The sequence below is a fragment of the Anabrus simplex genome, chromosome 3 (genome assembly GCF_040414725.1).
Source record: "Anabrus simplex isolate iqAnaSimp1 chromosome 3, ASM4041472v1, whole genome shotgun sequence".
NCBI lineage: Eukaryota > Metazoa > Arthropoda > Insecta > Orthoptera > Tettigoniidae > Anabrus > Anabrus simplex.
The window spans coordinates 464,335,336-464,407,424 of record NC_090267.1 but is presented as its reverse complement, the minus strand read 5'-3'; the positions used below and the strand labels follow the sequence as shown (position 1 = coordinate 464,407,424).

General features: G+C 38.4%; 1 protein-coding gene across 1 annotated transcript; it reads left to right on the top strand.

The window, feature by feature from the left end:
- Positions 1-28,396: 28,396 nt before the first annotated feature.
- Positions 28,397-56,748, top strand: LOC136867443 (vitellogenin receptor). The gene is made up of 37 exons (XM_067144649.2): positions 28,397-28,481; positions 32,272-32,352; positions 32,461-32,583; positions 32,668-32,798; positions 36,646-36,780; positions 36,865-36,970; positions 37,047-37,199; positions 37,521-37,634; positions 39,294-39,419; positions 39,496-39,711; positions 41,322-41,493; positions 42,038-42,239; positions 42,405-42,599; positions 42,691-42,811; positions 43,720-43,866; positions 43,993-44,109; positions 44,444-44,588; positions 44,662-44,864; positions 45,328-45,480; positions 47,301-47,428; positions 47,505-47,629; positions 47,817-48,001; positions 49,395-49,499; positions 49,579-49,692; positions 49,958-50,165; positions 50,253-50,440; positions 50,536-50,643; positions 51,185-51,424; positions 51,851-52,006; positions 52,109-52,260; positions 52,385-52,476; positions 52,837-53,074; positions 53,229-53,406; positions 53,482-53,597; positions 54,114-54,295; positions 55,153-55,279; positions 56,477-56,748. Exons 2-37 carry the CDS (start codon positions 32,280-32,282, stop codon positions 56,630-56,632), a joined length of 5,430 nt encoding a protein of 1,809 aa, XP_067000750.2. The 5' UTR covers positions 28,397-28,481; positions 32,272-32,279; the 3' UTR covers positions 56,633-56,748.
- The last annotated feature ends 15,341 nt before the right edge of the window (positions 56,749-72,089 follow it).

The window sequence follows — 72,089 nt, the reverse complement described above, 5'->3', positions numbered from 1 at the left end:
GGGTACGACTCACGGATAGTGGAAACCCACACTGAACCCCGCTTGAGTGCTACGAATCACAAAACTATTCAGTACCTAACAGAGTGGTACGACTCGCAAGTAAAAGCGACCCATGGTGTTCTGCGCGTGATTGTAGAAATCAAAAGTAGTTTCATAGTTCTAATACAATCAGCCCTTGGTTGCCCCTTTTAGTCTACTCTCACGACAGGCAGGGGATACCGTGGGTGTATTATTTGTCTGCCTCCCCCACCCACAGGGGATGTGTGTGGTCCGCGAGAGGTATTTTATTTCCCTCAAGTCCGCCGGCAAGCCGGTTAGGACCTCCCTATCCGCCACCTGGGACGCGCCACGTGGGAGTATCACCTCTCCCCCTGCTACGCCTACGTAGCAGGTTCGTGGAGTATTAGTTATTAGTGGTCATATCTTAATGAAAATCGGCATACAAAGTCGGGGAATAAGTCGCTACAATCTAGGCCATAAAAAATTTTATTCACGCTGAATGAAATGGTAGTTTAGGGGTAGGCCTAACATTTAATTCCCAAATAATTATGTTATTTGTGGTCGTATCGATAAATACTACATAACGAAAGTTATATGGTATTATATTTCCGATCATTTATGTCTTATACATTGTTACCATACCGGCTACGATCAGAGATATTCATGAATTTGGGTTTTTGTTACCAAGTCCTTATCAGCGCCGAGTCATGAGAAAATGGGTAGACAGGATTTAATGAAAATCGGTAAGTTACAGTATGTAAAGTCTGAGAATAAGGAATTACAGTCTACGCTATAAATAATTTTATAAGACGCCCTAAGATCACAGAGTCGAAAGAATACTATATGTGAAGGCCTACAATGTAGAAAGCTCATAAAATTGATCGACAATAACATTACATTGACCATTGTTTGTTGTGATGTGCTTTGTCTTCTGTTGCCACTCACCTCCGATAGATAGGATTACTGCTGTATACCGATATTTTTTTAAACTTGCCTTACGTCGCACAGACACAGGTCTCATGGCGACGATGGGATAGGAAAGTGGTATGAGTGTGAAGGAAGCGGCCTTGGCCTTTTTTTTTGCTACGGGCTTTACGTCGCACCGACACAGGTAGGTCTTATAGCAACGATGGGACAGGAAAGGCCTAGGAGTTTGTAGGAAGCGGCCGTGGCCTTAAGGTACAGCCCCAGCATTTGCCTGGTGTGAAAATGGGAAACCACGGAAAACCATCTTCAGGGCTGCCGACAGTGGGATTCGAACCCACGATCTCCCGGATGCAAGCTCACAGCTGCGCGCCCTTAACCACACGGCCAACTCGCCCAGTCGTACGAGTGTAACAGTATTGGCGGGAAGTAGCTGGGGAGTTAGGTAACTTTCTTCTTTAGTATGCCATTCCTCTGTTTCATAAATTTTCCAGTACTACTGGTACGTAACACACTGGTTCATCATAGCATTCGAGCTATTCAATCCCCACTCTGAGGCACTGATTGGAATGAGAAGTGTGCATATTTTACGGAATAATGGCAGAGAAGTGTTCACGGCTGTCTGCAACCTGGCCATTCCAGCTCTGGAACTCTGGACTGTTAGATCGGCACCGTAGTACTGTTCGTTAAAAGTGAGAAAATGTGCAGTTTTTCATTTGATCGAGTATTTTATATGATAACATTGCTTTTAATCGCTACATTCCTACCGGCGTTTTTGTAATGACCTATATTGACTTCAGTTAGGAAAACCACAAAGTCAGTCTTTCTGAGAATCCCGTAGCGAAGCACGGGTACATCACCTAGTTAGTAAAAATTAGGATTCGGATGTCCAGAAAATTTCATTTTGTTATTTTTTCTCGTCTTCCGTCTATTTGTTGGAATTAAGCACTAATTGGATGTTTGAGCATATTCATAGAGCATAAAAATGCTTAATTTATTATACTATTTTTCACCGTTTTTGTCATATTTCGGTTGTATTTTGGTTATATTTTACACGGAGAAAATGTATTGTACATTGATGTCCGATGTTGCTCGTGGCCACTTCAGGTAGCGCCTAAGTTACATTTCCTCCCTTCATCTTAAAATTTTCAACCGAGATAATTTTTAAGGCTTCGTAGATACATTAAGTGGTAAGAGTAGACATAAGGATACCGAAAGAAATTGTAGTGAAAGTGTTATATTAAGAAACTAGCAAGGTACCCGTGCTTCGCTACGGTATTGTACTGAAATTTATAATTGAATGCTTATTGTTTTAGATATATAATCCGCCGAAATTCGCGATCTGACTCGTTTTCTGCGAGAATCCGCCAAAATTCGCGATCTGACTCGTTTTCTAATAGATTACGGCAAGTCTCCCTCCATTTTTCAATCTTTCTTTCCAGCAATCGATTTCGTACTTCCCGGGCTAGGTCCAGGTATTCCACCAGGTCAGTTGCGTCCCTAAATCTTTGCCATCTTTTCCTATAAGCATTTTTAATATGGATGAAATCCTTCAGGAGATCCGGCGTGGTGTCGTCTTGGGTGCCTTGGCGGTTCTGAACCCGCAGCCGGACTGCATTCTTAGCCATTACCCGTCCAGGACCCGTTTCCAGCGCGGTCCGCACATTTGACGACGGTCCAGAACATTATTATTATTATTATTATTATTATTATTATTATTATTATTATTATTATAGATGTTCTGGACCCAACAGCAAGATGCAAGACCGCTACTTGGCGGTAAATTACATCTGCTGCCATTGTCATTGTTGAGAATGTGACCAGCACCATTGTCGCGCGTAGGCGAGTGTGGGGGATTTCTGGCCATACGAATGACATACTTCCGTGCATTATCGACCTTATTATAGAGGTGAAAAACTGGACGGTCAATCTCATTCCTATCGTTTATTTCAAATGTGTTTAAATTTTTCTTTATATGCCAGGAGAAGGTACTGTAATCTAAGAACGTTCTCCGAAGGGAAAGATGGCTCTTGAAAACGAACCCAGGAAAGATTAAAAATGTTCTGTTTATGATCAGAATAAGTACATCGAAAATATACAGCCTGTTTCCAGTCATTCGACAGGGTCAGGAATGGAATGAATAAAGCCCCCATCTAGCGGCGACAATAGGAATTGTGCCGGCAGCCGAAACCTGTCGCACTCCTCTGGGGCAATGTTTAATGGATGACAAATGAAATGAAATTATATTGGACAGTGTTGCTGGAATGAATGATGACAGGGAAAACCGGAGTATCCGGAGAAAAACCTGTCCCACCTCCGTTTTGTCCAGCACGAATGTCACATGGAAAGGCCGGGATTTGAACCACGGAACCCAGCTGTGAGAGGCCGCCGCGCTGCCCCCTGAGCAACGGAGGCTCCTTATAAATACATTATGAACAGTAAAATCAATTGGTCTCAACTCCTTTTACACCCCACCGCCGTTAAGTTTATTTACCCCCACCCCTCCAAAAAAACTAAAAGAAGGCGTGTTTATGTTTAAAGGAGATTACAAACACCATTGTTGACGTCTATTACCTTCAGTTTTCAGATGAAAATAATTCACTTTTTTCACTTTCACACACCCCCCCCCCCCTCAAGTGAATTTTCCGGCAAAAAATACTTGTTTCTTTAATAGTAAAGGATCTTCTAAATACCAATTATCACGACTGTAACTTCTTCAGTTTTTTATTTATGTGTCCTCATGAAAGGAATTCAACTCCTTTTCACTCACGCCTCCCAAGATGATCCCCCCCCCCCCCCCCCCAAATACGGGCTTTTCTTTGTCTTTAAAGGAGATCCAAATACCAATTTTAACGTCTGTAGGCCTTAACAACTTCGGTTATTGATACAATTAAGTAAATTAATTTTTCAATTCTTAACCCCTCCCCATTTTCCGAGAATTCGTGCTCCTTTACTTTTAAAGCAGATTCCAAATATCAAATTTCACGTCTGTAACATCTTCATTTTTGAGATAACAGTAGCCTAATTAAAAGAATTAAACACCATTTTCAGTCACTTTTACCCCCTCCCCCCAAGTGCTATATCCGAAAACTAAAAATACACATTTCCTTATTTTTATAGAGATAAAAATACTATTTTAAGTTTCTTGAGATATACTGTATAAATTCTCATTTAAAATTTAACCCCCTTTTTAGTTCCCCTCAAGAGGAGTTTCCAAAAACAAATCGCCTATGTTTCTCTACATTTACAGGAGATTCCAAATATCACTTTTTACGTCTAGCATTCTACGTTTCTCAGATATTCTGAAGATACCGTCTTTCAAAAAATTCACCCAAATTTGTCACTCCTGTTTAACCGCCATTAATTGGATTTTCCAAAAACAAAAAAAATACATGTTTCTTTATTTTTAAAGGAGATCCCATATATAAATTTTCAGTTCTGTAATATCTTCAGTTTCTGAGATATATGTATCCTCATTAAAGGCATTCAACCCATTATTCACCCTTTTACACCCCTCCTATTGGGATTTTTCGAAAACAAAAACTACATGTTTATTTTTAAAGGAGATTCAAAATACCAATTTTCACATCCGTAAACGTTTAAAATTTTAGGATGTAGATACACTCATTTTAAAAATTCACTCCCCTTTTCACCCCTCATTATTTGGATTTTCCTAAAACGAAAAATACAATTTTCCTTATTTTAAAGTAGATCCGAAACACCAATTTTCAGGTCTGTAATATCTTCAGTTTCTGAAATATAATTAGCCTCATTCAAGGCATTCAACACATTTTCACCCTTTTCCACCCTTCCTATTGGGATTTTCCGAAAACAAAAATATACGTGTTTCTTTATTTTTAAAGGAGATTCTAAATACTAATTTTTTACATCTATAAACTTTAAAAGTTTTGTGATATAGATACACTCATTTTAAAAATTCACCCCAGTCACCCCCTTAGCGACGGAATATCCAAAAATCCTCTCTTAGCGAGCACCTACATCTTAATATGAATGTATCCCCAAAATTTCATTTCATTATGTCCAGTAGTTTTGGCTCGGCGATGAATCAGTCAGTCAGTCAGTCAGTCAGTCAGTCAGTCAGGACAAGCTATTTTATATATATAGATTGCGTTAGAGAGTTCATCGGTGAGGTAGCGGTTGTGATTATTCTCTTAAGAGGAAGTACAACAAGGCAACCATCTTCCTATATAACACCAATCAGAAAGAAATGGAAGGGATCCGACAATTCGAAAAATGGAGATATTGGCCAGAAGGAAGACGAGGGCCGCGAAGGGCGTGAAAGTGAAAGACTCCCTAAGCCTCGAGTGTTATAATAACCGTCGGGGTCGGAAAAGAACAAGAGTTGACCAAGGGAGGTCGGATAGGATAGTTGAAAGTGAGGAACCTGGCACAAGTGGGAGCAATGCCAGGAATCAGCTAAGGGTCCCATGGTCACCAGCCCACGCCACCAAATTAAAAGCTCCTGGGTCCCCTTTTAGTCCATCTTACGATAGGTAGGGAATACCGTGGGTGTTATTCTACCGCCCCCACCCACAGGGGAGGGTGGGAAGGGATGCTGCTCTACCGAAGGAAAAATACTCTTCTGCATAGTGCACGAAGTAAAAGTTGCAATATCCAGCAGCATAACTGACACTGCTAGACAACACGCCGACATGAATGGGGGTAAGATGTTTTTCTTTTCCTATATTTTATTTCAGTTAAATATTTCGTACCTATGGCGATTGTCAGTGCATTCTTAATCCCAATAATTAATACGCTTTTATTTGGTTTGCAGGAGCAGCGATGTGGTATCTGTCACCATTGTGTAAGATTACAATATTAATTGAAAATATATTCGGTATTGGCCACTGTTTAATTGATAGTGAATTTATGTCAGAGACCAATGCAATTAAGTTAAAAAACATTAGTAAGTAAATTTACTGGTGTAATGCGGTAAGATTGTATAACACATTGTGTCCTTAACATGAAACTAATGACAAATCATTTGCTGAATATATATATTTAGAAATTGCTTTACGTCACACCGACACAGGTCTTATGGCAGAGATGGGATAGGAAAGTGCTAGAAGTGGGAAGGAAGCGACCGTGGCCTTAAGGTACAACCCCAGCATTTGCCTGGTGTGAAAATGGGAAATCACGGAAAATCATATTCAAGGCTGCCGATAACGGGATTCGAATGCAAACCAATAGCTACGTGACCCAATCCGTAAAGCCACTTAATAGTTCGTTGAAAGTAATGTTTGCCGAAATTTTCAAATTTTGAGTCATTTTCAGCAGCTTTTAAGAGCATTTGAGCTATTTTTAGGTCCTCAACATCCGAACGCTAATTATAAAGGTTACATTTACTCCCCCTTTCAGTAATTTTGCAGCCGTTCGAGCAAAGGAGTGGGAAATTCCCGACTATTGAGAAGGACGTTGAAGATATTTTATAGACGTTCAAAACATTTTCGGAGTTATCTACAGTTTATTCTGCGAAACCTGTACGTGGCTGTGTACGCTTTTTATCACGAATACCTCCCGTTTCATGAAATTTATTTACCAATCTGTGAATTTAATTGACTTGAAGTTGAATATTAGGGAATCTCTTGACAATGTCCGTACAACAAATACTCTTTGGAGAATAGAATACCCGAGTTGAGCCGTTAACATACTATATTACATCTAATGAATACTTAATACACCGACACCTAATGAACACCTAATTAACACACAGGAACAAGAACACGTGCGTATGTTTCTAGAGCTCGTACTGACCTCCTCCCCTCCAACTCCCCGGCCGGCTTTCAAACCTGAGAGAGGGGCATGGAGCGGTGCCTGGTTTGGAGTTAAAAAAAAAAAATACAAACATCAGCCACACATCTGTAGGCTCACAGCAATGGGGTTAGTTCAGGTAATCTAACTACACGAAAATGGTACAATAAACGCATTTTCAAACTACGCACAGTAGACCACTAAGCGAGACTACAGTGTGGCCAACGAGTGCTCCGCCATGTTTTAGCCAAATGTCCCGTTAGCTGATTTAAACTTATATGTATCCCACACAGAGCAAGATCACTCTTTATGCACTTTTAGTGTAGTACAGGCTACCTGTTTTAACTTTAATACAGCCGAAAATGTGTTCTATTGAACATTACATATTATTCAGTATTTATTAGCTTCAAAATGTGTGGGAATTTACGTATTTCTGAGGTCTGAGTTTCGAAGAAAATTACGGCAGGCTGTAGTTGGGAATTAATTTAGTTAACGTAATCGAATTACTTGTAACTGTTTCATACTTGGTATTCATTCATTCATTTCATAAAGGGCACTTTAGCCATGGCTCATACAGGTGCCAATATGTAGGAGAATTAAGACATAACAGAATCTTCAGTACACTGATGTTTTACATGAGTAATAGACCATCACAGCTGAAGCTTTCTGACATAAAACCTCAAGCGATTGATGATTCTTGGTGTTTAAAGGGGCCTAACATCTAGGTCATCGGCCCCTAATGGTACGAAATGAGACGAAATGTTATGACAATTTAAAAATTCATAATCCTCTACTGACCACAATTCTAAAACTGAGGACGAAGAATGAAAGGATGAATATGAAGTTAAAACAATCAGTGGATCCGACCCGCAATGCCCCACATTCCCAATGGTATTACTGACCAAGGGACTGCTTCTATAGCACGGTGCTGAATCGATGACTTGTAGTCGAAACGGGTCCAAAATCCAAGTAATAGGCCCCTCATAATGGCACTCACGCTAGGAAGTAGAACCATAGTATTTGTTATGTTGCGGTACTAATCAAAAGGAGCGTAGACACGCGGTATTCCACACATTATGGTACTACTCACAGGTAATGAAATTCGCACATGTAATACAGACCTATGGTGTTTCGCACATTGCGGCGCCATTTATAGGCAACGCAAACCTATGGTGTTCATCACATAAGTGTACTAACCGCAGAGACTGGTACTATCCCGTAGTGTTCCTCAGAGTGGTTACTAATCATAGGCAAGCCAGAACCATGGTTTTGCTCATATAGTGGTACTACGCGCAAGTAAAAGCGACCCATGGTGTTCCCCACGTGTTGGTACTAATTACAAATAGCCTCATGGTTCTAATTCAATCATCCCTTGGTCGCCCCTTTTAGTCGCCTCTTACGACAGGCAGGGAGGTACCGTGGGTGTATTCGTCTGCGTTCCCCACCCAAACGAGGTAGCCTCAAGTGGAAGAACATTACAATATTTGTATAGATAAGCTGTTTGTGTCAATGTAGGTAGTTTAAAAAGTATTTTAATGCTCTCTTATGTAGAACTTCAACAGTTTGAAATAGCTCTTTACTGCAACAAGGCCAAATATGTAGACCTACCATAAGAAGTATATGACTTTCAATAATCTTTACTTTCTAAAAAATGTAACTGCAATTTTTACTTGTAATTTGCTCCTTTAAATTAATTCTAGTAAATTATAATACATCGTAGGGAAGCAGAAATGTGAAAAAATAAATGATAACTTTCAGTTCTACTAGAGCAGAACCAGTTCTGGATGAACTACTTTCTTACTTCTCCAGTACTTGGAAAGACATTAAGAACCAATTTGTTTGCAATGAAATGAAAAATCCTTTCAAACGCTAAAAGACATTAACTGAAATAATAATAATAATAATAATAATAATAATAATAATAATAATAATAATAATAATAATGGCAGATCATGACGAAAAATGCAAGGTTTAGTCTCACCCAGCGATAGCCTTAATGAAGTAATATATTCCTTTTCCTTGCAACCTGTTCTTTTATACCAGTCCCAAGCGAAAAAAAATCCTTACTACCAACACCTGTAAAGTAATTGTAATTTTAGTGATTATTTTTGTGAAAGTAATTTGTAATCGTAATTGAGTCAGGTATTTCTCCAGTAACTAATCAAGTCCAATTACTTTTTTCTTGGGCTCTTCCTATCATTGATTGAATGACGGTGTCTTTCGGCTCGAAAAATGACTACTATAGGGAGAGAGCCCTGCACGGATGCGGATAACCGCGAAGTTAGTGTCTTGGCTGATAAAAAATGAATGGCAGTGCGCATAATTTTGTTAATTTCTAAACGATGATGCTTGTTTAAAGGGGCCTAACGTCTCTGTCATCGGCCCCTAATGGTACGAAATGAGACGAAATATTATGACAATTGAATGGATGAAAACCATAACGGTATAAGTGAATTTTTTTTTTAAATGAGTTAAGTGCGGGACGTAACTCCGGGAGGATGTATCCTTTCACCAGCAAAGAGATACAGGTGATAGCAGTAATATTCTGCGCTCTAGTGATGGGTGGTATAACTACAAATAGCATGCTTTATATGAGAGTTAAAGATGTTTAAATGCCTTTTTCTCCGAATGACCAAAATGCTACTTATACCGTTATGGTTTTCATCCATTCAATTTAAAAATTCATAATCCTCCACTGACCAGAATTCGAAAACTGAGGACGAAGAATGAAAGGATGGATATGAAGTTAAAACAATCAGTGGATCCGACCCGCAATGCCCCACATTCCCAATGGTATTACTGACCAAGGGACTGCTTCTATAGCACGGTGCTGAATCGATGACTTGTAGTCGAAACGGGTCCAAAATCCATGTCATCGTCCCCTCATAATGGTACTTATCGCTAGGAAAGTAAAACCATGGCATTTGTCATGTTGCGGTACTAATCAAAAGTAGCGTAGACTCGCGGTGTTCCGCACATTGTGGTACTATTCACAGGTCATGTAATGCGCACATGTAACAGACCTATGGTGTTACGGACATTGCGACGCAATTTACAGGCAACGTAAACCTGTGGCGTTCCTCACATAAGTGGACTAACCACAGGGAACAGCACTATCACGTGGTGTTCCTCACATAGTGGGTACTAAGCATAGGCAAGGCAGAACCATGGTATCGCTCATCCCATGGTGTTGCTCATATAGGGGTACGAATCACAGGTACTGTAAAATGCATCTTGAGTCATACACTGCCGCTACTAATCAAACCTATTTTGTACCTAACAGTGGTACTACGCGCAAGTAAAAGCGACCTATGGTGTTCCCTGCGTGATGGTACTAATTACAAGTAGTATCATGGTTCTAATTTGATCATCCCTTGGTCGCCTCTTACGCCAGTCAGGGGATACCGTAGGTGCATTCTTCGTCTGCGTCCCCCACCCACAGAAGGTTCTAAATGATGAAGTTTGATTTTCACTCGAGTATAATTGTTTTTGCTTGTGGTTAGGCGATTCTTGACTGGTATGGGAGAATGGTGATATATAGGGTGAAGCGAAATTCGCGCACTCGGGCGTCGCAGCGTGACTCCTCGCATGCCAGCAATAAAAAAATTATCACTAAAGTTCGCCCTGCGAGTATATCCGGGAGAAAAAGGACGTTGAAGAGTGGCAATCTGGCAACACTGTAACCACATGTAGGGTAACTACCTCTGCCAGCGCATATTAGCCGTGCTGTGCAGTTTGTGCAGTGGATAGAGTTTTGGGTTAGCATGCAGGAGGCCGAGGGTGTCTATACTGGTTTGAGGCGTATGTTTTTTATTTCGTAAATGTAGTCCAGGTGGTGTGGTATCTGGCATCTTAATCGTCAACAGCGATTGGAGCGGGTCCTCTAGAAACCATTTGCTCTTACATACTACGAGCCTAGAAATGCACGAACATTCGTTTTCATTGGTCAGCTTTGAAAGACGCCCTTTCCACGTCATGGGCGTGAATTTATTCGCACCACTTCATCTAGTAGATACGTTACGTGTTCAGCGTTACTACATTTTGTAAATGTAGGATACATGTGACCTAAGAAACGGTGTCTTACAGTATGTAATGTCCGATGGAAATTAGCAAATAAAGTGCGCCTCAACCCAGGATCGAACCCTCGACCTTCTGCATGCTAACCCAAAACTATCCACTGCACAAACTGCACAGCACGACTAACATCTGCTGACAGAGGTAGTTACCCTACATGTGGTTACACTGTTGCCAGATTGCCACTCTTCAACGTCCTTTTTCTACCGGATATACTAGCAGGACGAACTTCTGTGAGACTCTTATTGCTGGCATGTGAGGAGTCGCGCTGTGACGCCCGAGTGCGTCAATTTCGGTTCACCCTGTTCGGTTCACCATAAAGCCGTAAATCTGACCTGAGCCTACCTGACTCCTGCCCTTAATTAATGGAAGGAAGGAACAAGGTTCAATACGTCGGTAGTTGTCGCAAGAGAGAATCTCTCAAACCTGTGATTAGGGGGCTCTGGTGCCAGGTGTCAGGCCTATTGTATTATTTAACAGATATATTCGTTTCAATACCTTGGGTGTAATATACTATAGTTAAATATTTTCAGTATCCGCGGATAACCATTCGCGGATGCGGATAATTTGTATATCCGAGCAGGGCTCTACCTGAAGGAATCATGCCAGTTCCCTCACTTAAATATTACAGGGTCACTGCGTGACAGTCGCTGATATTTAATTGGAGTCTACAGACTCCATGGTGCAGTCTGCGTCACATTAAATTGGGTTATGGGAGGGTTTAACACATCAGTTAGGCTCGAACCATTTCGTTGTGAACAAGTGCCGTAAACACGCTCGGGGCACCGTAATTCCAAATAGCGGGAACTTTAAGAGTAAGCACTGAGTACCAGGTTACCGGAACGATACTTTTAAATAGCACTTTAATTTTTGGTTTTACGTCCTACTACTTTTACAGTTTTTCTAGACGCCGAGGTGCCGGAATTTAGTCCCGCAGGAGTTTTTACGTTCCAGTAAATCTACCGACACGAGACTGACGTATTTGAGCACCTTTAAATACCACCGGACTGAGCCAGAATCGAACCTGCCAAGTTGGGGTCAAAAGGCCAGCGCCTCAACAGTGTGAGCCAATCACCCCGGCAATAGCACTTTTAACAATTACCCGTTTGTAGCAAACTTCTCTGTAAAATGGGAAGGAAATTGGCCACCGTGGACAATTAATTTGACCCACATTTGACCTTCAAGCGTAAATGAGGAGCGCCAGAACAAAAAACGATAAACCCAGAAAAACATTTATTAGAGAATCTAATAAGCACTCAAAGTTGCTGTTACTCAAGTTACAAAGGAAACGACTATACGAAATAGAGTAACAGGAATCCAAAGAAAAGCAGCTCGATTTGATGTGGGTGATTTCCGACAAAAGAGTAGCGCTACAAAAATGTTGCTAAGTTTGGGCTGAGAAGACTTGGGAGAAAGAAGACGAGCTGCTCGACTAAGTGGTATGTTCAGAGCTGTCAGTGGAGAGATGGCATGGAATGAAATTAGTAGATGAATAAGTTTGATGTCTTTAAAAGTAGGAAAGCTCAATATGAAGATAAAGATGGAATTCAAGAGGACAAATTGGGGCAAACATTCGTTTACAGGGAGGGGAGTTAGGGATTGGGATAACTTAAGGGAGATGTTCAATAAAGTTCCAATTTCTTTGTAATCGTTTAAGAAAAGGCTAAGAAAACAACATATAGGAAATCTGCCACCTGGGCGACTGCTCTAAATGCAGATCAGTAGCGACTGAACACTATTCCAAGAGTTAAATCAAACGTGAAATATTAATTTGAATTATCCAGGCATTAAACTCAAAATGGAGATACCAGATTTTGATCTGACCGCAGAGGATATATTTAGTCAAGTAGGTAATACATGAGTACTTACTCTTGAGAATATAATTTGGTTCATTGCAAACAAAGACAGTTTTCGAAACCGACTTTCAACCTATTAGGTCGTGTTACGTACATTTAGTACGTGTGGAAGAGATGTTAAGTACAGAACAAAAATGGCCAACCAGACACCAGTGGGATCCGAACCCACAACCTCCCGATATCGCGTCGGTTGCTCTACCAATTGAGCTATGGTGGCCTAGGCCATCTTTGTTCTGTTGGAAATGATCTAAGCTACAGGTCTGGTACACGCACGCACATTAATGGTGTCCCGACATAAACAATCAACACTGCCCCACTCCAGTACTGAAAAGGAGGGGAGAGAGTAAAGGGACAGTGTTGAAGGCCACTCCTGTACTGAAAAGGAGGGTAAGGGAATGAACAGGTAGTGCTGAATACACAGTGTGTGTATTCTGGCGTTATACTGTAACATTGTAATAAGATGACTCCTATCCTATCACAGGTGAATCGAGGACGTGTTATTGGCATGTGGAAGGCTCACATGGTCCCCCAAGCAATAGCACAAGCAATACCATGCAGTCTTAAGACAGTTTGGAGATGGATAGAAATATGGCGAGAACGAGGTGAAGAAGGATTGGTAGACCCGATATAACGCAGTTACAAAATATTCCTAACTAGTATAAAATACTTTTCGGTTAAAAACCTCCTTTATCTCTTAGTACTGTAATTATCAGAGTAGGTTACTTTTTAATTTTTTTATGTTAAAATGCTATTTGTTCGGGGCGTCGACCTATAGAGTTCTTTTGCCCCTACTTGCACAATATATGAACCTGCATGTAATTGGAATTGAGGAAGTGTTGAGTGTTGAATGTGAGAAACGTTAAGGACGACACAAATACGCAGTCCCCAGGCCAGGGATATAATCATTTACAATTAAAACCCCCTGGCCCGGCCAGGAATGGAACCCGGGGCGGCCGGACGAGTAGGTAACCTAATGCTGTACCTCAATACATCCGCCACTGTGCCCATTTCGATCACAACGAAGTCTTGTAGCGGGCTGTCTGCTTGCAGTCCATGCAGCAATGCGTTAAGCGAGAAGGTGAGTCATTGTACCTTCGACACTACCCCTTCACTCCCTTCCCCCATGTTTTGTACTGGATTGGCCTTCAACACTATCCCTTCACTCTCTCCCCTTCTTTTCAGTACTGGAGTGGGGCAGTGTTGATTGTTTATGTCGGGACACCATTAATGTGCACGTCTGTACTACTACCATCACACTGTAGAGTGCGTTTAAGTTGCCCGTTGTGGGAGGTTGTGGGTTCGGATCCCACTGGTGTCTGGTTGGCCATTATTGTTCTGTACTTAACATCTCTTCCACACGTACTAAATGCACGTAACACGACCTAATAGGTTGAAAGTCGGTTTCGATTACAATACGGTCGTGAAAATTCAATATTCAAATACAGTTGAATTATATACTAGGCAACGTACCCGTCCTTCGCTACGGAATTCTCAGAAAGACCGTCTTTGTGGTTTTTCCAACAGAAGTTTTTTTTTGCTTGGGGCTTTACGTCGCACCGACACAGATAGGTCTTATGGCGACGACGGGATAGGAAAGGCCTAGGAGTTGGAAGGAAGCGGCCGTAGCCTTAAGGTACAGCCCCAGCATTTGCCTGGTGTGAAAATGGGAAACCACGGAAAACCATTTTCAGGGCTGCCGATAGTGGGATTCGAACCTACTATCTCCCGGATGCAAGCTCACAGCCGCGCGCCTCTACGCGCACGGCCAACTCGCCCGGTCCAACAGAAGTAAACAGATCATTACAATGACGTCAGTAGGAATGTAGCGATTAAAAGCAATGTTATCACATCAGAATAATACTCGATCAAATGAAAAATCGCACATTTTCTCACTTTTAACGAACAGTACTACACTGCCGATGCAACAGTCCAAAGTTCCAGTGCTGGAATGGCCAGGCCGCAGACAGCCGCGAACACTTCTGCCATTATTCTGTTAAATTTGCACACTGCTCATTCTAATAAGTGCCTCAAAGTAGGGATTGAATAGCTGGAGTGCTAGGATGAATCAGTGTGTTACGTACCAGCAGTATTAGAAAATGTATGAACCAGAGGAATGGCATTCTAAAGGAGAAAGTTATCTAACTCTTCAGCTATTTCCCGCCAATATTCAAGCAGGCTGTTATGCTTGTTACGCAGAAGTAATCCCACCTATCGGAGACGAGTGGCAGCTGAAGAGAAGATCACAAACAATAGTCACTAATGTTATTGCTTAATTTTATGAGCTTCCTATATTGTAGGCCTTCACTTTTAGTTTTCTTCCGACTCTGTGATATTAGGGCATCTTATAAAATAATTGTTAGCGTAGACTGTAGTTCCTTATTCCCAGACTCTATACTGATTTTCATTAAAATCTCTTCACCCATGTTCTCGTGACTCGGCGCTGATATGGACTTGGCAACAAAAATCCACTTTCATGAATATCTGTTATAGCCGGTAAGGTAAAACTGTAAGACAAATTATCGTAACTTTGATACTATATAACTTGAGTTTTGTAGTATTTATCTATATGGCCACAATAAATATTTGAGAATTCAATTTTAGGACTTTCCCTAAAGTACCATTTCACTCACGTGAATAAAATTATGGCCTAGATTGTAGCGACTTCTTCCTCGACATTACATACAGATTTTCATTAAATTTTCATCAGCAGTTTTCTCGTGATGCGCGTACATACAAATTACGGAAAATTAAAAAGTGCATTTCACTGTTACTGTGGACATAGCCGATACATAAATACCATTTTTTTTTTAATTCTAAGCAAAGTAAAGACAAAACTCGTGCAGGTGCCTATGTATATCACACTGGTCATCATCGGTGTATCTAAAAGCAGGCTCATGTCTTCTACCGCTCTTCCCCATACCTGTAGGGTCACGTGTGCAAACTATGTCGCACACGTGGATTTGGCTCTGTTTTACGGGTGGATGTCCTTCCTGACGTCAACCCTATGTGGATGAATGTAATCACTATTGAGTTTGTGGTGGTTTGTAGTGTGTTGTGTTGTGTGTATATGAAGATGAGAGTGTTGGAACAAACAAACCGCAGTCTCCGAGCTCGAAGCATTAATCAGATCAGATTAAAATTCCCGACCCGGTCGGGAGTCGATCCCGCGACCCTCTGAACCGAAGGACTCTACGCTGACCATCCAGCCAAGGAGAGATCATTCGTCCAGTCTTTTCCAAATTGCTTGACCGTCAAACCCATCACATTCTATTTATTTTAAACTATTAGACTGTCTTCAAAAGATTGTGGAGGTTTCCTCTGCCTTAAAAAGAAGATACTTCACTTCCTGAATACTCATTTCTACAAAGTATTTCACTTTAATACTATTTTTAATTGTCTTCGCCCTTTTCCTTGAAATGTTCTGTATTTCTATGAATTACATAGTTTGAAGTGTTTTCCCCTTTTTGTATGTCTTTCCGGGAGATTTAATGATGCACAGTACATAGTGCTTTCCAAAGTTAGCACAGTGCCATATTCCTTATATATTTTTTTCATAATACTTTGCTGGACTGGTGTGTGTGATTCAACCGATGCGCTCTAGACGACATTTCAAGGTGGATTTAATGACTTAATTTGTGACATGTGTGTAACCTAAAACTCCTTCCTGAAACATGAAAACACGAATGCAGCAAAAGTGAATTTATCGCTCCTTAAATGATGCGGTGCGATCAGGTACACAGGGTCCCTCTTATAAACCCAGACCGAGCGCACGGAGTTTGTACTCTGCACCACAGCAGCTGCCTCAGCACAACTTACGTCACGCGCGGCCGCCCTGCTTTAAGCGTGTATACACAATCTTACATGAAATCTTATAAAAGATTCAGAAAGTGTCATCCTTCATAATGAGGGACTTCATAAACACCATTAAGATTTTCTGCACACCAATGGCGAGAGTTAAGATTTCACACGACCATTAATGATTAAACCAGGCGTCATCCGAAAAGAACAAAAGCTGTGTGTCGAATAAACGATCATTCAATGATGCAAGATACCACTCAATATTTCACCCTTGTGGCTGGATCATCAGGTTTTAAATAATGGGTCCGTGTAAACCTGTACGGTTTGATGTGTAACAGCTTTGTAATTCTGTGTGCTTAGTTTGCGAATCCGGCGAGTACTTGGAGATATTAAAGGGTTTCATATGTGTAGGCATTAAACAGAAAGCGAAGTGCCACCATCTGCAATGCTGCGTGACACCTTGACTATTACTACTACTAGTTCTACTACTAAAAATGTTGTCATTCCTTCCCTGAAGGGGGGAGGCGGGCCTCTTAGATTGTGACACCTTAGATTTGTTACGGTGAAGGCGATGATCGAAGGTGAGGGGATTAGTGACCGTGGCCTATACTAGGAGTTGTCCCGGCATTCGCCTTAGTGCAGGAGAATGGGAAACAACCGAAAACCACTCTGAGGACAGCCGACGGTTGGGGCCAGCTGTAAGGTCCAGCCCTGTCCCGTCTCCCGAATGCAGAGGCGTAGAGTCACGATAGATCCGTGGCCAGCCCTCTGCTCGGTTGGCCGATCAGAGTGTAGAGCTGTTGGACCATGGACCAGCCGTGACCACTTATGGGCCGAGACCCACTCTGCATCTACCGACAAAACATACCTCGCCCTTATCTCGAGCAGGTGCCGAGAAACAGGCGGCGATTATTGTTTTAAGAGGAAGTGGGCTACAACTAACCAACCATCCTCTATATGGTTACGTGCCAGATGCGACCAGGCCATTATCGTGGCAATAGCGACCGAGTGGATAAGCTTTTTTTTTTTTGCTAGTTTTACGTCGCACCGACACAGATAGGTCTTACGGCGACGATGGGACAGGAAAGGGCTGGAGTGGGAAGGAAGCGGCCGTGGCCTTAAGGTACAGCCCCAGCATTTGCCTGGTGTGAAAATAAGAAACCACGGACCCATTTTCAGGGCTGCCGACAGTGGGGTTCGAACCTACTATCTCCCGAATACTGGATACTGGCCGCACTTAAGCGACTGCAGCTATCGACCTCGGTGAGTGGATAAGCATCGTGCCGCATGCGACCCATCAATCACTTACAATTGATCTGCATTAAGGGCTGTCACCAAGTGGCAGATTGCTTATAAGTAGCTAACATGGTCTTTTCTAAAATAAAGGTCTGACACCGTGGTTAGCAGATTCGAGTACCGTTGGTCGAAAGAAAAATATAATAATGTTGCTGTCTTTACGTCCCAGTAACTACTTTTATGGTTTAAGGAGACGCCGAGGTGCCGGAATTTAGTGCCGCAGGACTTATTTTACGTGCCAGTAAATCCACCGACACAGAGCTGACGAATTTGAGCACGCCCAAATATCACCAGACTGAGCCAGGATCGAACCTGCCAAGTTGGAGTCGGAAGACCAGCATCTCAACCGTCTGAACCGTGTGAGCCACTTAGCCTGGGTGAAAAAAAATCATCAGAATGTTGACCGGCAGGGTAGAAAAGTTGGTGGTAGACAGTTTCTAATGACTAGATTAAATGCCAGAAGCCTGGATTCAAATCCAACCTTTTCGCAGTGTTCAAATGGAATGAGGGGATATGATGCTGTTAATGGTGATTCGGCCGTCGGATGGCGACGTAAAGCATTGATCAGACCCCTTTGTATTATTCGAGAGGAGTAGGCTACGTGCCGAAACCGGGTTTCATCTCTCCCTTCATTATCATAATCCCACATCCAGACGCGCAGGCCGCCTACGGGCATCAGGTAGAAAGACCTGCACCAGGTAAGCCGAACACGTCCTCCGATACTCCTGGTACTAATAGGACACGATAAGTAAGTAGGCCTAAGTCGTGAATAATTTCAGAGAATTAGGATTTTTTTTCTAGTGGCATTACGTCGCACCGACACAGACAGGTCTTAAGGCGACGATGAGATAGGAAAGGACTAGGAATGGGAAAGAAGCGGCCCTGGTCTTAAAGTACAGCCCCAGCATTTGCCTGGTGTGAAAATGGGAAACCACGGAAAACCATCTTCAGGGCTGCCGACAGTGGGATTCAAACCCACTATCTCCCGGATGCAAGCTCAGGGCCGCGCGCCTCTAACCGCATAGCCAACTCGCCCGGTGGGAAAAGAAACTCATCACTATATTTCGTGTTGTAAAACGAGTTTCCCCCAGAAGTGTTATGTAAAGTAGGGGCAGTAGCTGCTTATAGGACTTACCGTACTGAAATGGAATTGCACTTCGTTTAGCTTACCTTATCTTGGGCGATGACAACTTATCAAATGACAATTTGCTTGTCAACGCCGGTCGCATCCGGCACGGTTACAGATTATGCGGTTGCTAGTGGCACGGGTCGCATGCGGCACGGACGCATCTGGCACGCAACTCTATATAACACTAATCGGAGATAGCGAATGGAAGGGCTCCGACACTTCGAAAAATGAAGATATCGACCAAAAAGACAAGGGCCACGAAGGGCGTGAAAATGAGACCCCTTAGACCTCGAATGCTCTAATATCGTTGGAGTCGGAAGAACAAGAGTTTACCGAGGGAGGTCGGATAGGGTAGATGAAAGTGAGGACCTGGCACAAGTGGAAGTAATCAGCTTAGGGTCCCGTGGTCGCCAACCCACGCTCCCAAGATGAGATCCCTGGGGCCCCTTTTAGTATCCTCTTACGACAGATAGGGGATACCGTGGGTGTTATTCTACCGCTCCCACCCGCAGGATGACGCCGAGAAACAACAGTATGATTCCGGAGTGACAAAACTTCTGTTTCATTGACGTTGAATCGGGTAAGAGAAGAGAACAGTGAAATCCAATGAAAGTCATGATCAATGGAAAAAAAATGGATGCAAAACATTAACGAAGAACGTTCTTGTTGAGCTCCTTAGTCCTCCAAAGCCAACATGCAAGATCTAATAATAATAATAATAATAATAATAATAATAATAATTGACCGTTTTCGGAGTCACCGAAGTGCCAGAATCTCGTCCCGCAGTTCTTTCACGAGCCAGTAAATCCACAGACATGAGGCTGACGTATTTGAGCGCCTTCAAATCCCAACCTGCAAAGCTAGGGTCAGAAAACCAATGCCTCAACTCAGCCCGGTACATGTAAGATCGATGTACTTACAACAGGCAGTGGTCCGTTGAGAATAAATTACCGCTGATATGGTAACATACGCCATTGTTTAGACAATACCGTAAAGTGGGGTTACTTTGCACCGTTTTACTGTCAATTTTAAGGTTTAACAGTATATAACTTAATGTATTAGAGATATTAAGGTAATTTTTTGTACACACATGTATGAAAGCCTGTTAATCCAGTTACTTGATTTACAGAAGTTGTATACTTACAATTTTCAGTACTGTGGATAATTAAAAAGTGGTGCAATGTATCCTCATAGGGGGAGGATACTTTGCACCGCTTAATGAATAACATGGAAAATGAGGCAGGATATGACAATGGAGCATAGTTAGCACATTTAAATGTTACTTTACACCATAGTAGTATGTCAGCATTATAAAATATTTTTATTACAATGATTAGACAAATAGAAATTTGGAATTTAAACATTCAAAAAATTGTTTCTGAACACTTTTCAGTTTTTTATCTCACTATTCACCAACACAAAATCGAAACACACTACAAACGAAACTTTGCTATGTCCAAATATGTAGCAACTCGGGAACTGAAAAATAACCACGGTTATTAATTGGCTTTGGTGGTTTAATGGCGCCCAAAATGTCCTCCCAACTGTACTCCATACTGTCAACAGTTTTTGGCCACTTCCATGCTCTTGCAGATCGTTCCATTGATGATATTACCACAGCATCTGAAGTAAAAGAAACTATTTTACCAGGAAAGAGCTCGTCTTCATACCTGAAAATAACAAACTCGCCTTTCTCTCTCTTGATAGGTTGCCACTTTTCTCCACTTTCCTCCACTTCTTCGGTTTCAGACAATCCAACGTCTGAAGAACTTGATGAGTCTTGAAGCGAAAGTATAATACTTTCTTTTTCTGATTCAGACTCTGTTACACTTAAATGAGATTCCCCTCTCTTTTTATCTGGCATTGTTGCTGTTAATTTTATTGCTTTCTGGGAACTTGGTTTTGAAGGGCCTGCGTCAGCCAAATCTTCTGCACAGATCTCATGAGCAATACTCTTCCCGGCTGGAACATCAACTTTCCTTCTTTTTCTTTGGGTGTTGCCATTTACTATGCTACATCTCTTTTCGGTCAAAAACTCCCTGAAGCTATTTTCGATACTACCGTCTGTTTCACAACCCTTGCCAGGAAGACGCTCTAACAGTTCATTAACATCACAAGGATGAATGCCACATTTCCGGAAGCCAGATTTTAGATTTTCTTCTGCGTGTGGAGATATTGCATCCATCAACTGATTCAATAGCCGGGGAAAGTGTTGCTTTTGCAACACTGCACTATGAATTCCAGCTTCACTCTCTTTGTACTGACCCAAAATCTTCCTCCATGCAGCTTTCATTGGCCGGAAAAAGGCTACATCCAGCGGCTGTGTTAGGTGGGTACTGTTTGCCGGTAAGCAAACAAACTGAATATCATTTTCTCTGCACAACTGTAAGACAATTGGTGTAATATGGGACGACAAGTTGTCCCCTATAAGTACTTTCTTCCCTACAAGTTTCTTTAATCTTGGGAGCATAAGACTTTGAAACCAGTCAGTGAAAATTTCTGCAGTAAACCATCCAGATTTGGAATTATTGTATCTGCATCCTGTTGGACCTCCTTCACGCCAAGTTGACCACATATTCTGTGATCGGTAAACCACGTATGGGGGAAGGAGTTCACCAGCAGCTGAGCCACAGATCATGACAGACACACTTGCCTTTGAAGCATTACGAATATTTTCCGGGTACTTCACACCTCTCTTAGTTATAACTCTTTTGGAACCTGGGTCGTCTGTGAGGTTACTTTCATCATAATTCCATATGTTTTGCGGAGGTACCCCCTCCAGTGTGCCCCTCATATTACCTACATATTCTTGGAGAGTTTCTTTGTTTATAGATGCCCTAGATCGCTTTATATTTGCAGCAAATCGTACAGTGAGTTCTGGATGTCTCTTTAAAAAGCTTCTCACCCACTCTTTTCCTGGTAGGTTGTTTTTAAATTGTTTGACTTCCCTGCCCATCCTACCGAGATAAGCACTAACAATGCACCGCATTTCGAATTCATCAATAGGAAATCCAAACTCACTCATAGCAACAACACAGTCTGAAAATATGGTCTCTTCTTTTTCGCTGAAAATAGGTGGTTTTCCAGGAATAGAAGAGTGATGTCCTTTTATCTTGTTAATAATAGTTCGCCTAGGTATACCAAAATGTGCTTCTGCGGCCCTGGTCGACATAATTCCATCCCTAACGGCTGTCAGACATTCATTCATCTTCTCCAGAGAATAATCTGCATAACGCCTGCTCCCAGGTTTTCTGATGTATTTTCTCGGCATAGTTCGTCTGCAACACAACAGAATTGCATATCTGAGTAGTGTGTTTGATCATATGTTAATACCATACATAACATAGTTCATATAATTAAAATACACTTATTTAAAAATGTTGGGGTTACTTTGCTCCACTTTCATGCTGGTGCAAAGTATCCCCAAGTAACTCAGAATGTTGACATGCATATGCTTTCACTCGAACTGTGCATTTCCAGCTTACTGTTTTAGAATAAACGGTATAATTCTCAGATGGTGGCTTATAAAGGTATTAAGTACAATTGGTCTTACCTGATTAGCACATCAGCAAGTATAGGATACACACAAAAGTTAAAATAAGAAAAAATCACACGTCTTAAAGCTTGAAATTCAATGGAGGCTCACAAGAGAACACAGCATTGTGGGAGGATTCTGTAACTTCAAAAAGTACCACAGTAATGACATCTCTTTGTACAGTTACAAACTAAATCAAACTAGTTCACATTTTACTCGTCAGAGGTCATTCAATGCCATTCGGCAAGTGGTGCAAAGTAACCCCTGTAGGCGCAAAGTAACCCCACCTTACGGTATGGTTGAGGTATTTTTATTTTTATCATTTTTATTCTCCCCCTTTTCCACCACTTCCATCACGCAGGGAAATGTAAAGTCGCTCAAACAGTGGTTGAGGTACCTGTATGTCGTATGTGTGTTGATCCACACTGCAAAGACTTATTAAATTGCATCGTTTAACACGCCCTTCTTTTCAAGAACATGGTTGTAGTAGGCCTACGGTACATCAAAATAAAAACAAATATGTAACATTAATTTGAGTGAGGAAGTGTGTTTATTTCCTTAATTCCTCATTGAGCGTGGAAACAGACTTAATTATGAATATCTTCATTTATTTCATCTTAACTTTTATCATTTACTAGGGTAGGGGAACATTCATTATCGATGCTTACAGTGAAGTTCCTTTGTTATGGTTATGTCTGATTAATACGTAACTAGGCATGTTGGCAGCAGTGGTCAGCCATTACAAAAAAAGGGGGGAAAAGAGAATCAGGCGGCGATATTTACTTTCTAGCGTATGGCCTTACGTGGCGATTAGTATTTTCATAGTGTATTTCAGGCAGAAAAATGTAAATTTTAAATCTTTTTCTTTGAATTCTGTTATAACAAGAATGATGAACATTATAAAGTTATCCCAATCGGCTGAGAAGTTTATGAGACTATACCTTTCTTAAGAAAAGCCACACGATGCGCGATTTTTTCTGATTTGTTTTATTAGTGGAACCTTCCTCTACCAGTGCTATGTACTGACTGAACAAGTGTCAGTTTGTACATTCCTAAAGTTAATATTGTCCGATTCGCTACCTATCGGATAAACACCTTCTCCAAGAAATACAGGAGTGGTGTAAGCTCGAGCTCCTTAGAGCTATGACAAGGGGGGAGTTTCCATCGCTACGTTGCTTTACTGTTCAAGGTCTGGCTGTCATTCTATTGTTTCTATCTTGTGTGTATTATTGCTGACGTTTTTATGAAAATATGCACAGTAAAAATCATTTATTTCGGAAATGTGTGTTCTATATTTTCTTCATTTTATAATGAAAAATCCCCCCGGGCAATTGTAGTGGTGGGGGGAAGAACCTTTGAGATAAAATCGTCTGTGGGGGTGAAAACCTCCCCCTCAGCCCCCCCCCCCCCCAAATTTTGCACCCTGTAAAATAGAAGTAAACATCTACAGTATGCAACATTCAAAACAACCTCAGGAACATCGTCGTTTGCAATGGAAACTTACACTAGACATATCCACTATAACGAGACTTAGTTTATACCATGCTTGTATACACCGAAACACCTGTGTTTACATATTGGAGTATTTGTGGTAATTATATTGACGCGTTAACTCATTCCTGTAATACATGTAAGGAGCAAAATTTTAATTTCATATTTGATATCTAATTGCTTTCAAATTCCATATTTCAAATAGAAATCCTGAGGAATTTTTTTAATGACCGTAATATTACAATATAAAAATCGGTATCCCTATTCCTTTGTTTTGTAGTTAAGACGCCGTGATAAGATTACACTGGAGTGAAGACTTAGAACATTTGTGTCCCTGCGCTAAAGAGATGTTGCTAACACTATGTTCTATGCTCCGATAGGAAAATGGCCGCTATTATGATCAGTAGGTAACTTACATTTAAATTTTCCTACTTCCGAGGTGATCAGTAAATGTATGTCTGTCAAACTTCACTTCCGTTTATCAGTGCAACTAAGAATAAATCTGTTGGACGCAGCTGGAGCGAAGTAGCGTAGCCGGGGGAGTTGGGGTGTTGCTGGGGGTTAGAAACCCCCACTGGAATTTTTATAAAAAGAAAATAGAAACTGCCAAAGAATGAACTAAAACATTCAGACAATTGTAAAATGCAACAGATGTGTTGAATTTATTTCCTAAGAAGCCTCGAAGGTTGGATTTTAGACTAAACTAACGTACCATTCGCTGTAAAACTGTTTAACGTGATTTTATTGTTCTGTGTTTTAAAGTAAGAGTTTGTAGTGCACTGCAATCTGAATATCAACTTAACTTGCATCAGTGTCCTTGCATGCGTGCACCACCGGCGCACAGTAGCGGCGATTGGGAATTGAGTGTGTATGTGAGGAGGTGGGGGGGGGGATGTATAGAAAAACAATTACAGGGGAGACCTGGGTAATATAGTGGGGGAAGAAAACAAAATTGCTGCAGAATGGCACGTTTTTTATGCTGTCAGCGTTTTTTTTTTTTTTTTTTTTTTTTTTTTTTGCTAGTTGCTTTACGTCGCACAGACACAGATAGGTCTTATGGCGACGATGGGACAGGGAAGGGCTAGGAGTGGGAAGGAAGCGGCCGTGGCCTTAAAGGTACAGCCCCAGCATTTGCCTGGTGTGAAAATGGGAAACCATCTTCAGGGCTGCCGACAGTGGGGTTCGAACCTACTATCTCCCGAATAATGGACACTAGCCGCACTTAAGCGAGTGCAGCTTTCGAGCTCGGTTCAGCGAATTTCGACGGAGAAATAAAGGTTGACAGTTTTCCAACCTAAATGCGACAACAATAGTTTTGAGATTTTTGTTCAATACTAAAAAATGACATTCTCCCCAAGGAAACAATTGAGAAGTGTGCTCAGAAGGTTCTATTTCCACTTCCAAAAATAAGTCAGTATTTTACCCACATGCATTACATAGCTGAATATTTTTAACTGCCATGAGCAATCCAGACAAGGAAGATGCAAGTCCTTAAAACATGCACCAAACACGATCATGGGTGCGTTCCCTGTACCTTTTATTTTACATTTCTTGCGCTTTCCCCAGAACTTTAAGGTGGAAATAGCACCTTTTAAACATACCATTCTCATTTACACACGTGCGCAACTAAGATTTTGTGCCATCAGATACTAATCGCGCTTCTACACGCTGCTGTGCGAGTCTCCACTACTTGCTGCGACTCAAAGATCTGTTAGCTGCGTCAAATAACATTCTATGCATATTTCCGCTAAGTAATTTTTTAACATTTAAAGAAATTAAAGGAAAGAATTAGGTATTAAATAACAAGGTTTGTAAAATTGTTCTTTTTTAATAATTAATAATAATTTTAGTTGGCTAAAATGGAAAAACTTTTTTTTTCCTCCACAAAGTAGGGGGTATATATAATTTCGTATGGCTATTTCTAGCCGAGTGCAGCCTTTGTAAGGCAGACCCTCCGATGAGGGTGGGCGGCATCTGCCATGTGTAGGTAACTGCGTGTTATTGTGGTAGAGGAAGTGTTGTGTGGTGTGTGAGTTGCAGAGATGTTGGGGACAGCACAAACACCCAGCCCCCGGGCCATTGGAATTAACCAAAGAAGGTTAAAATCCCCGACCCGGCCGGGAATCGAACCCGGGACCCTCTGAACCGAAGGCCAGTACGCTGACCATCCAGCCAACGAGTCAGACAAGTGGGGGTGACCCCCACCTCGCTCTCCCTAACCGCCGCTACTGCACGCGTACAAGCACCTGCATTGTGTTCTACAATCATTTCATACCTATAACCCACCCGCCCCATCGGCCGATCCTAGTACGAAGTACAAATTCAGTTCCACTACAGCAGAAACAGTATTGAATGACACTTTCTTACCTCTAGTACTTCCAATGACAAACATCCTATAGTATCTATCACTGCTAGGGATCTTCTTAAACTTAAACGGATGTATTCCTTTTAAGTCTTCAGCAAATACGAATATGTTCTTCCCCGCCACACCTCGAAAAGATACAGCCTTAACAATGAGAATTTTAATTCTCTAAAGTAATTATTTGAAATGCTTAAAGTCGCTAATTAAACTAAAAATGAAAGGAGCATTATTTCAAAAGTATCATCTTTAGTATCACTTAAGAGATGATCGCCTCAATGTCTATAATAAAGACAAAAATGGAGTACGGTAATATCCTTTTCAATGCAAACTTTGTTATTCCAACCTCATGCGAAAAAAATTATTCCCTCAAGACCGGAGTTTTGGGAAGCAATTCTAATCGAGTAAAATATTCCTCAGGTAATTGCAATCAGCCCAGTTATTTCTCCGTGAACTCTTTCCCCATCGATGGTCACATTACAATAATAATAATAATAATAATAATAATAATAATAATAATAATAATAATAGCGAGAGACTGAAGATATTCTGGGAAGAGAAAGCAAATTAATCTGCTAAATAAGATTAATCGCGCTCAGCTGGGCACAACGTTTTGAAACTTCTCAACGTCTCCAAAATTCGCAAAAGTGGTTGGTCGGACGTAAACTCATTATTATTATTATTATTATTCCTCGAATTGGAACAATGATAGACACAGAAAGCTCTGTTTCGAACTCTCAAATCCTTAGGTGTATTTTTTTGTTTAAGATTAATCAATTTATTTCAGAATTTCCTTTATGTCGCACCGACACAGGGGTCTTATAGCGACGAAGGGATAGGAAAGGGCTAGGAGTGGGAAGGAAGCGGTCGTAGCCTTAAGGTACAACCCCAGCATTTGCCTGGTGTGAAAATGGGGAAACCACGGAAAACCTTCAGGGCTGCCGACAGTGGAATTCGAAGCCACTATCTCCCGGATGCACGCTCACAGCTGCTCGCCTCTAACCGTACGGCGAACTCGCCCGGTAAGACTAATCAAAATACAGAAAATGAATGTCAAGATTAAGGATTTCGCTGTACTCAAAAGCCGAAACTCAGTGTACACATTTGAAAGGAAAGATTATGATAAAATCCGTATGGTTTAAATATCCGTATTCTTGGACTGTTTAAAATGTCCATTAGAATGATAGCACCCCCAAGTGACTCCAAAATAAACATTTTTAAACATACTGTAGCTTATGTTTTTCTCCAAAGCTTATTGCCGTTTTCAAAAAAGATACACATTCGCAGATATGGGATTTAGGAACTGATATTGAAATTACCACAGCTAATCCCATTTTATTCGTATTTCCTCTTTTCCGTTTGTTTATGAAAATAATGCCCAATCAACTTATGGTACCGGTACTCGAAACATTAGAATGGTCAAATTTCGTCCCATGGTTTCAGATTGCCTGTGGGTCTGTAACATAGGACAGTCTCGCTATACACCCGGTAATCACAGGATATAATTTAAAATTTTAGTTTTTAAAATTCTGTGGTTAAATCGAGTATTTAATCAATCCAGTCAGAGAGTCAGTAAAGAGAATAATAAAATGGGCCGAAGAATGGTTAGTTTACACGTTAAGCAACCATTGTGCATCATGCACATCGCTCATTTGCAGCAAAATAGCTATATTAGTTACCCATAAAGCCTACTTCGAAACAGAGTTCTACCACAGCCTAAACCAGACCCGTTACGATATTAAATATTCCTCTTCTATAATAGCCATTATATAAAAAAAAAAGTTGCATTATACAAGTATTAAACGATTACTTACCGGTACAGGTATTCCGATCGAACCATGGGCCACACTAATTCAACACTAACCAACCTAACCCTCACGGCACTGACAAGAAACGTATACTGATGACGATATCCTGACAGAAGATTGGAGGGGGTGAGGACAGCACAGAAAATCTGATTTCAATTGGCTAAGAGGAGCCATGATGTATGTAGGTGTGTACCAAAGACATTCAGCCTCGTAGATACCTGTTTTGGGTAAAAGGAATACTGCAGGCTTATTCACATACAATATTTGCTGCAACGTAGTGTTTTATCTTTCAGCAAATGCTCTCTGTAGATCGTATATAAAGTAGGACTGTGTACACGATCTTCGCACTGGTCTTCACTGTCTGCAGTACGGTATATCAGTTTCTAACTTTGTGTGTGTCAAATTGGTTTCGGGCTACATCCTCAGTTCGGACGAAGGGGTGAGTAAAGTTGGTAGTGTAATAGAGTATATTTCCACGAAAGTAAGAAATTTTACAATTATTTGCTAAAACTAACTGAAAGCGGAATGAGTTGTTTCGAACATTTTTTTTTTCCTACTGTGCAGGGGTTACTTAGAATTAAAAAAATATTGTCCACGAAAATTCTCGTGTATGGTATAAAACTGTCGGAATTTACCGTCTTTGTCTCTTTTGTATTTGGAATATTTGCTTTGCACTGTACAGGCGCACGTATATAACTTACGCGTATAGTTCAGTATGTGCTGTGTTGCGTACGTAGTCTTCAACATGTATTATCAGGCACTTAAAAGTTTTTTTTTTTTTTTTCTTATAAATCGGTCGGTGTGCGTATCCGTGAAGATAAGCATTTGTTTCTTCAATGCGTTCTTTTTAAAATTCACCTTTTGAACTCTCGTAAAACGATGAGATCCTATAAATTCAGTATATGAATATTGGGAGGGGGGGGGGGGAAATAGCAGGTGTCAAACAACCTACCAACTTCGTCTTAAAAATCTAGTCTTCAAGACATTGAAATATATTACAAAGGGTTATACCTAATACAAAATAACTAATATATTTGCAACGCCTTGCTGTACGGAGATGCAATGACCTGGTATTGTGCGTATGTACGGTAATAGGACATGCTAGTCTACTCTTCATGTATACTGGAAGACTTCGTACGTACACATAGATTCTGTTTTTTTAAAAAGAAAAATCCACAGCTCAATAAGTAGTGATTTAGTGGAATAAATGGATCGTTGGCAATAGAGCAAATGGTTTTCTTCAACTTTAGACTGATATAACCTATTACAAGTTCCTACTCTTGGCTCGGACAATAGTAGCTCTTAATTTCGTGCAATATTGATGAAACCACTCCTTGCCTATTAAACTCTTCATAGCTCAAAAGCTTCTAAGTTTTATACTTAGTGTTTAGAAACATGCACTTCCGAACGCTTTGCACACTTAATTTCTTTTGGGAAGGCCTTCAGAGCAGGGTTTGGTGCTCTGTCCGGTGGCGTCTGAACATGCTGAAGTTCGTCTCTCGTCTGTAGATTAAATGGAACGTGAAGGCCCGTGAGGGACTCAATGCCCGCACCTCTGCATCTCGGAAAAACAAAAATATACTTGGTAGGACTTAAAATCAATAAGATATTTTGGGAGGAGCACCGGCTTATCTTTAAAACGCATCCAACATAAAGGCAGGGCTTTTCCTCTGCTGTACCGTATTTTTGAAATTGGGAAAACCTCGCTCTCCCAGCGAATTAAGGTGGCGATAATGTAATAGGGTGAAAGATATCCAGTGATGGGAAGAGTACATGGGAAAACTAACTGGGACCAAATTGAAAACAAATTAAGTTTTCAAGGAGTCGGTAACATTTTAGAAATGCATTTCTAGCCCTCCAGGCAAGCAACTCTATGTTGAAAACGTGCTAGGGATGAGCTGACGAATCTTCAGGTAAATAAAATAGAATGTGTCTTTTTTTTATCCCTAAAAATTACAATCCTTTTCTTAATAATCGTTATCCAATCGACGAGATGAGCAGTTTTTTTTTTTTTTTTTCACTAAGAGCGCTAATGTTAGTCAATGCAAACTTTCACTTAACCCCTTAGAACTACATTCCGAAAAATCAAAATATACCTGACTGCATTGAACAAAGGAACGCGGTACAGAAAGAATTATGTAAATAATCTAGTCTCGCTGGTAAAGAGACGAGCGATTTTAGGCTCTTTTTTTTCTTTTTTTTTTTCGGAACTGCATTTAGGCCGAAAGTGACTTTCAAAACTTATTTGAAAGACTATCGAAGACTCGTGATTTCAAACTTTTCCAAGCCCTTTACCCCTTCCACTTTCGGCACAATTGAGGAATTTGCTTTTTACGTTTTTTCTTTGTATGGGGACCCCTACTTGTCTAAGAAATGTTTACAACGTTAAAATGCCTTAAAGAACGCTGGCCTCTGAGAATATGGCTGGAATTCTTTACCCGCGTAACAGTTTCAAAGGGAAATGTTGCTTCAGTGTGTGCGTGCGTGTTTTCTTTTTGACGTAAGCAGAGGCTCTAATTCACTAGGTGATACGCGAGACTAAGATAAATTGGAACTTTCGAAATTAATTTTCAATCATTTTTAGCGTTTTTTATGACTTGCTATTTACTTACCGAAGAAGTTGGTTCAAGCGATTGTCATCGCTGAGCCTCTACGTCTTTTGGAATAGGGATACTAATCTTGAATTTATTGAAAGATCCTCTACAGGACACGTCAAGTCTTTTCGAAGTACTGAAGAGGTAAAATTACCTCGACCAGAAATTTGATTCTCCTCTAACAGAACTGAAATTTCCTTAGTCATTTTGCTTCCGCTTCCGTGCGTTGAACATAATTTATTAGCAAGTGAAGGTTGCAATATTTTTATTGCAAGAAATTAGTGAAAAGTAACGATAACTAAGAATGGAATCGTTGAAAGTGACTTGAGTACTGTTACTCAATTATTTCCAACTCTGGAAATGTACTCGCTGTAATTACATGGAGTCGTACTGAGGGTGACTTTCTTTCCTGGACGACCATTTAAGATGTACAAACTAAGACTTCACATGTTGCTTTCTTTCAAAGATAGCCGTTCCTCAACTTCGTTTCTCGCAGCAAGAAACTGCTCTATTGCCGTAATCTTAGAATTACGGGTGTTCATATGTCGTGTGTTAATAGGTGACTTCACTTCACCAAGGTTCATTCTTGGTCTACTCTAGATCAAGAATGTTCCATTGTGTTGTGCATAGTGTGCGGAGTTAGAAATCTACTTTCATGTCAAGAGTACATTTTAGTTTAGGGTTTAGAATTCGTTCATTTATAATACCGATGACGGTATGTTTTTGAGTATTACCCACTGCATCTTGTGAACGGTTTTTCAGTTTTCACTAAAATTTAATCGGTAGTGAAAAAGCACTTAGATATCCTAATCTAGTCGATGCCACCTTAAAATCTTTATGTATGCCAGTACCAAGTTGATCCTGTCTTACTGAGCTCGATAGTTGCAGTCGCTTAAGTGTGGCCGGTATCCAGTATTCGGGAGACAGTAGGTTCCAACCCCACTGTCGGCAGTCCTGAAAATGGTTTTCCGTCGTTTCCCATTTTCACACCAGGCAAATGCTGGAGCTGTACCTTAATAAAGGCCACGGCCGCTTCCTTCCCACTCCTAGCCCTTTCCTGTCCCATCGTCGCCGTAAGACCTACCTGTGTCGGTGCGACGTAAAACAAAAAACAAAACAAAAAACAAAAAAAAAAAGATCCTGTCTTATCTGCTACGCCTTTTCAAAATATAAATCTCTAAAACGGAAAGTATCAGTGGATGGGGTGGACTGGGAGGGAACGTCAGGTTTGCATGGACCTAAATAGCCGATTACTCCTTCCTCGGCCCCATTCAGTATAGTTCATAACGGAGCCACAAGGTTTCTTATCTCGTCCCCTTCAACATAGCGGGTGAGGCGGTGGGTTATACGAAAACGTTTAACTACGCAAGAATAGTCTGCACTCATTCTAAGTTTCCCAAGGTTTTCACATACGCCGAAACACAGATCCGCTTCACCAGACTTGTAAACTCTTCCCCGACAATAAAAGCAGTCGCACATCCTTCGGAGTTACAGTAAATCTCACGGCAGAATGTTAGCGTTCTAAATCTCCTAGACTTCCAGGCTAGTCTACTATACATAATTGTTAGACAATCTTGGAGAATAGAACCAAATGACTGCTTAAAGGAATAACTCGGTACAATTTTCTATTTACAGGTTCAGATATGGGGTGGAATGCAAGTAAATCGCTTGCGTATCTTACACTTGTACTATGGGTTTTGGCTTCTATGCCGATTGGTGAGTACCATAATTAAGTCGTCATAAAATTAGTCATTGTTTCTTACAGAAACGTACAGTACAGACCATGGTTATACTGAGACAATTAACAAACTTCTTGACTTGTAGGTTCAACCGGACAGTCCTGTCCAGAAGGATACTTCACCTGTCAAAATTTCGACTGCGTAAGACAGTCGAAGCGGTGTAATGGTCACGTCGATTGTTCAGATGGAAGTGATGAACTAGGCTGTGGTATGAAACTATCTTTTTTTTTTTTTTTTTGTCATTCCATGCGTGAAAAAATGGTCGTACTATATGGTATTCCTATCTTTACAGACGAAGGAATATGCCATTGGCCAGACTACTTCCGCTGTCACAATGGTCAATGTCTTAGCCACGTATTTGTCTGCGATGGCGAAAACGAGTGTGCTGATGGTTCAGATGAACTAGACTGTCACTTGAAAGAGGTAAGACTCCAGTTTCTACTGTCTACGAATAAACTACACTATTATCGCAGGTATTGTAAGAACCTGCCGTAACATACTCTGCAAATGACTTTTTTTCCTTCAGGTGTCTTGTCTAAGACTACTCTCCCATTTTTTCCCATACATACAACATAAATTCACCTTTTTTCTTAAATACATTTAAAAAAGTAACCTAAGACTACCTTTGTGATTACAAAACACTTAAATGCATTGTGACCAGTGTTAACAACTACTCTATGTAAAATCCCACCACTGAAACGTCACATTAAATTTATCAGAATACCACACTGACATCCTGATTATTTTAACTCATAAAATTGCCGCAAAAATATTGCATGCGGGTGAAAGAACTATATACAAAAGCAACGTGGCCTAAACGAAGTTTAGGATCTTTAATACCCGCTGAAATTTCTCAATAGCTTCGTTCTACGAAAATAACACGGCCGACAATCAATCGCCGGCATCAAATTTTAGTTCCCTTACACATGGCTTACATTATTTATCTTCATTTATGAACGTTAAATTTCACTCTTCTAAATTGAAACTACATAAATATTTTTGTTGAAACTTCAAATTTCAATTTTTTTTTTTTTTTTTTTTTTTTTTAAATAGAATTTTCCGTCCACTCAATTTCGGAACGAGGACTTCCTTCTCTCCTGCCTATAGACGAATGGCGACACGTTAACGAGCGTTACCGTACCACACTGAGAGTATATTGTCCCACACCGCAGAATTTTGAGTATAGATGTCATTTCATGATAGTGAAAGACTTTTTTTTTAAGATGTCGTTTAAAATTGATGTAATGGCACGTAATATATTGAACGGTAGTGACCATCAGAATCGTAGACTAGCAGTCTTACTTATGCGCTAAATGAAAATAGTTCACATCGTGAAAAACGTATGCCAGGCTTGCTCATGCACTCATAAACATTAAAGTGCTGGCAATATCTATTTTTACTACCTTATGCTCGTAAATTTCATTTCTGTAAGCTGTACTCCAACAGAACTCTTCTGGACCTTCCGAACTGCATCACATCAGCAACACCGTTGATATGTACTTAACACACTTCGACGTCTCTAAAACTATCCAGATTGTCCACACCGCACTTGTCTCAAGCACTTTCTGAGGAAAGTACATGGTCAACAATAGTTTATTCACTTTTACACAACCACATAAGCAGCCCAAATTCATGTACCGGTACCACTAGTTATGAAAATGTTCTTTTTCATTCCTTTAATAATTTAAGACAAGGCGTGGATCTACCTTTCTCAAGTATGATTTCTTCAAAAGTTTTTACCGAAACTAGTTTTCATTAACCTTTCTATTACACACAGCCATGCTGCCGCCGCCACCCCCCCCCCCCCCCTCCCAACTCTTATTTTCGAGGTGGAAGTGACAGCGCCCGTTTTCATGCTTAATACGTTGCCGAGTCGTATAGGCTATATTTACCTAACGGAACTTAAATATAATTTACCCTTCAAGGAATTTTCCATCATATAATGGAAAACAATATAACAACGCGCTGTTGAGCGCGGCCGAACGAAGGAAACGGCTCAGCACCGACGTTATAAACTTGTTTCCACTTTCTGCTGTGGTAACACGACTAGACAACCCAACGGCCTCTCGCTCAGCTTTGGCGGTGGCAAACTACTGCAATAGAGTTCTCGCGACTCTTCCCGGCAGACAAACGAATATTAAACATTAATATTAAATAATGTATTTTTATATTTACCAACTGTAACAGTGATACAGTTACCAATGGTAACAGTGGATACTAGCACACTTCACCACTACTAACAACTACCATAATCGCTCCATTCTCATCATCGACTAATATTAAAATGTTCGCTGAGCTACAACCATGGCTACAATGCAGTGCAATTTTTATTTATTGCACTAATGGTTGACTAATCTGATAAGCAGTTGTCTTCTAGACATTCCCTTCCAAATTTCCATATTCCAGGTGTAAAAGTGCACTGAACATAAACCATAGCTTAGCCTTTCAGGAATAGCTAAAAATATTTGCAACCGCAGATTTGCCACTTTTCTTTGATAGGTACAGCAGACCGATCAATAGAAAATTCTGATATTGCCTCGCAAATCTGTCTAGTTGCACTTCCCCTTAAAACAATTCTTGGTTCGAAATAAATCTTAAGCGCAAGGAAACGGTTAATTGGCCTCTTAGTTCATTGCAAAGGATATTACTTTCATCCCTTTTTAAAGGAAGTGGTTGAATGACAGCATTTACTGTCCATGGTGAAGTTACAATGTATATGGTTAAGTATTCAGAGGACTAATAGCCCTATCTTGTCACTATAGCAGTATGCCTTTGCTAGCTACACCTAGTCTACGCTGCACTATGTGTTCTGATGTCGGCCAGAACAAATTAGTTGCCTACGTTCACCTGTCTCTTACCCTCAGCTTTCACAACATGAAAGTGACATAAGGTATGCCATTCCTTATGCAGCCAGTCCCTATGAGCAACATCTTGCTAATAGGATTGGTCAATGCTGGCATTTCAATGGGCTGGACAGGCTGATATTAAGAACTTTCTGCCCTTGTTTGTAAAATGAAAAGTAGAAAACTACCTCTCATTTCCCTAATACCTCTTCAGTGAAACCTGAACCACCTATCATGGCAGAGCTGTTGGACATTCAACCCAGCCTCCAGGCTGGGCACTCAACATACACGCCACTGTTTTAGGCTTGTATACAAATTGCCTAAATAAAGGTTAGAAAAATATTACCTTCATTGCAACTCCTCAAATGCAAAAGTAAAATTCTTCAATTCTGTATCTTTCCAGTATTAATTAAAATTTCTACTGTTGGCTTCTAATTGACATACTGATTTTTTTTTTTGTTTTCTTTTTTAACTGTAGGTAACGGTATTCATTACTCGACTAGAGCTTAATCTATCTACCTATACTTAGTAACAAATTTTACTCCTTTACTGCCCAAGAACTAAACTAAACTTGACTTGATTGGCAGTATTATTTTTCACTCTTTCCACTAGTGGATACCTTGCTGGAAACATTTAATGAGAAACTATCAAATTTCGAATGTACTTTCTGATCCAACACCCTGGAATGTCTTTCAATAAATTCCACACTATAGCATTGTTGGGAAATGCTCACTTGAAAGTAATTCCAAATTCACGCAAGAATATTCAGCATTAAACGCCAAATAACTACATAAGAACCATTGACCCGTCTCTTAATCCTGATCTTTCATTAAGAAGTCATGCTTATAAAACCTAAAATGTCATAGGATATTTTTAGGTTTCAGTTATGGTACACAGTAAAACCTTTTCAAAGTGAGTAGTTTTCCAGACTTGTTGGGAATTTCCCTAATGTTAAATTCCACTGACATTACTTGCATTTCTAGTACTTGCTGTCTGTTACATAGCTTAAAAATCTGAACTTTCTTCTTTGCATTCTTCCATTTAACTTTAGATTTCAAATCTCATGTTCATATGCATTCTTAATGAACATAACTTTTACTGCTCCTCAAATGATCTATGAAACTTGCGTCTCTAAATAGCGACTTTTTTTTTTCTAAAGCAAGTCTTCATGATATTCTACCAACTTTATTCCAAATTGGTTGAAACATAACTGAAAAGGAAAGTAACAGAACTGACTTTTATACACCCTATAAAAATAAATGCCACTCAATTTTCTCTTACCTTACTTGGCAGAAATGCTGCCAGTACTTTCACTCCTACTTCAAACACGATTTTAAAACTGTTTTTTACCTTCAGCAGAAGCCTTACGAGTTTGCTCTCTTAACCTACATTATTCATTCCTGATAAGTGTTTTACATATTCCTTAGGATTCTCCAATTGCTCAATGTCTCGAAGATGAATATCGATGTGCAGACAATCTGTGTATTCCCCAACACTGGGTATGTGATGGTAAACCGGACTGCTTGGATGGTACTGATGAAACCCTTGGATGCAGTTCGCAAGTAAGCACCTAGTTTGCAAATGTTTTTATTCCTTATAATACAATGTCAACTTTTCCACCAAAACTCAACTTCATTTTCTTTTAGGTGACCTGTGATGGCTTCAAATGCGACAATAATCATTGTATACCACAGGAATGGGTATGTGATGGACATGATGACTGTATGGACAATAGTGATGAAGTAATCTGTGGTAAGTACTCCTTCAATTTCTTTAAACACTTTTCTGTCATTTTCTATATGATAGAAAGTTTTCTTTCTTCCTCCAGGAGGAAAGCAGTCGGTTTCTATGAATGATTGCACTTTGGACAAAGGCCTCTATGCTTGTCAAGATAAACTGATGTGTATAGAACTATCAAAACTGTGTGATGGAACCATGCACTGTCTTGATGGATCAGATGAAGGACCTGGCTGCAACACATGTAAGCATATTTTATACTTCTGCCAAACTCAACAATTGTCTTGTGCTGGTTTTGCATTCTATCCTAGAATTATTCTAGAAGTACTAATCCTTTACTTTAATTTGGCACTTTCCTGTCTTCATAAAAGTGATGTTCATAATTGTTTCAATACCCAGTTATTTTATAAAATATAAACATTTCAATTGACTCATTTCACAGTGCTCTTTCATTAATTTAGTTCAAAACTTGGTCGTCTCCATAGTGCTTCTGTAATTGAAAACTTGATGTTTCAAAATGACACATTTTGCAATTGCAATCCATTTCTGTGAATTCTGATTACAGCTAAATTACTTTGCCCAACATATGGTTGTGTCCATCGCTGCATTCCTGGCCCAACAGAACCAATCTGTACCTGCCCATCTGGATTTAAACTACAGAATATAAGATACTGTAAAGGTAATTTATTACTTCCATTACACCTTTTCTTATAGGATGAACACTGTACCATGTTTTAACTCAACACTATGCAGATATATGCTCAACAAACATGAACTTAAAATTTTTCCACTTTAAGGATGTATGCATTTTAATACTGCAAATTTTAAATACCCGTGATTATTACTTCCTACGAACAAAGCTACAATTTACAAGTATTGACTCTGTTGGCATGACTTAAACTTCAGTGCTGTATACTTCTCTTTAAAATGCCTTCTTACACCAAAATCGGCATATTGTTTTCAATATTCTCTTTTCCATTCTGGGTAATCCTTTTAATTTCTTTTTGGTATAAAACTCGTCGAATTAAATATTTTCTTATTCCAAACCTTGTGGTACCTGTATATTCTGGTGCATTAGGCCCTTACCAGGATTAATGAAAGAAAATATTTTGTTCCTCAGATTGAACGAAAGGATTTTTAAAAATGTTGCAGATACTGGCCTGAGAAGACTTTAAAAAAGAAAGTTAAAAAGCCGATAGTGGCAAGTTCAGAACTATTGGTGAAGAGGTGGCATGAAATCTGTTAGTCCAATAGGGTTGGAGGTTTTTAACATGGCAATGATAACTGGCAGAACTTTCCAAGTATAAAATTAGAAGGAATTTTAGCAAAGCAACTGGGGTAAATTTTCCTTCATTGGGAAGGGCGTGAAGGAGTGGAACAGTTTACCAGGGGTAGTGTTTCATCCTTCTCCAAAATCTGTACAGGTATTCAAGAGAATAAACAGCAACAGGGAAAATAAATGACATGTTCGAGGGCATTCGACCAGTGCGGGCTTTTGTAAATAAATGTGTGTTTAAAAAAAAAATTTCCATCCCCTGGTCCATGGACTTTGGACAGCCAAAGTAGGGGACTGCCTGTAGGAGTGAAGTACAGTGGGGACTTCGAGGGCCCTAGGACCGCTACGGTAGCTGTGAACGCCCTTCAGGAACTCTGAAAAGTGAAGGCAAAACGAGCTCTGGTTAAGACGCAGCAGGTCATTATGCTACTTAGGTTCCAAAAATGGGTAAAATAAAAATAAATGCAATGTAAATTTCGGTCTTATACCAGTTGCATAGTATTATTTGAAGTAATTCCACATACTGTACATCAGTTGACTGTAAGTATAGGAGATACAAGTAGAATTTTGTAAACAATATAAATTTATTAAGGATGATCTGTTTGTTTGATAGAAAAAATTTGTTAGCATAAATTGTAGCCTATTTTATTGTATTCCAGAAGAAAAAAATTCTTGTTAATTTAAAATTTAGTGCTTGACAATGTATTTTAATGTACATTTGCCACAGAGGTACACCTCATTTGCAAATAGATTTTGATTTAATACAAAAGATGGTTTAGATTTAGAGAATAAACTGGAAAAAATCTTTCTTTATACAATAAGGAATTCAAAATGGCAAACATTTTTTTGTAAATTATTCTAAATTTAAAACTTCTTCTGAATCATTTAAAATTAAGCAAGTAAAGTGGAATCTATCACCTGAGTGACATTCTTGAATGAACATTTGAGTGTTTCAAACAGATCATCTCAAGTACATTTCACAGTGGATATTAATACAGTTTTTTCCTTCTGCACTTATTCTTTCTAACTACTGTTATTAAGCTTTGCCATTCAACCTTTCAGACAATGATGAATGCCAAGAGTATGGAAAGTGTTCACAAAAGTGCACTAACAGACCTGGAACTTACTCATGTTCTTGCATGGAGGGCTACTCTCTCCAAGAAGACAACAGAACCTGCAAAGCTGAAGGTCAGAATCTTGCAGATTGTGCTTACGCTATTCATTTTTAAGTGTAATGTATTAACATGAAATTTTTTTTTTCTAGGTGGTGAAGCACTACTCCTCTTCTCTACAATGACAAAACTTCGTGGATATTTCCTGTCGTCAAAAATCTATTTTCCCATAGTAGAAAACCAAGATCATATTGCTGGTGTTGCCTACGATGGCCTTCATGTCTACTGGACTAGCTTGCTACAGGGCGAAGAAGCTATTCTTCGTAGTAACGAGGATGGTTCTATCGTAGAAACCTTGGTTACGTCAGGTATTGTCTATAAAAACTTGTCTCGTTTGTTCATTATTCCAACCTGTTTCTCCACTCTATTTCACTATGCATTCCTAAACACCAAATATTGTTTTCGTTTCCTAAACAAAGCCAAAACACTTACTGCTACTGACTTCTGAAAATGAGTACCTAAATTCTTCCTAGTACCATATTGGAGGCCCCGTAACGTTAAGAGATCGCTGTGCCAAATGTTGTACAATCGCTTGCTAGATGAGTCTTTACACTTGAATTCCAGTCCATTCTTTCCTTCTTAAAATGCAGTGATCTTCACCTTTTACACCTCTTCGACCTTGTATTTTGCCTTGTACAGTCTGTTATAAATTTGAGTTAACGGTTCATTTCAGAGGACGTGGCCAAGGAAACAAATTTTCATACTGTATTATTCGAACGAGTTCCAAACTTTGCCCTTCTGATTATTTTTCTCATTACTAGGAGTTACCCGTGAAATCCTAAGAATCGTCCAATGGATCCAAACTTCAAAAGTCTCCCTGGTACATTCTTGGAGGTCCATGTTTCCACACCATGTTGCAAACTCTCTTAACACTTAAATCTTTGTCTCGATCTTAAATTTAGGTAAACCTTAAAAGGTTTAATTTTTAAAAAATGCATTCCTCGTGCTACTGCTACTGTTGAACTTCTAAGGATAGTTGTTCAGTGTCAATGACTCTTTAAGTAGTGAGGTACTCTCTCAATCTGCCACTTCTTTACTTGTAGGGTTGGCATATCTCCTGAAAAATGATAAGCTTCCATCTTGTTGGAGTGAATTTTTACTCTAACTTCCTTGCTTACTGTACTAGAAAAGTTCAGGACCATCAACAGTTGCAAAAGATAACTTTAATGCACATCTGTTATATGCCACTATTTACTTTTACTCCATCTTTATGATTTTTTTTTTTTTCTAAAGCATTCACTCTTTGGATGGAGTGTCTGTAGTTCATATCTGGAATACAAACAGCCTTTTGTCTCCAGTGAAAGAGTTGATAATACAGATATTTGCTGTCAACTCCTCTACAACTTTGAAATCTTGTACCCTATAGGATACCTTTCCAGGATCAATGAAATAAGCAAACTTATCTTTATTAATCTGGGCGGCTCTGAACTCGGATGTTCATATTCATTACATCAAGTTTACAAAATAATGGTTCCATTAATCTTAAGTGCCTGTAGAAGTAGGAAAGTCCTCATTTTGCAGAAACTGCAAATGCAACAGTTCATATAAAATTTATCTTTCTGAATGCATTTCTTTAGGCAAACCAAATTATTTCTCCCGAATGATGGACCCATTACTGTATATTGGTGTTTACAATTAATCTTGTTCTAAATTACCACTTCATGTAACATTTAAGTGCTCTTCAATATTCCTATCTCGTGTTTACTAGGAAGTAATATTTTCTTTAACTGGCAACCCTAAGCTGATTTTACTATATGATTAAAAGTTTTTTTTAGTACTTAATAAATTTTAACTAACCACTTTTATTTTAATCGACTATACACTTCAGGTTACTAAAACTTTCATCTCAAATTAAAGTATGCACATCAGCCTTTCAATCAAACCTTCCATTCAACAAAATATGTTAATTGGTTTTCAGGACTCAGCCTTCCAGAAGATCTTGCTGTAGATTGGTTAACCAGCAATATATATTTCACGGATGCAGAAGAAAAGCATATTGGTGTATGCACTACAACAGGTCTACATTGTACTGTCCTAGTTAATGAAGATGTGGATTCACCAAGAGCAATTGCACTCCTAATTGCTGAAGGGTAAGTGAGGGAGTGTGGGGGGGGGGGGGGGGAGGGAAATGAAAATCTCTAAATGAATTTATAAATGGGCACTTGCATTATTTTACGACTTGAAATACCATAATTGTTTGTAAACCTAAAATTTGCAGAAACATGGATTCAGAAATTTAGTTTCACCATCGAAATTACACTATCTCTAGAGAAATGAAACATGGGTGTGATTTTTAAGTTGAAATGATTTACAAATCAGAATGTTGGATATAGTATTCAACACACAACTTCTTTTTTTAATTGCACACAAATTACCATTCTCTTGAACAAATGTAGCAATTTAACAACTTGAGTAGAAACTTAAACTTTTTTTGAAAGAAATTGATATTTAATTCCTTTATTGTCAAGACTAATTTTTAACTCTGTCAGGTCGGCATATAAATTGCTGTGTACACGAGAGCAGCCGTAGCACTTCGCTCAACTCTAAAACAAGTTAAAACCACTTAATCTTGATAGACTACTTTGGAATAACAGCACATTTGTCTTCTAAACTTTTCCTGTAATGTCTCTCTAGACTAATGTTTTGGTCAGACTGGGGATCAAAGCCAATGATAGCAAGAGCTGGTATGGATGGTTCTTCTCCAGTTCCATTTGTTTCTTCGGATATTCACTGGCCAAATGGAATTGCCTTGGATCAAGGAAATGAACGTTTGTATTGGGTTGATGCAAAACTTCAAATCATTGAATCTATCAAATTGGATGGTACAGACAGAAGGGTAAGTACCAACAATTCGCATTTAATATTTCTTTCAAACTATTCTATATTTACATATTCTTTACTTTTACTATACTAATTCTCATCCTTGTTATGCTTATTCTATTCCAAATGTACATAATGCTAATTGCCTTGTTTCGTCTAATGTCTTCCTGGTTTATTCTAGACAATTCTGAAGGAAGTGGCAAAGCATCCATATGCCTTGGCAGTGTTTGAAGATACTCTCTATTGGTCTGACTCAAAGGACAGTGAAATTTTATCTTGCAATAAATTTACAGGCAAAGACTTCACTAAAATCCTGTACAGCAGGAAGAATTACATTTATGGCTTAAATATATATCACCCCTCTTTACATCCAAAGGTAATCTTCTACTTAATGTTAACTTGGACAGTTAAAATAAAATCTGTCTCATATTTGCAGATAAATTTACTGTTATCACAAATTCTTTCAGATGGAAAATCCATGCAGTCAATCTGAATGCAGCAACATCTGTTTATTGGCTCCCAATGCTACCTACACATGTGCTTGTCCTGAGGATGGAGAACTTGGTGTAGATAAACATACATGTACAGGTAATTTAAATCCATCTTATTCTGTTAAGAATCGAATTGCTTACTTTTGAAGTATCCTCTACAGCCTGCATTGTAAAGCTTATATTTGAACTTTTAAGGAGATAAACATTTGAATGTTCATTGGATTTTTAAATAAATATGCTTGTCATTAACTTAAGAGTGAAATCCTTAAATTATGCTAAAATTTTTGGTGCAGGTAATGTTCCCAATCTTTCTTCAAAGAATGGGCCTCTTAAAATTAGATCTTTCCCCTCATCTTTTCCCATCATTGTTCCAAGGACTATTGCCCAGCATATAACTCGTAAATTTAAATTGGTCACCACTGATCTACATTTAATGCTGTTGCCCAGGTGGCACAGTCCCTGCAAATCTAATTTCTTCGTCAATTACTTCAAAAGAACTGAAATTTATCAAATCTCTAGTAAATTATTCCAATCTAACTACTCTTCCTTAGTGTTTCTTCTTGAATTCACACTTCAACTTCATATTATCATTCTCACCTTTGTTGGTTTGTAATGAAATGCAATCTCTCCCCTGGCTACTTGCTGTATACCACTTAGAAAAGTAACTTGCCTCCTTAGTCTTAAAACTCAAATGTTTGCAACATTTTCTATAACTTTTTCTTTCAGAAATGTACAGTAAATGTCGTAAACTTAATCCCACAAGTTTTCCCATTTATACTTTCTTTCTAAATATTGTGTGCATTAACAAAAGTGGACTAGTTTCAAAGTCTTGAATATATTGATACTTTCATCCATTCTAGCCAAAATTCTTTCAAAACTCTTAAATGCATAAATTCCTCTTACATTAATAATCTGAATTTATCCTTGTCTTGTATTTTTTTTTTCCTATGCCTTAATTTACTCTTATCTTGCTATTCATCTAAATTCCTTACACTTTTATTTCAGAAACTAAGAAAAAGCAAGTTATAATTATGGCAGCCGGACATACTATCCTACAAGTACAACATCAAGGACTTGGTCGTCAACATTACTCCTCAGCTTCCTTGAAACTGGTTTATAAAATAGGAGCAATAACATACAATAACCTGAAAGGTAAGATTTCTTGTTCCATGAAAGCCTCCCTATGCCAATAAACTAAAATATTCAGTTCTTAAATTTTAAATCTATATTATTAGCCCTGCATGACATCAAAACTGCATGTTGAATTCCTACTTCCAGGCATGCTGATGATAAGTGATATTGGACAAAAACGCCTCTTCACCTTTCATCTGGAAACGGCAAGATTAAAACCTCTTCCAGTATCTGTAACGGGAACAATAGAGGGACTGGACTTTGGTAATGTTCACTGCTTATTTTTCAGTTTTTAAAAAGTTCATACTCGTAATGAATTTTACCAAAATATTTCATTTGCAGAATGAATACTAATTAGCAAATGATATTTCTGCAGGAAAAGCTTAAAACAAACCTATACTGAAAAACTACTTAGTTAATCTATCCCACTAACTAAAAATTCTACTAAAAGTATTGTGAAATGTCTAAAACGCTAAGTACACAAACTTTTATGTACCTTTAAAGTTTATAATTCTCTGTACATACCATGTCCAACATGCTTTCTTTGTTGCCTTTTAAAATTGTATTGACGCAACTAAATCCTGAAATTCTTTTTCAGATTACATGGCTAATAACTTGTACTGGACTGATACAGAACATAGGACTTTAGAAGTTCTCAGTCTAGAAACCATGCAACAAAAAGTACTTTTGAGATTTTTTGATGAAGAAACTCCACTTGATGTTGCCCTAGTCCCAGAACAAGGGTAAGTTTCTATAGTCTTTCATTTTGAAAAAACGTCCAATAGTTCCCTCCACTAACATTATTTCATTTTCCAGAGTAATGTTCATTGCCTTACGAAAGAACTATGAAGATGATAGAGTACACATAGACAGGCTACACATGGATGGTACTGGTAGAACACATGTGATAGAAATGATTTTGAAAGGTCCAATAGTATCTCTTACTTATGACCCACAACTACAAAGAATATTGTGGTGCGATTCTGGAAGAGGAACAATTGAAAGCACGGACGTAGATGGTAAGTACCGGTAATTGAAATTTCCTTCAAAGGGTAAGGCTCCTGGTTTTACCATCTTGTGACATAAGTTACAAAATGGTTAATGAAGGTTAATTCATACCTGCAATTTATGCTTACAACAGTTTAAAAATATCAAAGTATCAAGATATCAATTCATTAAAAACAAATTTTAGCCTTTTCCTTTCTATTATGCTATCAGCACTTTCATGAATGCTGAAGTGTTGGTCAATTAAACTGTAATTACAACACATTTTAAAGAGTGAAACATAACACTGGTATCTTCCTGTTGAGCAATACTTACACATGAAATTCTCTTAAATGCAAATATGTAGAGATATAGCTTACATCTTAAAATATCAACTGGAAGTATCCTTTGTATTGAAATTTTGATACTTAACTTGCTGCCTGTTAAACCTGAATAAAAATACTAACATTGGAAAACTACTTTTTAAAATTCTTTCAGGTTTCGACCACCATGGCTACCGTACATTTGATGCACCTCCAGTAGCTGTTGCAACGCTGGGTAAGGACATTTTTTGGACAACCTGGCAGAGCAGTAAATTACACTGGTCAAACAAGTATTTGAGCGACTCTAAAATTAAAGGTGTATCTTTAGGTAAGCAACAAACTGCATTATATCCATTATATTAAGTTTAATTCTCTTCAGAAGTAATATTCTGGTAATGAAATTATTAACATTTCAGAAACTAGTTCTTTTTGCCTATACATATATTGAACTTGAACAGGATATAGCCATGTACAAAATGATGCCCAAGGATCATATCCAGACCTTCATTTATTTTTCAACTCGCTATACAAATTTTAAGAAATGTTGTTTTGAACAACCTTGTAAAAGCAATGTTCTTCAAAGTAGGCCTGTTAAAAAACTGGTAATTTCCACAATTGGTCAGCATAATTTGTAATCCAAAATGGTGAATGACGCTGAGAAGTTTTAGTAATTTGATATTGCCCATGTAATGGAACAAAATTGCATTGGCTTTTTTTTTTTTTTTTACAAATCTTCTGCTCGCACTGCAAGTTTGGTTGCATATTAAACATGGCCCCTAAATCTATTGTAAACTAGTTTGCTAAAAGATCTAATGTTAAAATGTCAAAAGGGAAAATGTAAAAATTCAGACAACCTATACAAACCAATGCAAATACAGTAGAATTTTAGTATCTCTTTAATCGTCTTTTCTTAAAGACCCCATTTAAGAACTTCACATTTTTCTTTTTTTATATATAACTTCACTATTGATTTATAATCCAGATGTCTGATTATTCAATGTTAATATATTTTTGCCTTCTGTTTTTATATGCAAAGAAATCTCAAATTTGAAGCATCTAACAAGACAAGCTAAGCTGCCTGGAAGTCCAATTACATTGAATGCAGTAGGCGTATTTCTCTCATTGACAAAATAATGCAATATATTCAGAATGTTGGCAAGTTGTATGCAATTTACAATTACCTTTCGACCTGAAAGAAATTTTAAAGTAGTATTCTAAATCTTTACACTCTTCATAATAACAAGCGATGTGTTCAATCTGAAAGTGACATTCCACCGTTCATCCAAATGCAGACTGTTCAATTTCCTGTCTTCCATAAAAGTTGTCTAATAGGATAAATCCAATTGCATAATTGGGCAGTATGCAACATGTCTAACAGTTTATAAAAACAAATGACGTCCAGTTGTTGGTCCCTTAACTTCTCAGGAATTGGTTCATCTCCTCTCCAGTCATGGATATATCTATCATCACGTTGAGTTATCTCTATTGGTCCCTTTGAGGTTTATTCACTGCAGTTTGCATAATCCTCAGTGTCTATCCTAAATTGAACCCAAAACTCAGTTTCTTTCAAACTGACGAATATACATGAAACTTGCACTACGTTAACCTTGATTTATACTGTATATACTACCAATCTGTGCCCAAAATACCATTGTTTACCCCCCCCCCAAGCTGAACCAGACCATACAAAGAAAAGTGTTGTAAACATGTGAATGTATTCTACCACTTGAAACAAAACTCTGCCTAACCCCACTATTACAAATGCTTTTCAAGGTATACATACTGCAAATGAATTCCACCTGGAATAAAATTTTAATGTGCTTAATTTTTAATTTTCTTCTAAAAGGTAGCTAATATAACTTTCATAAACTTCAGTATTAAATACTAAAGGTTTATGAAAATCTGTCATTAACTTAAAAGTGAATTAAAGTTCATTAAATACCATGAAGCATGGATAATATTCAAAAAATAATTAAAATACTATCACTGGTTTCCAAATTTTTTCAGACTTCCTTATTTCTAGTCTTCCCTATTCACTTCATCATAAGCAGATGATGGAAGATGCTTTGTGTCCTTCACTACAAATAAAATTTATTCTTCCTATGAAAGTTAATTTAAAATTCATGTTTTTTTCATATTTCTTTACAGATATATTTGAAGACATCGATCATATAATGCTCGTATCAGTGCGAGGAATTATGGTTCCACCAACCCATCCGTGCCAAAATAAAAATGATGGTTGCAGTCACCTTTGCCTTCTGTCCCTTAAACAACCAGTAAGTGCTACTAAAAATTAATTAGTTCTGCCAATTTGCTATAAAAATGCTTTGCTAACCTGTTTAACCTGTGTAGGTATGTGCTTGCCCTGATGGTTTCATCTTGGAATCGGATAACCACACCTGTGCAAAACCAGCCCACTGTGCAAAAAATCAGTTTAAATGTACACATGACAATCGTTGTATTCCAAAAATTCTCAGGTAACTTTACATTATATTGTGCATAAGTTACTTCAATTAATATGTTCAGCCTTTAAAGGCATTAAAACTTTCTTGCTAAATTTAAGTCTACTAAAAAGTAGGACTATTTTTGAACCACTGCCTTAATCGTACATATTGTTGAATGGATGCCAAACTTGGCACTAACAATTGAAACTATTCTTTTCAGATGTGATGGCAGACCAGACTGTCTAAGTGGAGAAGATGAAAAAGACTGCAGACCAGCTTGCCATACTGACCAATTCCGTTGTTCTAATGGACAATGTATATATCTGGAAGAGCACTGTGATGGCATAGAACAATGCTCAGATGGTTCAGATGAATTTGGGTGTGAACGCAAGGCTTGCAAACCAGGTAACTTTCGTATGAAAATACTTGCAAATGCAACCTGTTAGTATGAGATTATTCACAATATTAATATCCCAGGATTATTTTTAATAAATTAAACATTTTCCACCAATTCCTCAGCAAATGGCCTTCGCTGTTATTTACTTAAACAGTATAAAATATGCTTTTGCAAGTCTTACCACAAAAACTCTTAAAATACCTTGTGGCATCATTGACTTTTTGAAAGCAACATAGATAGTGGAACCAAATGATAGAAAGAAAAAATAGATTTTATAATTTGCACTTCCTTAATGGGATTTTAAGTATTCTATTGCTCGAGAGTTGGAGGCTGTCTTGTCACTGAAATTTAAAAAACTTAAATTATGCATATCAATATTTCATATCGGCCATTCTTTTTCTTGTTTGATAAGCCAGGGACCAATATCAAACTACTCTCTTCAGGGTAGGTTTTGGTTACCCAGTAATTGGAAATCCTCTGGCTATTTCTTTGCAGTTTAAGGAACCTCTCATTAAGACATCCTTCTGAAAGATGTCTAGTCTTGCATCTTTTGTTCTCCCGGTTACTGCAAATCTTCGCTCATCTCCAATCGTGGGGACTGTCTTCCCCTCTTACCAATCAAGCTGGTTGATTGTGGGGGTTTTTTTTTTTTTTTTTTTTTCATTAAAACTACCTTTCATCCTGTATATATTTTCCAGAGTAAATACATTCTTCTTGCATTAGTCTCGCTAAACAATCTGTTTCCAAAGTGCACATCACAGCTTCCAGAGGCACTGCCAAATGTTGACAAGGATGCTGCACCAAAGCTTACTGCATACTTGCACTGTACTTTTCAACATATGAAAAGGTTTTAAGTGTCCAGTTTTAGAACCACTGGTGCTGTGCGGTTAGGAGCACGCAGCTGTAAGCTTGCATCCGGGAGATAGAGTTCGAATCCCACTGTCAGCAGCCCTGAAGATGGTTTTCCATGGTTTGCCATTTTCGTACGAGGCAAATGCCAGGGCTGAACCTTAAGGCCATGGCTGCTCCCCTCAAACTCCTAGGCCTTTCCTGTCCCAACATCGCCATAACACCTATCTGTGTCGGTGCGACGTAAAGCCACTAGGGAAAAAAACCACTAGTCTACACAAACCTGCATACTTCTCAATTTTTAATTCATCCTATTTTCAATATTAAAGTACTAAAGCATGATTCTACAAGAAACAAGGCTTCAATTTTGTGTTGAAGTTTTCAAGGACTTCCATCACTTAAATCTACAATTCACTCTAAGGTGGCTGAAATGTACTCCAGACTAGTTTAGCCTTTATCTTAAAATTATTAAATTGCACAGACTACCCTAAATGTTAAAATGCACAATGCTTCCTTTGCCAAAGTGAAAATGGTATCTTTTCAAATTTTCAGATACCCAGTTCCAGTGTGACTCTGGAGAATGCATTGATGCAAGATGGCGGTGCGATTTCAGAGAAGACTGTAAGGATAAGTCTGATGAAAAAGACTGCCAGCAAGGTATGTTAGTCTGACTTGATACACTGAAGTTTATATAATATATACTTCACCCTGAAACTAACCTTAAATTACTCTTTAGCTTCCTGCCATGCAAGAGAATTCCGTTGCCAGTCGGGAGCGTGCATTCCAGCATCGTGGGAATGTGATGGTGAAATAAATTGTGAAGATGGTTCGGACGAACATGACAAATGCCGCAAGTATCTGAAAATCTTTATGCCTTTCCCACTATCTCCATATTTGCTATTAATACCATTTTCATAAAATGGTTTACCTTTTTAAATCTCGTTTCTGTTAACAAATCCAAAAAATTAGAGTGAAAGACCACCTTGCGCCCTGACTTCACAAAGACAAATTACTTACTACTCTAAATGCCAAATTTTGCCACTAACAATGCTACTTCAACATAATTATTTCATACCTCTAGTAACTTTTCCTTAAACCTGATTTTTCTCTTGCAGCCCTACCTACATGCAGCCCACAGGACTTTGAATGCACCAACAGGAGATGCCTTGACCTGACACTGAAGTGCAATGGAGTGGATGACTGTGGTGATGACTCTGATGAAAAGGACTGCCATAAGGAAGAAAAGCCTCAAATCATCTTTTGCCAAGATGACGAGTTCAAATGCACAAAACAAGATGTAAAGTGTATACCGGACTCGGCTAGGTAATGCAAACTACTTCACTTTTTCAACACAAAATTTGTTTAAACAAACTCCTGCAAAGATACAATGTCATAATGAAATTTTCTTAGGTGTAATGGAACAGCAGAATGCCCAAAAGGGGAGGATGAGAAGGACTGTGGATGTGGACCTCATCAATTTGAATGTCGCAATTCTAAATGCATTTCATCTGATTGGATGTGTGATGGTATGGACGACTGTTCTGATGGTTCAGATGAAGACCACAGTGTTTGTGTCAAAACTCAACCACCTACAACAGGTAAATTTACATATGGTACTTTAATATACCTAATAAACATTTTAACTACTTGTGAGAATTGTGTAAATTGTCTATGATCAACTTTAATGTTCTAGGACCTTGTGATGGCTTTAAATGCACTTCTGGAGAGTGCCTTCCAATAAACAAGGTCTGTGATGGTGTAGGAAATTGCTTGGACTCTTCTGATGAAGGAGGAAAATGTCGTAAGTAGTATTGCCCCAGTTCCTTTGTCAGGTCTCTTAATTGAAACTGAATGTTGCAATTCATCTTCCATTGAGATGAAAATGCAAAGGTTTTTTTAACATCCTGATTGGTCCCTGATGTCTGTATAATAGACCAAAATACAAGAGATCAAACGCCTGTTTCTATTACATTTTTATGTTTAAATCTTAATATGCAATTCGGCATTCTGCATGCACTCGCCATATTTTTTCCCCAATTAATGCTTCTACTAATTGTGCTAAATATTGCTGTATATAAAACTTTGTAAGCATAAACTCAAGCCTTCAAAAATTCACTTCTATACCATAGACTTATTCGGTGTGAATCAAAGCTCTTAAAGGCATCCTTAGTTAAAACTAAATGTAGAAGTAGACATGTTATAACCACAATTTCATTGCAATTTTAATGAACTTGCAACCTACTTTCCCTCTTATATGAAAGAGGGGCATTTGTAAAATGCCAAATAATCAAATTACTTCTTAAACTTTATTTACAATAATGAAAATGTACTTATCCACTTAGGTTCTGCTTGTATGCAAGGCCATCCCTGTGAGGGAATATGCCACCCAACTCCTCAGGGATCAAGATGTTCATGTCATCCAGGTTACATTCTCCAAGCAGATGGTGCATCATGTTCAGACATAGATGAATGTGAACAAGACATTTGTTCACAAACTTGTTCAAACACAGAGGGAAGTTTCACATGCAGCTGTATGAATGGATATATGCTCCGACTAGACAGACGGTCTTGCAAGGCAACAGGTAATACTAAAATGGTTTCTACAGATATAATGCTTATCATTAACAGTACACTACAATGATTCTGTAGTCAGTGAAACTGCTTTGTACCATATTTGCTTACACTAAATATCCTAACAATTAAAATGTTTGATAACTTCCACTTGTCCCAAAGTAATGAACTAAATTATCTCCCTAAACATTAATACATTCAGTTTGAAATTTTTCTTTGCAAATGGTAATTTCATAAGTAAACATTTCAATTAGTGTAACATGGGAGTACATTTGCTTTTTGTAATTAAATTGTATATACAAAGCTTTTCATAATTCTAGCAGTCATAAGGTCTGACTACACTTTGCTTTGCTAGGTAGTATGTGCCATGGTTTTTAATTTTTGTTCCTTTCTTGCACAAATCAAAATTCTTTAATGATAAATGCTTTAATTTACAGGTCCTCCTCTGGACATGGTATTTGTAGCCAATGACAATGAAATACGAAAGGTGCCTAGCAATCTCAAATACATGAAACTAATACATCAGGACATTGGATTGAAAATTACTGGTCTAGACGTTAATGCCCGCAACAAAACTATTTACTGGAGCTCGGGTATGTTAATCTTTCTTTTTTTTTTTTTTTTTTTTTCTTCTAGAGTTAAAAAAAAAAAAAAAAAAAAAAAAAAAAAACTTCAACATTAATCTTTGTTTGCAGGTATAAGTGGTGCTATACACTCTCATTCTCTTTCGGACAACAAGCAAACATTTGCCAAAAATCTTGGTCGACCAACCACACTTGCTGTAGACTGGATCACCGGAAATATTTACTTCGTCGATGAGTCCTTACAAAACCACCTCCGTATAAAGGTAAAATGCTAATATACTGAATATTGCAAGATTTTGATTACCACATTGCCTTCACAATTGAATGGCTGTTCTTAAATTGTCACATCTTAACATTTTTATACACTTAAAATTCTAAATCTTCCAGGTATGCAATTTAGAAGAAAGGCGCTGTGCCATGCTACTTCATGCAGAAGCGGGTACAGTCATACATAGCCTAGCTGTAGATCCCATATCAGGGTAAGCATCGCCAAAATTTTGCTTTCTCCCTCTTCCATTTAGCATTTTTCATAAAATGCTACACCTATAAAAAAAATACTGGCAAGAGTTCCATTTGTAAATTTAAAGTTCCCTGAAAGTTTATGGTAAAATGTAAGTCTAAAAGTTCTATATTTTAGCTGTATCAAATTATCTGAAAATTCAAATGCCTTTATCTTTTCCAAAAGATTCATTTAGCATGAAATCTTCAGATTTAATTTCAAAGATTGAGCTAAATAAAACTTCTAAATAGAAACCAGCAGATTTCTTAAACTGCTTCATTTATATTTAAAACTTTGAAAGATTAAAACATTGATATTCTCAAAATTTAAATTGTTCTAGGTTCTTGTTTTGGAGCGAGACAAGTTATGCAATGTTTAACAATCCATCCAGCATTATAAATCGTGCTGAGCTCTCCGGTGCTAATTCTACAGTCTTCGTATCTGGAAACTTGGCTGCAGTTGCAGGATTAGCAGCAGACTCGATCCGCAGAAGACTTTACTGGGTAGATCATGTTGAACAAAGGGTAGAAAGCATAGATTACCATGCAAATGGAAGGCACATTGTCTTCACAAAAGAGGTAAATCCTTTATAAATTTGTAAATCTTGAACGCCACTTTCTGCAGTTGGACAATGTTGGACTTCCCTAAATATCTTGCTGTACCAGTAATCTCATTTGGACAGCTCTTAAAACTTCTCTTAGAAGATTATAATATATTAACTCCTTTACGTAGGTAAAACATCCAAATGGTCTTCTGTTGTTCGAGGACGATCTCTACTGGATTTCAGCTGGTTCCGGCAACGTGATGAAGTGCAGAATATTCGGAGGTTCACATCGTTGTGAATGGCTCCAGCTTCATGTTGACAGTATTGATCACTTTGCAATAATTCAGAATGAATATCAACCAAAAGGTAAGGATGATACTACAAAGAAAGAGCCTTTTTCTACAGTAATGTCATTTCTCAAGAAATGGTTTTTATTTTCAGGACAAAACGTGTGCCAAGGAAAACCTTGTAGCCACTTGTGTGTTATTGGAGTAAATGGACCAAAATGTATATGTGGAGATGGCACTATTGTTCCCATGAATACACCATGTGAAGATGTAAGTTCTGCACATCTCTGAAATATTAAGATTACTGGGTAAACTTTCACATGTCAACAGTTGCATGTCAAAGAATCTTGCTGTAGAAAATACTCGAGACAGCTTTGCCAAGAGTGTATGAAAACTAATGGCTATACATCCACTACATGGCAGTATGGTCTATCCACTTAGTAAACTTGGGAATAACAATGCATTATTCTATGGCAAGGTCTCTGGCTGCATCTTCTTATAAAAGTTCATTTACTTAGCAAGATGTAAATGATCCTATCTTCTAGAACGAGAAGTATTTTCTCACTTAATCATTCGCAATAATTATCCTCCACTGTGATTGCAGAGGACAATTTTATCTAGAAAATTTCCTTTTGACTATTCCTACTCCTTAAATGTAGAGTACACATTTTCTTTTACACATTCCTACCTGAATCTTTCCTATTCACTTGCTCTAAATTTCAATGCTATGAATTTATAGTCTCTAACAAATTTCTCTCTACTTTACAAAAATCTTATTTTTCCTAGGGTGATCATGTGCTTCAACCTCACTTTCCTGAATCTACTAAATCAGATCAGAATGCAGAAACTTCAACGGGTTGGTCAACGGTCGGCACAGTATTGATCATTCTTCTTGTACTAGCCCTGGCAGTGGCTGGCTACTTCACATATCAACATAAATTTAAAGGAAAAGGAAAATTTGATATTAGGTAAAGTACTGGACACTAAACTCTTTAATGTTTAAGAATTCTAGCTGAAATTCTTATAACCTACATGAAAATTATATTTGAAGCTACTATTTTGTTCTGCTTGCTTTTAATCACCATTTCTTCTACAAACTTAACAATACTAAGTTAATCTACCAATCTTGCAGAGTTTTATTTCCCAAAATTTCAAACAAGGTTTCAAAAAACATTACAAATTTGTCTTAAATTTGTCTTGAATTTGTTAAATTCTTGTAGAAGTTGATTTAAATTGCATTTACATACATATTGATCTCCTTTAAATTGTTGCAATAAATTTCTCTATAAAACTCAGAGGTATTCTGAACTGAAAATTGAAATGCACAAAGCATTTACACTACTTATTAATTTGAATGAAGGATGAATTAAAGCTCCATCCTGAAATGAAATGACAAATTATACTTCTACTGTCTTAAATATATTCTAATGCACCATTTAAAATGGGAACCAAGGTACCTTCCACTCAATTGTTCTAGTTACTCTTTCCTTCATCAAGAGAGCTAAATGAAATGACATATTTTTCAAACATATGATTAATTAAAAATAATTTACTCCTTAAATTAAATTGTACAAATCAGGTTTTCATACTTCTAAGAGCTCTTCATTCAAAGCTTGAGTAAATTCAAAGTACAATTGGACATGATTTTATCTTTAAAAAAATCTTCCAAGTTTCTTTTCCAAAGAATTGTCCAATGGGGAAAGATAAGCAACGATTAAGAAAGGTTGCTCGGTTACAGAAGACTTGTAATTCTGAGGATATGAAACTTCACAACCAGTAAATAAGAAATTATCAAATAATATTAATTGTAAATATTTTCTTCCAGCATTCGTTTCAAGAATCCTTCTTCCGGATTCTCTCAGAATGGTGATGTTACTGCATCTCACCTAAAACCAGGTCAACATGAATACGTCAACCCTCTCGATAATGCAGGAGAATTACAAAATGTCCAGGTAAATATCCCAATACACCCATAAAAATAGCTTGGGGGACATGGGTCATGAGTTTAAGAACTCTGAATTTTATGGGGTCCTTAAAATGACCACTTCAAAAACGATCGAAAGTTCCTTAAACACTGAAACAATCGGCCCAGTGTTACTTGGCAAAAACTGAATTTGCTTCTCATCTACTAATTTTTTTTTTTTTTCTTTCTAAAAGATTTGAATAGTCCTGAACAGAAGTATTACTGTTCTTTACAATTTCTTTATATTTGTTTAGTCTTCAAATCAAATGTTGAACGGAAGTTCGTGCTGGCTATCCTGTATAATTGCTCTTAAGGAATTCCTTACAATTTAAGGACATGAAACGCTTATAAATTTTCTTCCTTCCTGATCGTACGACAAGCATATCCTCATTACAGCACCACTGCTTGATCAGTGAAGTTGCTGATCAGCATTTAGTGCTATAAGACCTGTGTCGGTGCGACGTAAAGCCCCTAGCATTTAGTGCTGTTGCACAGGGTGATAGATCCTCACATTGTTCCCGTGGTCTTACACCATTTCAAACATTTCGTTGCATAAATTATTCAGATCCCTCTTCCTATAAATGAATATTCTCTAAGTTAGCATCTTCATTTTGAGATCTCCCTGAGCTTTTTTTAAAAGTTCTTCAGAACAATTACTCTAGTAATGCTACTCGTTGTTAGAAATCTCAAAATAAATCTACCTACTTTTCTTCTGAATTTTTCCAGTTAACAAATAAATTCTAGTCAGAGTCCTATTAGACTGGAGCCATGCTCTAATTTAAGTCTTCAATAAGACTTAAAACATACTCCTTCACATCCTTCCATCTCTAGACAGATGGCTAGCAATATACTGCTTAGTCAGAGAAGAGCTCAGCACTTTATCCAATCAAGACATATGGGACCAAGCCTTGTTGGATTACAGAAATCTTTCAGATATCTGGATGTTCCTTGAAAGTCTTTTCAATGCAAGCGTTTACTACTTGCACTGCTAAGTTTTTGCAATGAATTAATCTCTTGCATAGGCTTTTTCTGGAAAATAAACTATTTCTTCTAGTACAGAAATTTCTCTTAATCTCCAGGGCTTGTTGGCAGACAACTGAACCTGTTGGACTAGCAAAGTGTTTTACTACTGTATTGTCTCTTAATGACCTTCAGAAAACTAGTTAAATTAAGTTTTACTTTGCAGGTTCCAGAAAACGAGTCGAGACAAATGAAGGAATCCAAAATGAGCATCTTCAAAAAACTTGTTGCACCTAACAGAACACAATTAGAAGATTCGGATGATGAATATGCAGATTCCGAATATTCTACAGACAGCCAAAAAGCTAAACTTGTACCTTGAAGACCTATTTTATACAACTTATATCCATAAAGATTGAACTGTGATAATATATTATACTTTTGTAATAATGAAAATGTTTATGGAAATTATTTAATGAATATATTTATAGTGAAAAATGTTTGTATTATACAATCTTGTAATAAAATAGTTTATATGAAGTTACCTTGGATGTCTAAATTTTTCACGAGATTCCCTATCCTGCTGAAAATTCAATTGGTAAAGATCTTCATTATATAAGAAGTCGACTTGAAATTTAAGGAAATGAAAGGACCCTGACAAACCGCCCTCCAGCAAAAGAATTACTTTCCAAATGGTAAAATGGTCATGAAGATTGTATTCTACTTTCTTTCCATCCACCTTATGGAATTTAAGTTTTCTCCAGATTGTACATTATAGTGTGATACATGTCACACTATGAACATTAAAACTTGGACATTCCAGATCGTAGGTGGGTAATCAGAGCTCTGCTGATTGCATGAGCAGAGAGCAGCAGACTCGTTCCTGCTGTAAAGACTACTTGCGCAATGTGAAGTTGAAGCACAAGCAAATTCACAGTAATATACTGCTTACAAAATAACAGCATACGGTACATTTTTCACCCTTCTTGCAGTAACACTAAGAGCCTTTATGCAAGTCTCCTATATTTCGAAGACTGCAGGCTCTTTGGTTTAGGTTAGATACCGGAGGTGAAGGAAACTGCTTAAAATATAACTTTCTAATAATGTTGCCAAAATTTCAACTTTTATCAGAATGCACTAACAGGCACAGAATACTGGAAAAAAAAAACGGCCATTATGTTGGCTCATATTTACTGCCTTTAATTAGCAGTAAGTTTAAGAATTGTACACTGGTATCTGATGTTGCAAATTAAGGCTCACCTTGTATACAAATCATTTTTTCATGAAACCATTCAAGGGAGATAAATGCTAACGCAAGACTATTTTAGATTGGTGAACATACTATGCGCAAATATGTTGGCCTTGCTAGGAAAGAATTCCTAACCACATCCGTGGACATAAAGGAGCTTATAGCAATGTAAACATAGATTGTTGACAAAAATAAAGTGGAGATTCATGTTCATACTAATTGTTGGACACTGTTAAATTAAAATTGAAAGACCTTCCATACACTGAGTTGGTGATAAAACTTGTTGCTTACTTTATATAAAATTGCAATAAGATCTGTAAGATTACAGCAGCCAAATTTTAAATTTGATGGCTAAGGCCCAAATAAACAAGTTAAATCACTTGCTTCAATATCAGCATTACACACTGTAAATGCTACCATGTCATTGAATGAATGAGTTACATTTCCAGTCACTTGATCTGCATTTTGGACAGTTACCCTTGAGGCAGATGTCCTGTCAGTTATTTACCTAGTTCTTTGGTAAATCATTTCAAAGAACTTTGAAACTTATCACTTATCTTAAATTAATCTCTAATTCCTGTTCCTGTAAATGAATGCTTTATACTTGCCCACATTTTTCCTCTTGAATTCCAACTTCATAATATCTTTCCTACCTAACCTTCACTCAAGGTATTAGCACCATTCCTCATCACTTCTCCACTGGCAGCCCAAAGTTTGCAAAATTTTCATTGGAAATATCTCTGAACTGGATTTTTTATTTTGAAGTAATCCTGGTGAGGGTTTCACATACTGAAACCATGCTCTAACTGGGGTCTTACCAGAGACTTACACCCTCTTCTTTAAATCCTTACCACAACCCCTAAATACTCATTACCACACAAACAAATCTACAACCTTTACTTGCAACCTCCTTAATGTGATTATCGCAATGATCTTTCCTTATATTAAAACCTAAGTACTTGCATTGATCTGCCGGGCTGAGTGGCCGAGATGGTTGAGGCACTGGCCTTCCGACCCCAGCTTGGTAGGTTTGATCCTGACTCAGTCCAGCGGTATCTGAAGGTGCTCAAATATGATTGCCTTGTGTCTTAAGATTTAATGACGCGTAAAAACTGCTACGGGACTAAATTCTGGCACTTCGGAGACTCAAAAAAAAAAAAAAAAAAAAGTAGTTTGTGTGACATTAAGCCAATAACATTTATTATTACATTGATACCCCCATGAAGTGCTTTCACTGCATCAACATGGTACTGGTAATTAAAACAGAGGACTTGTCTTCTTGGTAAAACTTACAAACTGACTTTTCATTTCATTAATACCATTGTCTGTTGTCCATTTCAAAACATTGTTGAGCTTATTTTGCAGCTGCTCATAATCCTGTAACTTATTAAATTACACAGGATAAAAATCTGCATCTCTGATTCCAGTTCTTTAATTCATATTCAGACAGTGTAATAATTGCATATGCAACTATCTATCTATCTACCTGGAGTAGTTTTATCTCAATGGTGCATATTTTGTGCTTTCCTCTTGCTCGGGAATTTTTTGAAAGTATTCTGCATCTTGAGTGCAGACATCAGCTTCTACAGGACAATATTGGATAATTTGGCATGTATTTGAGAACTTAATTGCTGGAAACCAGTGCTTAACTCTTGCCATATTCAAGTTGACCTGTGCTTGTTATTGCCAGGTAGCCTGTTTGACAGATGGGTACCAGAAGCACATTTAAAATTAGAAATGCCAGCTCTTCATCCGGCCATGACTTTGTCTACCTGCAACCCAATTAGACAAGTAGGCTATGGATTCCTGGAATTTCACTTATGACAGGGCTATCTTTTCCCCATCTTGCAAATAGTTAAATACAGTGGCCTTTCATGCACAATTAGCTTTTATCAGTCCTGCTGTGGTTGTGTGAAACAGGTTGTGGTTCACAGTATATTAAAGGACTGTGTTGTTGCTACTTAATTTATATTGCCTAACACAAAGAGCAGTGGCGTATACTGAGGGCTACCAAGGCTATCAGCGAGGCCCAAATCTCATTTGAGAATGATGGAAGTCTAAAACACATTGTAATGTAAGCATCTGAAGCATTGTTCCACTTACAAAACTTGAAAGCAGTGAGAAAAAACGTTGCATGTATTTCTGAGAGCAAGGCTTCGGAGACTGATATTGGAGCCCAGACTCTTGCCCCTCTCCCCTTGACTCACCACAAGCAGCTTGCTGCTGGATATCTGATAGGAGCGGGGACCGGCGGAGGATAGGTGTGCTAGGCTTCGGTCCGTCAGATTGCCACTGATAATTATCAACTACGTGTTTCTCATCGTATATACTTCTCACCTCATCCTTCTGACTTAATGATATAGATAAGAGTGTGCGGGTATTCCTCACTCCAGTTTACTTCTACATCCTTGCAGGAAGGGACTGCAGGGCTGCTGTTAGAGGAGCAATATAGTTTTATTCTTATTGGTAGATCTGCTAAAATGAAATGCCATAATTCAGGTTTAGTGTTTTCTTTTGTTGGTTGGAATCGAAGCCGTGATCATGGATCGGACACCACCACTGAGCTCCCGAAGAAACTAATTAACCAGTGAACAATGGGTACGACCGCTGTAAAATAATAATAATAATAATAATAATAATAATAATAATAATAATGGGGCATGGCATCCATATAGCCTTGGTGTTGACCTACTGGGGATAAAAAGAATGGCGAAGAAGTCGTAAACACCCAGTTGATCTGGAAACTGAACCAGGGCCATCGTACCAAAGGCAAACATTCTATCCATTTTAGCCACAAAGTCGGACCTTCATTTGCTAAACCTTAGGCTACCATCTTCACTGATCAGGGGTTGAGCACTGGCAGTATCAGAGGCCGGGGCAGTAGCCTGTAAAGCAGCCTTGACAACAGAGCAGGCTTCTCCGTTGGCTATTGGCTGCAGCTCAGAACACTGAAGGCTTGATGTTCACTAAACCAACCATCGAAAAGAGGTAACCTAAGTCCACTAGACTTCAGTGTAGTATTGATAGCATTATGTATGTGAGTTTGAATTATTTAATTTTGTAAATACTGTGGCACAGCTATAATGGCAACTAAAAAGTATGAACTTCAACATCATCTTCAAATGAGAACACAATAACTTAACAGTAAACTTAAAACAACCTCCCACCTCTTGTAACCACAACTTCAGTTCAATCTGGACCAACACAAAGTAAATTCAATGAAGATTTGTGAAAAGTATTTGTCTCGGCAAACACACCATTGGCTAAGCTAAACAATGACAATTTAGTTCAGTTTCTGGAGTATTCAAAACAACCCATCCCACATGAATAGACAATTAAGAAGAATTACATTTCTGTGCATTAAAAAGTGGCATTAGGTAGGAAAATTAATTTGGGTCTCGCTAGACAAAACAACTGACGTGAATCAAAGATCTTTAATTAACTTTGTATTTGGAATTTTAAGAGAGGAAGGAGAGAGAAATATCTAGTATGGATGTGTTATATAACAATAAAGTGAATCACTCAACAGTTGCTGCATTTTTCAATGATGCACATACTTTTTTGTGGTTATCACACATTCTTTACAATCATGCTCTCGTGGCCTGCACTGATGCTGCACCTTACATGTGCTCAGCCATATCCCAAGATGATACATGTCACATGTGTAGCACATGGACTTCAGTGAGTTCCTGAAGTAAACATTTTGATTTCTACAGTGAAAAAAGTATTTCTTAACAATCCACATCACAGGAATATGTTCTTGGATACATTTAGTAATGTGCTGCTCCCCCTCTTCACCAGTTCATACATGATGGGGAATGTGGCTCAAAGCTGTTGCTTATTATAATTATTTTAAAGCAGTAAAAGAGGTAGTTGAAGGCCTCTATTGTGAAGAAGCTACTTCTATTAACCTTCAGAAAGTGTTGTGACACTTGTGAAAAATAACCGGTGTTGTGAGGTCCGGAGGATTGCCCATGTTTAAGGCTAAATAATGTATTCAATTTCTGAAAAACATCATTAGACCAACAATGCTGTATTTAGTAAATATTAATTCTAATTATTTGTCCTAGTTTCACAAAGAAATAACTCAGTAGGGCAGTTATTAATAGAGTTTTTAAAAATCATGTAGCTAATGTCTACTTCAATCACGTGTGTCAAGAATATTCAAATGAACAGATTAAAGACATACAAAATATTCCTAACTGTGTAATTACAATATCAATTAAGGTCCTAACAATGAAATTATGGTGGGTCAGAGCTGCAGATGTAGAATACACTCATGGTATCCCCTGCCTGTCATAAGAGGTGACTAAAAGGGGCGATCAAGGGATGGTTGAATTAGAACCATGAAACTACTTGTGGTTAGTACCATCACACAGGGAAAACCATGGGTTGCCTTTACTTGCGAGTAGTATCACTATGTTAGGTACCAAATAGGTTTGTGATTAGTAGCAACAGAGTGCACTGTCGGCTTTTACAGTACCTGTGATTAGTACCAATATATGCTCGTAATCTGGGCACCCTAACATAGTCATTCATGTAAACACTTTGAAAAATTAAAATATACCCTACTCATAACACCAAGATGAAATGTGTAAATCTGTTCTTTCCCCGTACACCTCAATCCAAAGCTAAAATATCCTTTAAAGATTATGTATAAGTCTGAACTTGAGCCATGGTCACTTTGTATGTAATCAGTATCGTCACTATCAGAATCATCCACGCCACTGGTGCATTCATCCAATATCGCTAACAAATCTTCTTCAAAAGAAGCACTGCCAATACACACCTTTGATGGCCCTGGTTTAGCCATAGGCCTAGTTATAATTTCAAAATGATTCCTGTACAACAATAAATAAATTTGCAACAGAACAAAAAAATGATATAACTGGCACTGTCAGGTCCACCGGACCACTCGAATTATGTAATTAGCACAACACAGCACATTTTGATGTTATTATGACAGTTGTCTGAACTTAACTGAGTAGCTTGAGGTACTGGGACTACCAGGGTCACTGCATGAAAGGAATGGCACAGAGCAAACAAACAAAACTGTGAGAGATCTCAGGGACCTCACGATGCTTGCTGAGGGTTCAAGAAGCTCAAGAAGTCTTCAACAAAGATAGTGTTTGTGAGCAACTCATATTTATCCATTCATTCATTCATTCATTCATTCATTCATTCCAATTTGATGCACCTACTTTTAGCCACCAAGAACTTTCAAGAAAAAGGAATATCCCTTCACGTTAGTACTGGAATTGTTCAAGAAGTTGAACCAAACAAATCAAGTAGTCCCAGAAAATGCAGAGTGCAGTGTTTAAAACCTCTGGTCTCTGCAAACGTAAAAACATTTCTAGTGCTCTCCAAAGCAAGGAAAATATTGACAATGTGTGGATACTGGAAGTCTCTGATTATGGTTAAGTTTGAATATGCTGCAATTGTAGCATGTGATGTAGAGAGAATGTTTTGTGAGTACAACCTATTTTTAAATAAAAATAGGTACAAGTTTGTGTTTGAGCAGCTGTTGCATCATGTTGTAATTAAGTGTAATCAAGACTTCTGAATTTCATTGAAAAACTGGAGCATTCTATCATGTTATGGTATGGTAAGTTTTTTTTGAAAATTTGACAATGTTTAAAGTTCAGTATTTATTTTTATAAATGTATTGTCAATTGATATCAAATTTATGTTTTTAAAGGCATATTTCAACATTTTAGTGCTTATTTGCATGCATATTTTGGCATAATTATCCAAAGCTGGCTCTTACATAAAGGATCAATATTGCTGCCTTGCAGGACCTCCTTCTTAATTGTTACAGGATCAGATAATGCTTCATCTACTCTAATTCTCTAGGTCCTATTTGCTAGAAATGTTGCCACCAATTCAACCATTCTTTTGTCTAGTCCAATAGCTGTCATTTTCATCAGAAGTCTCCCATAATCTACCCTAACAGAAGCCTTGGATAGGTCAACAGTGATACAGTCCATTTGATCTCCTGAAATAATCTTTCTTAAACCTCAACTCCCTTCTATGAAACCAGTGAATAATTTTGCAAACATGTCTAACATAATCAGAAAGAAGGCTTTCCCAGAGCAACATGTCCAGCTGACTGGCCCCTAGTTATCCACTTAATGTTTATCACCCTTGTGTACACTGGGGCTATTATGTATAGCAACCTTCCTTTCATTTGGTATAGCTCCTATTGAAATTAGTATGAAATAAATATTCAGATACAGCACTATATTCCAAATCATTACCATAGTATATCCCCAGAAATCTTATCAATTCCAGTAGCTTTTCTAGCTTTCTAGCTTTCTAGCTTCCAACTTTTGTATCTATCATTGTCTACAATTGTCTACAGTTAAAAGACCTACCAGAAAGATGTAAATAAAGATGTACCTCTGTCAGCTAGAATGTATCTAGTGGCTGTCAATTTCCTTCCCTTCTGATGTCTAGAGGATAAGGAAAGGGAGGTAGAGCAGGGCCCAGAGGCAGAAAAAGGAGGTGGGTTTGATCCCAGCTCAGTCCAGTGGTATCTGAAGGAGCTCAAATATGTCAGCCTCAGTTTACCCCAAGGGGATGTATTCATTCCAATTCTATTTTTGACTAGCTGATGTACCCGTGCTTCGCTACAGAATTCTACATTGTATACAGAACAGTAGGTTAGGTATTAAATTGCTTAGCTCTTAACGTTACCCTAGAAATGCGACGGAGAAATCACCAAACATCCCTTCTCATACAACGACTGCATTAGGGAATTTTCATTGTAACGGTAGGCTCGCTTTCCTACCATCAGCCTCAATCAGGTTAGGGAATTGCATTGTAATGACAGACACTCACTCTCCACCTGCCTTTTTACATCCTCAGAAAGATTGTCTTAGTGGGTTTTCCCAACTGAAATGAACATAGGGCATTACAACTGCACGAGTAAAGGCAATGAAATCAGTAATGAAGTAAATATTTCAGATACAGTACTATATCCTGACTAATTGCCTTAGTATATCCCCAGAAATCTTATCAATCCCACTAGCTTTTCTAGCTTCCAACTTTTGAATCTATCATTGTCTACAATTGTCTACAGTTAAAAGACCTACCAGAAAGGTGTAAATCAAGATGTACCTCTGTCAGCTTTAGGATGTATCTAGTGGCTGTCAATTTTCTTCCCTTCTGATATCTAGAGGATAAAGAAAGGATGATAGAACAAGGCCCAGAGGCAGAAAAGGGAGGTGGGTTCAATCCCAGAACAGTCCAGTGGTATTTGAAGGTGCTCAAATATGTCAGCCTCAGTTTACCCCAAGGGGATGCATTCATTCCAATTCTATTTTTGATTTTTACACTGCAGAGATGGAAAAAAAATACAAATACAGACAGGTGAGTGATATAGTGCCAGCCCCGTGGTGTAGGGGTAGCGTGCCTGCCTCTTACCCGGAGGCCCCGGGTTCGACTCCCGGCCAGGTCAGGGATTTTTACCTGGACCTGAGGGCTGGTTCGAGGTCCACTCAGCCTACGTGATAAGAATTGAGGAGCTATCTGATGGTGAGATAGTGGCCCCAGTCTAGAAAGCCAAGAATAACGGCCGAGAGGATTTGTTGTGCTGACCACACGCCACCTCGTAATCTGCAGGCCTTCGGGCTGAGCAGCGGTCGCTTGGTAGGCCAAGGCCCTTCAAGGGCTGTAGTGCCATGGGGTTTGGTTTGGTTTGGAGTGATATAGTAATATACACAAACTAAGAATCTGTAGATAAACACATGGTTACAGCATTTTCAACAGTGGAATCAACATTATGGATTATATGTAAATTTTACTAAAAGCATGATGGTATTTGAAGGAGCTCAATACATCAGCCTTGTGTTGGTATATATAATGGCACTTAAAAGAACTGCAGGACAAAATTCTGGCACCTTTACATCTCCAGAAACAGTAAAAAGTAATTAATGGGATGTAAAACCAACCAATAACATTGTTTTTGTAAGCAAAGTATTCAGTGTTTTATTTCAAAGTTTTCAGTGTCCTACCAGACTTCATCTTAAATACGAGGGTCAAGTCATAAGTCATGGCAACTATTTTTTTTTTCTCACGAACAGGAGAGAACACGGAAAATCTAAGATATGAATTTGGAAATATAGGGCATGTACTTATGCATAGTGCCTGAAGACAAATTCTGACTTCAGGAGATTCTCATAGGAATGTGACAGAACACCGGCCATTGGTAAACATTGTTTTATTGTGGTATAGACAGCAAATACACAAGACTACATATAAAGGACAGGTCTCCACTGGTTACAGACCTTCGAAATAATTACCCAAGGTGTTGCCAGTGATGAGGCAAGTGTTGAATACCATTCGCTGCACGTGTATCACTAACGTAAGACACCTCTCTCAGAAATGCTATTACCATACGATGTCCTCTTTGTTAGCAAACCGTTGTCCATGTAATGGCTTCTTGACTTTGGGAATTAGATCACAGCCACACACCTAATGCTTCCCGCAGCTCTGCATGGCATTGGCGTGCATTTCTGCCAGGAAGAATTGCTATTTTAATATACGATCGTTGCTCCTGCTTGTTGACTTCCATTTTGTGACGCTCTCACTCACACACTGAACTTGGGGGCATGCTTAGACCCATACTGTTGTTTACATACACCATCTAGTGGCATCATACGCAAGTACATAGCGTACGTTTCCACATGCATATCTTAGATTTTCCGTGTAGTCTCCTGTTCGCGAGAACAAAAATAGTTGCCATGACTTATGACTCGACCTCCGTAGTTACTGCACATTCTCGTTTATAAATGGAAATAAATTATTTTCAATAGTGATCGCTAAAACAAATTATTTCATCACCTCAAATTTTCTTAGAGTAATTAGAGCATTTGTAAAACCTTACCTGGGGCCGATAACCTTACTATTTGGCCCCTTGAAACAGCAGCCGTCATAATCACAACCCTTAGTTGAGTCAGCCGATTAACTAAAGGCTAATCCTTGACTCAGAAGCATGAACATAAAGGCTGGTAAACACAACTTCCAGCCCAAGGAAAATCTAACAGAACAGATGTAGGGGTACCTTTTTCTTGTCATGGGCCTCTCATTTGAGGTTTCTTTTTTTTTCCTCTCATCTAAAGGCTCATCTTTGCAGTAAATAAATGGAGAAATGATGCAAAGTTAATTAGTCTAAAATCATATTCAGTCATTGCAAGTTTCACCATCACATATTTCTGACTGCCCATTAACTTGTTAACTTGTCAATAGTAATACTTTGATCATAATCTTATGAATGACTTATTCTAGCATTACATATACCCACAAGTTTTATGTAAACCCATTATCAAATATATAAATTACAATAGAAGTGTTACTGTAATATAATTGAGTCAAGTTTTATAGTTTCTTGGAGTATGGGGTGAATTTATTTTAAACAATTTTTACACAGCAATATAGTTATGCATAGACATAATCAAGTAGTTAAATTTGCTGCATGATAATATTTGTACCGTACATTTATTTATGTACTGAAGTTTTTAATTGTATGGTACATGTTAGTGAATTTAAAAAGAAATTAAAATGAAGTATAAATTTGATACTAAAATCTCAAAAATGTTGTGAACAAATCATTCCTCAGACAATTATGTCAAATTGTAAAATCTGATACTTTTGACAAACTATATTTTTTCTCTTCTACACACATTTTACTGAGTGGAGTGGCTGCACATTATGGAGCAAAGCTCTGCATAGGGGAGACATGTGGATTCGAACCCCACCATCAGCTGTTCTGAGAACGCTTTTCTGTGATTTCCCACTTTCAGTCATAGCAAGTCTCACCATCAAATAGTTTTAACTGCCCATTAACTTGTTAATAGTAATACTTTGATCATAATCTTATGGAATGACTTATTCCAGCATTATATATACCCACAAGTTTTATGTAAACCTATTATAAAATATATAAATTACAATAAAAATGTTATTGTAATATAATTGAGTGAAGTTTTATAGTTTCTTGAAGTAATTAAATTTGCTGCATGATAATATTTGTACATTTATTTGCGTACTGAAGTATTTTCTACATAAACAAAAAGTACAATTTTTTTTTCATTTAAAATTATACATGTTAGTGAATTTAAAAAGTATAATTTCTCTTCTACACACATTTTACCCAGTGGAGTGACCGCGCAGTATGGAGCAAAGCTCCGCATGCGGGAGACATTTATAGGCCACAGCTGAATCTTTTTGCCACCTTACCCAGTTTCATTCACCAACATTCATTTCATCTTCATTAGTTCCTCAACTGAGGCTGGCATCAGGAAGGGCATCCAGCCTTAACAAACATGTTATGTAGTTTCATGTCACCTTATTCCCAACCTTGTATCAAGAAATGGGCTAAAGGTTGGACAGAGATATGCATTTTTTGAAAAATTAATTTGTCGGACAGACTTGAAGAGTGAAATAAAAATGATAATATTGTAAAGTGGCCACCTATTTCACCAATATTACTCAGTGGAAAAATATAGTGTATATAATAGTACTAAATGAAAGATATTTGGCCATAGGTAAATCTGCAAAATTCGAACGTTTTGTGGAGGTTTCTTAAAATCTATATTCTGTTGCTGTTAATCTATTCAAATATTTGCCAGTATTTCTCTACCTTGTTCTAATGCCGAGGGAAAAGGTCCTTTCAGTCAGCTGAACTTGGTGAATAAAGATGCGTACCAGTCTCCATGCCAGAACTGCTTCACACTTCATGCTAAAAACGCACTTAGAAGTGTTAGGAAGACCTGTTACACATAATTATGAATTCTCTGAAAGCACCTTGTGTAAGACAGGAACCTCAGCTGCATATTCATATTCCAATTGCAACTACACCAGAAGAGGAACATGAGTCTTCTCATTTATTAGGTATGCTGAGTTATTCATCCATTTAATGTTTCAATATTCCACTCATGGAGACCTAGTTCACAAAATTTCATGTAGTGACATTTTAACCCAATTAGCGACTTCATGATAATTGGCAACACTGAATCTAGCAGCTCCCCAAGTTGAGTAAAGACAACCCAACATACACTTAAACTGAGCAAACAGATCTATTCACTTTACAGTAGTATTGGCTTTCTTGCATAAACAAATACCGGTAAGCTAATAACACAAATATTAATATCACCCTACTCCTAAGAGTGTTAATGTGGAGAAAAAAAATCATTCCATTCGACTGAACACAATTTATAGGCTAATCTAATAGAAAAGTTAGGGCATATTAGGTGGAATAAAAACATTTAAGCCGTTGGGGGGGCGCAGCTGTGAACTTGCATCCGGGAGATAGTGGGTTTGAGTCCCACTATCGGCAGCCCTGAAGATAGTTTTCTGTGTTTCCCATTTTCACCAGGCAAATGCTGGGGAAGTACCTTAAATAAGGCCACTGCCAATTCCTTCCAACTCCTAGCCCTTTCCTATCCCATTGTCGCCATAAGGCCTATCTGTGTCGGTGCGACGTAAAGCAAGTTGTAAAATAAAAACAATTTAACAAACATATAATGCAGGATGTCGTTTCATCAGATAAAAAGGGCATTTTTCATATTCCTTAAATAACACCGAATAAAAATAAAATCAATTTGAAAATATATGCAAATACCAGGCTATAAGCCCTATAGCCGTTGTGCCTGAAATTATTGCTGTGTGACAATGTTGTCAAAGTACTGACATGCGGCATATATATAATTATGAATGATAATTCTTTGATAGAAATTCGCACAATATTGAACCTTAGGTAATTAAATCTTACAGGCCGAAGTTCAACGCTGAAGTATTTTACATGATTTTTCTGGGTACCACACAATGATTTTCCTAAAGAGCAATTCAGTAAATTGATTGAAGTGTACGGAAAATATTTTGATACAGTACGGCTTAAATCTGAAATAAGGGCAATGTTCACTGAACTGTGGCACAAATCCGGAAGTTCCGATTGACCAGTGGTCTCCATAGTGGTCTTCGTGAGCTTTATAAATTGTGTACATTGGCCCTTCAGCCCGCAATTCTTAAAGTCAAAGTCGTCTCTCTGCAATAGGAATGATGTCTATAGTGGGGATGGAGGCACATTTGTGCATGTGGGGCTATGCCCTTTCTCCATTCACTATTCCTGAATTGTATCTACAATTTGTGGAAAATAAATAAAAAAAATTTCTTCATTTTTACGGGGGAGTGTGGGAAATCTTTCATGAGGCACTTGTGAGGGTCCGCACTCCACAAGTCTGTGAGATTCCTACTCACTAAAACCCACACACCCTTTTCCCACGACGTATATCTTCGCACCGGAATCGCTCTCGCGTTACTTCAGGGTGGTGTGCTAATTTCTCAGGTTTCTTCTCCCTTTCTCCTTACTGCCGTTAATGAGCATTCATATCCTTCTTTTTCTGATGCAGGATGCCTTCTACATATACTGCTATCTGATCCCAAGATTCTTGGTATAATAATAATAATAATAATAATAATAATAATAATAATAATAATAATAATAATAATAATAATAATAATAATAAATTATTATTTTCGAGGGAAGTGTGGGAAATCTTTCATTAGACACTTGTGAGGGTCCGCACTCCACAAGCGTGTGAGATTCCTACTCACTAAAACCCACACACCCTTTTCCCACCACGTATATCTCCGGCCCAGAACCGCTCTCGCATTACTTCAGAGCGGTGTCGTGCTAATTTCTCAGGTTTCTTCTTCCTTTATTTCTCCTTACTGCCGTTCATGAGCATTCATATCTCTCTTTTTCTGACGCAGGATGCCTTCTACATATACTGCTATCTGATCCCAAGATTCTTGGTTTCGTAGCATCACCTGTACAATAGTTTCCGGCGTCAACTCTCCTTGCTCAGTATATAAACATCTTCTCTGTGTTGACCAATGATAGCATACGAAAAATGTGTGAAATACATCGTCTATATCATTGCAATAAATACACGCCGAGTCGCTCGCTCTACCTACTCTATGTAGAAATTTCCGGAAGTATCCGTGACCCGTCAATAGTTGCGTAATGTAAAAGTTAACCTCGCCATGAGCTCGGGCAACCCAATCAGCTAGGCGTGGTATCAGCCGCTTTGTCCATTTTCCTCGAGGATCTTCCTCCCATCTTTGCTGCCACCGCCCCATTCGTTGCCTATAAGCTAACTCCTTACCGCGCTTTTTTCCGAGCTCTCCTTGAGTTCGCCAGACTTCCTGTCTCTCTAAGGCAAGTAAATCAATCGGAGCTACCGCTGCTATCGTAAAGACCGCAGGTTCGGATACTGTGCGATATGCGCTTGTAATACGCAAAGCTGATCTCCGCTGTACCGCAGCTATCCTTCGCCGGTATTTTTCAAACTTCAGCGATTCAGCCCAAACTTCGGCACCATATAGAAGTGTCGAGTGAACTATCGACATCAGAAGTCGTCGTTTGCTAGACTTCGGACCTTTAACGTTGCTCATTAATCTACTCAGCGGAATCGTTGTTTTCACCGCCTTATCTGTCACCCGTTTGATATGATCCCAAAAAGTAAGTTTGGTATCAAGTGTCACTCCGAGATACTTTATACTTCTAGATGTTTCGATTTCTGTTTGTCCAATATACATTGGAATGGCGGTCGTGATCCTTTTTTCTTGTCAAGAGAACGATCTCTGTTTTATGATCTGCTAGCTGTAATCTGTGATTCGCCATCCAATCTTTCACCCGTCGCATTACGGTACTTGAATTAGATTAAACTGAGCCAACTCAAAATTTCGAGCAACTATCAAAACAGCTATATCATCAGCATAGCCCACTAACATTGTGTCTTCCAGCATCTCTAACCTCAACAATCCATCATACACTATGTTCCACAGATTTGGGCCAAGGATGGACCCTTGTGCTGCACCAGCTGTAGGCCGTTTCACTCTCTGCCCATCTTCTGTGTGGTATACTAAGAGTACGATCTTTCAAATAATTTCGCATTATGCGCATGAGGTACTCCGGCAGTTTGAAAGTATTTTGAAGCGCTTCCATTATGTCATTCCAACTTATCGAGTTGAAAGCGTTCTTAACATCCAGGGTCACAAGGAGTGTCACTTTTCGAAAGTGATGATTACCCATTTGTGCCCTTTTAGGCTGTTTTCAACACAACCTATACCTACTGCATCGATTGCCGAATGCCCTCCTCGAAAACCATGCTGACGATCAGAGGGGTCCCCAGCTAGTTGAACTGCTGAAAGTATTCTTGGCTGCAAAAGTTTCTCTAATCCTTTACCAGCAGTACCGGTATCCAGCATACATAAAGGCCTATAGCCCCCAGATTTTCCTTTGTTTATTAAAACTAGCCGAGCTGTTTTCCAGCGAACACTGAACACCCCCGATAGCAGGCAGCTATTGTAGCTACATTTTCCGCAGTAGCTGTGGACAGAAATCTACTATCAGCTTTAATATCTCTGCTGGAATACTATCTGGTCCTGGGGCCTTTTTATTTCTAAGGGACCTAATCGCTTTCATCAATTCTTCTCGTGTAAAAAGTGGCACATCATCTATGAAGTCATCATCATCATCATCAGCAGCAGCAGCAGCAGCAGACCTGGGAATAATGTATCCACA

Bases quoted from the DNA above. Each gene is read 5' to 3' on its own strand.
- LOC136867443 (XM_067144649.2), top strand. From the start codon at position 32,280: ATGGGGTGGAATGCAAGTAAATCGCTTGCGTATCTTACACTTGTACTA. The intron at 32,799-36,645 runs GTAAGACTCCAG...CATATTCCTTAG, and splicing joins TAGACTGTCACTTGAAAGAG to GATTCTCCAATTGCTCAATG. The intron at 43,867-43,992 runs GTAAGATTTCTT...TCCTACTTCCAG, and splicing joins AACATACAATAACCTGAAAG to GCATGCTGATGATAAGTGAT.